The sequence below is a fragment of the Rhinoderma darwinii genome, chromosome 7 (assembly GCF_050947455.1).
Source record: "Rhinoderma darwinii isolate aRhiDar2 chromosome 7, aRhiDar2.hap1, whole genome shotgun sequence".
Lineage (NCBI taxonomy): Eukaryota > Metazoa > Chordata > Amphibia > Anura > Rhinodermatidae > Rhinoderma > Rhinoderma darwinii.
This window is the reverse complement of record NC_134693.1, coordinates 1,874,938-1,947,026: the sequence shown is the minus strand read 5'-3', so window position 1 is coordinate 1,947,026 and position 72,089 is coordinate 1,874,938. Positions and strand designations below refer to the sequence as shown.

Sequence of the window (72,089 nt, the reverse complement as noted above, 5' to 3'; positions counted from 1 at the left end):
AGGAACCGGGGACCCTGGACACTGTATAGACCACAGCCCAGCAGCGATCACTGGCCCATGTTATTCTATGTAGGGTCACTTCTCCATATAATCCTGTGTAGGGTCAGTGCTCCATATAATCCTGTGTAGGGTCACTTCTCCATATAATCCTGTGTAGGGTCACTTCTCCATATAATCCTGTGTAGGGTCACTTCTCCATATAATCCTGTGTAGGGTCAGTGCTCCATATAATCCTGTGTAGGGTCACTTCTCCATATAATCCTGTGTAGGGTCAGTGCTCCATATAATCCTGTGTAGGGTCAGTACTCCATATAATCCTGTGTAGGGTCAGTGCTCCATGTAATCCTGTGTAGGGTCAGTGCTCCATATAATCCTGTGTAGGGTCACTTCTCCATATAATCCTGTGTAGGGTCACTTCTCCATATAATCCTGTGTAGGGTCAGTGCTCCATATAATCCTGTGTAGGGTCAGTGCTCCATATAATCCTGTGTAGGGTCAGTGCTCCATATAATCCTGTGTAGGGTCAGTGCTCCATATAATCCTGTGTAGGGTTAGTGGTCCATATAATCCTGTGTAGGGTCAGTGCTCCATATAATCCTGTGTAGGGTCAGTGCTCCATATAATCCTGTGTAGGGTCAGTGCTCCATATAATCCTGTGTAGGGTCACTTCTCCATATAATCCTGTGTAGGGTCAGTGCTCCATATAATCCTGTGTAGGGTCACTTCTCCATATAATCCTGCGTAGGGTCACTTCTCCATATAATCCTGTGTAGGGTCAGTGCTCCATATAATCCTGTGTAGGGTCAGTGCTCCATATAATCCTGTGTAGGGTCAGTGCTCCATATAATCCTGTGTAGGGTCAGTGCTCCATATAATCCTGTGTAGGGTTAGTGGTCCATATAATCCTGTGTAGGGTCAGTGCTCCATATAATCCTGTGTAGGGTCAGTGCTACATATAATCCTGTGTAGGGTCACTTCTCCATATAATCCTGTGTAGGGTCACTTCTCCATATAATCCTGTGTAGGGTCAGTGCTCCATATAATCCTGTGTAGGGTCAGTGCTCCATATAATCCTGTGTAGGGTCAGTGCTCCATATAATCCTGTGTAGGGTTAGTGGTCCATATAATCCTGTGTAGGGTCAGTGCTCCATATAATCCTGTGTAGGGTCAGTGCTCCATATAATCCTGTGTAGGGTTAGTGGTCCATATAATCCTGTGTAGGGTCAGTGCTCCATATAATCCTGTGTAGGGTCAGTGCTCCATATAATCCTGTGTAGGGTCAGTGCTCCATATAATCCTGTGTAGGGTCAGTGCTCCATATAATCCTGTGTAGGGTCAGTGCTCCATATAATCCTGTGTAGGGTCAGTGCTCCATATAATCCTGTGTAGGGTCACTTCTCCATATAATCCTGTGTAGGGTCAGTGCTCCATATAATCCTGTGTAGGGTCACTTCTCCATATAATCCTGTGTAGGGTCACTTCTCCATATAATCCTGTGTAGGGTCAGTGCTCCATATAATCCTGTGTAGGGTCAGTGCTCCATGTAATCCTGTGTAGGGTCAGTGCTCCATATAATCCTGTGTAGGGTCAGTGGTCCATATAATCCTGTGTAGGGTCAGTGCTCCATATAATCCTGTGTAGGGTCACTTCTCCATATAATCCTGTGTAGGGTCAGTGCTCCATATAATCCTGTGTAGGGTCACTTCTCCATATAATCCTGTGTAGGGTCACTTCTCCATATAATCCTGTGTAGGGTCAGTGCTCCATATAATCCTGTGTAGGGTCAGTGCTCCATGTAATCCTGTGTAGGGTCAGTGCTCCATATAATCCTGTGTAGGGTCAGTGGTCCATATAATCCTGTGTAGGGTCAGTGCTCCATATAATCCTGTGTAGGGTCAGTGCTCCATGTAATCCTGTGTAGGGTCAGTGCTCCATATAATCCTGTGTAGGGTCAGTGCTCCATATAATCCTGTGTAGGGTTAGTGGTCCATATAATCCTGTGTAGGGTCAGTGCTCCATATAATCCTGTGTACGGTCAGTGCTCCATATAATCCTGTGTAGGGTCAGTGCTACATATAATCCTGTGTAGGGTCAGTGCTCCATATAATCCTGTGTAGGGTCAGTGCTCCATATAATCCTGTGTAGGGTCAGTGCTCCATATAATCCTGTGTAGGGTCAGTGCTCCATATAATCCTGTGTAGGGTCAGTGCTCCATATAATCCTGTGTAGGGTCAGTGCTCCATATAATCCTGTGTAGAGTCAGTGCTCCATATAATCCTGTGTAGGGTCTGTGCTCCATATAATCCTGTGTAGGGTCAGTACTCCATATAATCCTGTGTAGAGTCAGTGCTCCATATAATCCTGTGTAGGGTCAGTGGTCCATATAATCCTGTGTAGGGTCAGTGCTCCATATAATCCTGTGTAGGGTCAGTGCTCCATATAATCCTGTGTAGGGTCAGTGCTCCATATAATCCTGTGTAGGGTCAGTGCTCCATATAATCCTGTGTAGGATCAGTGCTCCATATAATCCTGTGTAGGGTCAGTGCTCCATATAATCCTGTGTAGGGTCAGTGCTCCATATAATCCTGTGTAGGGTTAGTGCTCCATATAATCCTGTGTAGGGTCAGTGCTCCATATAATCCTGTGTAGAGGATCAGTGCTCCATATAATCCTGTGTAGGGTCAGTGCTCCATATAATCCTGTGTAGGGTCAGTGCTCCATATAATCCTGTGTAGGGTCAGTGCTCCATATAATCCTGTGTAGGGTCAGTGCTCCATATAATCCTATGTAGGGTCAGTGCTCCATATAATCCTGTGTAGGGTCAGTGCTCCATATAATCCTGTGTAGGGTCAGTGCTCCATATAATCCTGTGTAGGGTCAGTGCTCCATATAATCCTGTGTAGGGTCAGTGGTCCATGTAATCCTGTGTAGGGTCAGTGCTCCATATAATCCTGTGTAGGGTCAGTGCTCCATATAATCCTGTGTAGGGTCAGTGCTCCATATAATCCTGTGTAGGGTCAGTGGTCCATGTAATCCTGTGTAGGGTCAGTGCTCCATGTTATCCTGCGTAGGGTCACTTCTCCATATAATCCTGTGTAGGGTGAGTGCTCCATATAATCCTGTGTAGGGTCAGTGCTCCATATAATCCTGTGTAGGGTCAGTGGTCCATATAATCCTGTGTAGGGTCAGTGCTCCATGTAATCCTGTGTAGGGTCAGTGCTCCATATAATCCTGTGTAGGGTCAGTGCTCCATATAATCCTGTGTAGGGTCAGTGCTCCATATAATCCTGTGTAGGGTCAGTGCTCCATATAATCCTGTATAGGGTCAGTGCTCCATATAATCCTGTGTAGGGTCAGTGCTCCATATAATCCTGTGTAGGGTCAGTGCTCCATATAATCCTGTGTAGGGTCAGTGCTCCATATAATCCTTTGTAGGGTCAGTGCTCCATATAATCCTGTGTAGGGTCAGTGCTACATATAATCCTGTGTAGGGTCAGTGCTCCATATAATCCTGTGTAGGGTCAGTGCTCCATGTAATCCTGTGTAGGGTCAGTGCTCCATATAATCCTGTGTAGGGTCAGTTTTCCATATAATCCTGTGTAAGGTCAGTGGTCCATATAATCCTGTGTAGGGTCAGTGGTCCATATAATCCTGTGTAGGGTCAGTGCTCCATATAATCCTGTGTAGGGTCAGTGCTCCATATAATCCTGTGTAGGGTCAGTGCTCCATATAATCCTGTGTAGGGTCAGTGCTCCATATTATCCTGTGTAGAGTCAGTGCTCCATATAATCCTGTGTAGGGTCAGTGCTCCATATAATCCTGTGTAGGGTCACTTCTCCATATAATCCTGTGTAGGGTTACTTCTCCATATAATCCTGTGTAGGGTCAGTGCTCCATATAATCCTGTGTAGGGTCAGTGCTCCATATAATCCTGTGTAGGGTCTGTGCTCCATATAATCCTGTGTAGGGTCAGTGCTCCATATAATCCTGTGTAGGGTCAGTGCTCCATATAATCCTATGTAGGGTCTGTGCTCCATATAATCCTGTGTAGGGTCAGTGCTCCATATAATCCTGTGTAGGGTCACTTCTCCATATAATCCTGTGTAGGGTCACTTCTCCATATAATCATGTGTAGGGTCAGTGCTCCATATAATCCTGTGTAGGGTCAGTGCTCCATATAATCCTGCGTAGGGTCAGTGCTCCATATAATCCTGCGTAGGGTCACTTCTCCATATAATCCTGCGTAGGGTCACTTCTCCATATAATCCTGTGTAGGGTCACTTCTCCATATAATCCTGTGTAGGGTCACTTCTCCATATAATCCTGTGTAGGGTCAGTGCTCAATATAATCCTGTGTAGGGTCAGTGCTCCATATAATCCTGTGTAGGGTCAGTGCTCCATATAATCCTGTGTAGGGTCAGTGCTCCATATAATCCTGTGTAGGGTCAGTGCTCCATATAATCCTGTGTAGGGTCACTTCTCCATATAATCCTGTGTAGGGTCAGTGCTCCATATAATCCTGCGTAGGGTCAGTGCTCCATATAATCCTGTGTAGGGTCAGTGCTCCATATAATCCTGTGTAGGGTCAGTGCTCCATATAATCCTGTGTAGGGTCAGTGCTCCATATAATCCTGCGTAGGGTCACTTCTCCATATAATCCTGTGTAGGGTCACTTCTCCATATAATCCTGTGTAGGGTCAATACTCCATATAATCCTGTGTAGGGTCAGTACTCCATATAATCCTGTGTAGGGTCACTTCTCCATATAATCCTGTGTAGGGTCAGTGCTCCATGTAATCCTGTGTAGGGTCAGTGCTCAATGTAATCCTGTGTAGGGTCAGTGCTCCATATAATCCTGTGTAGGGTCACTTCTCCATATAATCCTGTGTAGGGTCACTTCTCCATATAATCCTGTGTAGGGTCAGTGCTCCATATAATTTCTATGTAGGGTCAGTGCTCCATATAATCCTGTGTAGGGTCAGTGCTCCATATAATCCTGTGTAGGGTCAGTGCTCCATATAATCCTATGTAGGGTCACTTCTCCATATAATCCTGTGTAGGGTCAGTGCTCCATATAATCCTGTGTAGGGTCAGTGCTCCATGTAATCCTGTGTAGGGTCAGTGCTCCATGTAATCCTGTGTAGGGTCAGTGCTCCATATAATCCTGTGTAGGGTCAGTGCTCCATATAATCCTGTGTAGGGTCAGTGCTCCATGTAATCCTGTGTAGGGTCAGTGCTCCATGTAATCCTGTGTAGGGTCAGTGCTCCATATAATCCTGTTGTAGGGTCAGTGCTCCATATAATCCTGTGTAGGGTCAGTGCTCCATATAATCCTGTGTAGGGTCAGTGCTCCATATAATCCTGTGTAGGGTCACTTCTCCATATAATCCTGTGTAGGGTCACTTCTCCATATAATCCTGTGTAGGGTCACTTCTCCATATAATCCTGTGTAGGGTCAGTGCTCCATATAATCCTGTGTAGGGTCACTTCTCCATATAATCCTGTGTAGGGTCACTTCTCCATATAATCCTGTGTAGGGTCAGTGCTCCATATAATCCTGTGTAGGGTCAGTGCTCCATATAATCCTGTGTAGGGTCAGTGCTCCATGTAATCCTGTGTAGGGTCAGTGCTCCATATAATCCTGTGTAGGGTCAGTGCTCCATATAATCCTGTGTAGGGTCAGTGCTCCATGTAATCCTGTGTAGGGTCAGTGCTCCATATAATCCTGTGTAGGGTCACTTCTCCATATAATCCTGTGTAGGGTCAGAGCTCCATATAATCCTGTGTAGGGTCAGTGCTCCATATAATCCTGTGTAGGGTCAGTGCTCCATATAATCCTGTGTAGGGTCAGTGCTCCATATAATCCTGTGTAGGGTCAGTGCTCCATGTAATCCTGTGTAGGGTCAGTGCTCCATATAATCCTGTGTAGGGTCAGTGCTCTATATAATCCTGTGTAGGGTCAGTGCTCCATGTAATCCTGTGTAGGGTTAGTGCTCCATATAATCCTGTGTAGGGTCAGTGCTCCATATAATCCTGTGTAGGGTCAGTGCTCCATATAATCCTGTGTAGGGTCAGTGCTCCATATAATCCTGTGTAGGGTCAGTGCTCCATATAATCCTGTGTAGGGTCAGTGTTCCATATAATCCTGTGTAGGGTCAGTGCTCCATATAATCCTGTGTAGGGTCACTTCTCCATATAATCCTGTGTAGGGTCAGTGCTCCATATAATCCTGTGTAGGGTCACTTCTCCATATAATTCTGTGTAGGGTCACTTCTCCATATAATCCTGTGTAGGGTCACTTCTCTATATAATCCTGTGTAGGGTCAGTGCTCCATATAATCCTTTGTAGGGTCAGTGCTCCATATAATCCTGTGTAGGGTCACTTCTCCATATAATCCTGTGTAGGGTCACTTCTCCATATAATCCTGTGTAGGGTCACTTCTCCTTATAATCCTGTGTAGGGTCAGTGCTCCATATAATCCTGTGTAGGGTCAGTGCTCCGTATAATCCTGTGTAGGGTCAGTGCTCCGTATAATCCTGTATAGGGTCAGTTCTTCATATAATCCTGTGTAGTGTCACTTATGGTTCTCTCCTGTAGAGTGTAAGCTCTTATGGTTCTCTCCTGTAGAGTGTAAGCTCTTATGGTTCTCTCCTGTAGAGTGTAAGCTCTTATGGTTCTCTCCTGTAGAGTGTAAGCTCTTATGGTTCTCTCCTGTAGAGTGTAAGTTCTTATGGTTCTCTCCTGTAGAGTGTAAGCTCTTATGGTTCTCTCCTGTAGAGTGTAAACTCTTATGGTTCTCTCCTGTAGAGTGTAAGCTCTTATGATCAGCAGGGTCCTCTCTCCTGTAGAGTGTAAGCTCTTATGGTCAGCGGGGTCCTCTCTCCTGTAGAGTGTAAGCTCTTATGGTCAGCAGTGACTCTCCTGTAGAGTGTAAGCTCTTATGGTCAGCAGGGTCCTCTCTCCTGTAGAGTGTAAGCTCTTATGGTCAGCAGTGTCCTCTCTCCTGTAGAGTGTAAGCTCTTATGATTCTCTCCTGTAGAGTGTAAGCTCTTATGATCAGCAGTGTCTCTCCTGTAGAGTGTAAGCTCTTATGGTCAGCAGTGTCCTCTCTCCTGTAGAGTGTAAGCTCTTATGGTCAGCGGGGTCCTCTCTCCTGTAGAGTGTAAGCTCTTATGGTCAGCAGGGTCCTCTCTCCTGTAGAGTGTAAGCTCTTATGGTCAGCAGTGTCTCTCCTGTAGAGTGTAAGCTCTTATGGTCAGCAGTGACTCTCCTGTAGAGTTTATGGTCAGCAGTGTCCTCTCTCCTGTAGAGTGTAAGCTCTTATGATCAGCAGTGCCCTCTCTCCTGTAGAGTGTAAGCTCTTATGGTCAGCAGGGTCCTCTCTCCTGTAGAGTGTAAGCTCTTATGGTCAGCAGTGTCTCTCCTGTAGAGTGTAAGCTCTTATGGTCAGCAGTGTCCTCTCTCCTGTAGAGTGTAAGCTCTTATGGTCAGCAGTGTCCTCTCTCCTGTAGAGTGTAAGCTCTTATGGTCAGCAGTGTCTCTCCTGTAGAGTGTAAGCTCTTATGATCAGCAGTGCCCTCTCTCCTGTAGAGTGTAAGCTCTTATGGTCAGCAGTGTCCTCTCTCCTGTAGAGTGTAAGCTCTTATGGTCAGCAGTGTCCTCTCTCCTGTAGAGTGTAAGCTCTTATGATCAGCAGGGTCCTCTCTCCTGTAGAGTGTAAGCTCTTATGGTCAGCAGTGTCTCTCCTGTAGAGTGTAAGCTCTTATGGTCAGCAGTGTCCTCTCTCCTGTAGAGTGTAAGCTCTTATGGTCAGCAGGGTCCTCTCTCCTGTAGAGTGTAAGCTCTTATGGTCAGCAGTGTCTCTCCTGTAGAGTGTAAGCTCTTATGGTCAGCAGTGTCCTCTCTCCTGTAGAGTGTAAGCTCTTATGGTCAGCAGTGTCCTCTCTCCTGTAGAGTGTAAGCTCTTATGATCAGCAGTGCCCTCTCTCCTGTAGAGTGTAAGCTCTTATGGTCAGCAGTGTCCTCTCTCCTGTAGAGTGTAAGCTCTTATGGTCAGCAGTGTCCTCTCTCCTGTAGAGTGTAAGCTCTTATGGTCAGCAGTGTCTCTCCTGTAGAGTGTAAGCTCTTATGATCAGCAGTGTCTCTCCTGTAGAGTGTAAGCTCTTATGGTCAGCAGTGTCCTCTCTCCTGTAGAGTGTAAGCTCTTATGATTCTCTCCTGTAGAGTGTAAGCTCTTATGATCAGCAGTGTCCTCTCTCCTGTAGAGTGTAAGCTCTTATGGTCAGCAGTGTCTCTCCTGTAGAGTGTAAGCTCTTATGGTCAGCAGTGTCCTCTCTCCTGTAGAGTGTAAGCTCTTATGGTCAGCAGTGTCCTCTCTCCTGTAGAGTGTAAGCTCTTATGGTCAGCAGGGTCCTCTCTCCTGTAGAGTGTAAGCTCTTATGGTCAGCAGTGTCCTCTCTCCTGTAGAGTGTAAGCTCTTATGATTCTCTCCTGTAGAGTGTAAGCTCTTATGATCAGCAGTGTCCTCTCTCCTGTAGAGTGTAAGCTCTTATGGTCAGCAGTGTCTCTCCTGTAGAGTGTAAGCTCTTATGGTCAGCAGTGTCCTCTCTCCTGTAGAGTGTAAGCTCTTATGATCAGCAGTGTCCTCTCTCCTGTAGAGTGTAAGCTCTTATGGTCAGCAGGGTCCTCTCTCCTGTAGAGTGTAAGCTCTTATGGTCAGCAGGGTCCTCTCTCCTGTAGAGTGTAAGCTCTTATGGTCAGCAGTGTCTCTCTCCTTTAGAGTGTAAGCTCTTAAGCATACAGCGCTATTATTTCCATCAAAACGACGGAGACCATGCCAGAACCTGATGGAACATATTATAAGTCAATTAGGGCTGTCGGGTGCCGGTAGTATTTGACGTTGCGTCGTGGCTCCCATTACAAATTGCAGCCATGTCGGTTATTTCCCAGTTGTTAAACGCTGCAGAATGTGTTGCCGCCATATACCTATTATTATCATTATTACAGGCAGCATGCAGAATTTCCTTGTGACCAGCAGGTGGCACTAAAGTCCTGTTATATCTGCTGAGCTGCTGCACCTATACAATAAGCCTCAGACTGGTTTTTGGGGTACATGATGTTTGGGATATGGCTTTATACCTTATAATGTGTGTCAGAATTAGCTTGTCCTCTTTATGGTTTGGGGCTGTGGTAAGTGGCCCTATGTGTAGGAACGGTGTAAAGGCTGCATTACCTGAGTGATGTCATGATGATGTCATGATGATGTCATGCTGCGGAGAATTTATAGCTAGTCATTTATTTACAATGATTCTGCACCACGGATGATTCCTGCCACATATAGCCCTGCTGTTGTCTTATGGGGGTCGCAGGCATTAGGGCCCGGACGTGTCTGTAGAGTATTTCCTTCCTGGGTTGATGAAAACTGTCTACCACGTTAATGCTCCACCATCTGAGGGCAGAGAAAGCGACAGGGACATTTTTATTTTAAGCCTCTTAATTAGGGCTCGGCGATTAATCAAATTACTTTGATTAATTCGCCCTTAAGGACTCTTACGATTCTGTTTAACAGAATCATAGACTCAGTTCTTTAGGGGCGCCGTGCTGCAGGAGGAAGCTCCACCTAGTCACTGACTGGTCCACCTCGCCACTGCCTGGTCCACCTCGTCACTGCCTGGTCCACCTCGCCACCTCGTCACTGCCTGGTCCACCTCGCCACCTCGTCACTGCCTGGTCCACCTCGCCACCTCGTCATTGCCTGGTCCACCTCGTCGCTGCCTACTCCGCCCCGCCATTGACTGGTCCGCCTCGTCGCCGCCTGTTCCGCACCGCCGTTGCCTGCTCCGCCTCGTCGCCGCCTGTTCCGCACCGCCGCCCCGCCACCACCTTCTCCGCCCCGCCACCTTCTTGCTGCTTGGTCCGCTCCGCCGCCTGGTTGCTGCCTGCTCCGCCCCGCAGCCTCGTCGCTTCCTGCTTCCCCCGTCGCCTTGTCGCTGTCTGATCCGCCTAGTCGCTTATAGATCGCACCACTGTAGGTCCCACTAGGAGCTGAATCCACGGCCAAAGTGTCCGCAACCTCTGGCCTGGGATTTAGCTCCTAGTGGCAGCTACAGCGGCGCGATCTACAAGGAAGGGGGGTGCGATCTACATGCAAGGGGGTGCGATCTACAGGGCAGGTGGGGTGCTGCGATCTACATGTGGGGTGCTATCTACAAGGGAGTGTGGTGGTGCTGCTCTCTACAAGGTGGGGTACAATCTACATGGGGTGGGGTGCTATCTGCAAAGGGTGTGGCACTGTCTAAATGGGCCCTTTAGCACAATATTGGGGGTGGCACTATCACTACATATGGGCACAGTCACTATATGTGGGCGCTGGGGCACTATGTCACTATATGCGGGCACTGGGGCACTACGTCACTATATGTGGGCGCTGGGGCACTATGTCACTATATGTGGGCACTATGTCACTATATGTGGGCACTGTTGCACTATGTCACTATATGTGGGCGCTATGTCACTATATGTGGGCGCTGGGGCACTATGTCACTATATGTGGGCACTATGTCACTATATGTGGGCACTGTTGCACTATGTCACTATATGTGGGCACTATGTCACTATATGTGGGCGCTGGGGCACTATGTCACTATATATGGGCACTGTTGCACTATATGTGGGCACTATGTCACTATATGTGGGCACTGTTGCACTATATCACTATATGTGGGCACTAGGTCACTATATGTGGGCACTGTTGCACTATGTCACTATATGTGGGCACTGTTGCACTATGTCACTATATGTGGGCACTATGTCACTATATGTTGGCGCTGGGGCACTATATGTGGGCACTGTTGCACTATGTCACTATATGGGGGCGCTGGGGCACTATATGTGGGCACTGTTGCACTATGTGGGCGCTGGGGCAATATATGTGGGCACTATGTCACTATATGTGGGCACTGGGGCACTATATGTGGGCACTATTTGGACACTTACTATATGTGGGCACTGTCCCTATATGTGGGCACTGGGGCACTATATGTGGACACTATGTTACTATATGTGGGCACTATGTCACTATATGTGGGCGCTGGGGCACTATGTGGGCACTGTTGCACTATGTCACTATATGTGGGCGCTATGACACTATATGTGGGCGCTATGTCACTATATGTGGGCGCTGGGGCACTATATGTGGGCACCATATGTGGACACTAGGTTACTATATGTGGGCACTATGTCACTATATGTGGGCGCTATGTCACTATACGTGGGCGCTATGTCACTATATGTGGGCGCTATATGTGGACACTGTTACTATATGTGGGCACTATGTCACTATATGTGGGCGCTGGTGCACTATATGTGGGTGCTGGGGCACTATATGTGGACGCTATGTCACTATATGTGGACGCTATGTCACTATATGTGGGCGCTATGTCACTATATGTGGGCACTATATGTGGACACTATGTCACTATATGTGGGCGCTATGTCACTATATGTGGGCGCTATGTCACTATATGTGGGCGCTATGTCACTATATGTGGGCGCTATATGTGGACACTTACTTTATGTGGGCACTATATGTGGACACTATGTTACTATATGTGGGCGCTATGTCACTATATGTGGACGCTATGTCACTATATGTGGGCACTATGTCACTATATGTTGGCGCTATGTCACTATATGTGGGCGCTATGTCACTATATGTGGGCACTATATGTGGACACTGTCACTATATGTGGGCGCTATGTCACTATATATGGGCACTGTTGCACTATGTCACTATATGTGGGCACTATGTCACTATATGTGGGCACTGTTGCACTATATCACTATATGTGGGCACTAGGTCACTATATGTGGGCACTGTTGCACTATGTCACTATATGTGGGCACTATGTCACTATATGTGGGCACTATGTCACTATATGTTGGCGCTGGGGCACTATATGTGGGCACTGTTGCACTATGTCACTATATGGGGGCGCTGGGGCACTATATGTGGGCACTGTTGCACTATGGGCGCTGGGGCACTATATGTGGGCACTATGTCACTATATGTGGGCACTGGGGCACTATATGTGGGCACTATGTGGACACTGTTACTATATGTGGGCACTGTCCCTATATGTGGGCACTGGGGCACTATATGTGGACACTATGTTACTATATGTGGGCACTATGTCACTATATGTGGGCGCTGGGGCACTATGTGGGCACTGTTGCACTATGTCACTATATGTGGGCGCTATGTCACTATATGTGGGCGCTATGTCACTATATGTGGGCGCTGGGGCACTATATGTGGGCACTGTCACTATACGTGGGCGCTATGTCACTATATGTGGGCGCTATATGTGGGCACTATGTCACTATATGTGGGCACTATGTCACTATATGTGGGCACTGGTGCACTATATGTGGGTGCTGGGGCACTATATGTGGGTGCTGGGGCACTATATGTGGACGCTATGTCACTATATGTGGGCGCTATGTCACTATATGTGGACGCTATGTCACTATATGTGGGCGCTATGTCACTATATGTGGGCGCTATGTCACTATATGTGGGCGCTATGTCACTATATGTGGGCGCTATATGTGGACACTATGTTACTTTATGTGGGCACTATATGTGGACACTATGTCACTATATGTGGGCGCTATGTCACTATATGTTGGCGCTATGTCACTATATGTGGGCGCTATGTCACTATATGTGGGCGCTATATGTGGGCACTATATGTGGGCGCTATGTCACTATATGTGGGCACTATATGTGGACACTGTCACTATATGTGGGCGCTATGTCACTATATGTGGGCGCTATGTCACTATATGTGGGCACTATATGTTGACACTATGTCACTATATGTGGGCGCTATGTCACTATATGTGGGCGCTATGTCACTATATGTGGGCACTATATGTGGACACTATGTCACTATATGTGGGCGCTATGTCACTATATGTGGGCACTATATGTGGGCGCTATGTCACTATATGAGGGCGCTATGTCACTATATGTGGGCACTATGTCACTATATGTGGGCACTATATGTGGGCGCTATGTCACTATATGTGGGCGCTATGTCACTATATGTGGGCACTATGTCACTATATGTGGGCACTATGTCACTATATGTGGGCACTATATGTGGACACTATGTTACTATATGTGGGCACTATATGTGGACACTATGTCACTATATGTGGGCGCTATGTCACTATATGTGGGCGCTATGTCACTATATGTGGGCACTATATGTGGACACTATGTTACTATATGTGGGCACTATATGTGGGCGCTATGTCACTATATGAGGGCGCTATGTCACTATATGTGGGCACTATGTCACTATATGTGGGCACTATATGTGGGCGCTATGTCACTATATGTGGGCACTATGTCACTATATGTGGGCACTATGTCACTATATGTGGGCACTATATGTGGACACTATGTTACTATATGTGGGCACTATATGTGGACACTATGTCACTATATGTGGGCGCTATGTCACTATATGTGGGCGCTATGTCACTATATGTGGGCGCTATGTCACTATATGTGGGCACTATATGTGGACACTGTGGGCACTATATGTGGGCGCTATGTCACTATATGAGGGCGCTATGTCACTATATGTGGGCACTATGTCACTATATGTGGGCACTATATGTGGGCGCTATGTCACTATATGTGGGCGCTATGTCACTATATGTGGGCACTATGTCACTATATGTGGGCGCTATGTCACTATATGTGGGCGCTATGTCACTATATGTGGGCGCTATGTCACTATATGTGGGCGCTATGTCACTATATGTGGGCGCTATGTCACTATATGTGGGCGCTATGTCACTATATGTGGGCACTATGTCACTATATGTGGGCACTATGTCACTATATGTGGGCACTATATGTGGACACTATGTTACTATATGTGGGCACTATATGTGGACACTATGTCACTATATGTGGGCGCTATGTCACTATATGTGGGCGCTATGTCACTATATGTGGGCGCTATGTCACTATATGTGGGCACTATATGTGGACACTATGTTACTATATGTGGGCACTATATGTGGGCGCTATGTCACTATATGAGGGCGCTATGTCACTATATGTGGGCACTATGTCACTATATGTGGGCACTATATGTGGGCGCTATGTCACTATATGTGGGCACTATGTCACTATATGTGGGCACTATGTCACTATATGTGGGCACTATATGTGGACACTATGTTACTATATGTGGGCACTATATGTGGACACTATGTCACTATGTGGGCGCTATGTCACTATATGTGGGCGCTATGTCACTATATGTGGGCGCTATGTCACTATATGTGGGCACTATATGTGGACACTGTGGGCACTATATGTGGGCGCTATGTCACTATATGAGGGCGCTATGTCACTATATGTGGGCACTATGTCACTATATGTGGGCACTATATGTGGGCGCTATGTCACTATATGTGGGCGCTATGTCACTATATGTGGGCGCTATGTCACTATATGTGGGCGCTATGTCACTATATGTGGGCGCTATGTCACTATATGTGGGCGCTATGTCACTATATGTGGGCGCTATGTCACTATATGTGGGCGCTATGTCACTATATGTGGGCGCTATGTCACTATATGTGGGCGCTATGTCACTATATGTGGGCGCTATGTCACTATATGTGGGCGCTATGTCACTATATGTGGACTCTATGTCACTATCTACCCTGACAGATGAAATCCTCCCTATTTGTTTTCTTTATAACGGCCATGAAAGACGGACTGGAAATTAATGAGACACGGATGCAAAATGGGCATGAGATTCTGACCATTGTTCAGTTTTTACTGTCGTGTGGCTGGAGCCTGAATGAATGATGCCGGGAGTCCAGTTCACATGCACCGCGATCAGGCCGCGGAATCCGGCCGACACACGGACCGTTTTTCATGGTCCAAGCAAGTTCGTGTGAATCCGGCAATGTCAGAGACCGGCTGAGGGGGTGACGGGCAGAGGGGGTGTCAGTGCACGCAGCGCATCATAGATTATAGATTCTGTTAACCTGTTCCCTGCCGGGGGACACAGAAGTTATAATCAATTATTGTGTTTATGATAAAATAAAGTATTTGCAGAGGTTAAAAGTTGTGAAGTTCCGTACAATAATTATAGCGATATATGTTAAAAAGTTATTTATATAAAGAACATTTATTAAATTATCTCTTGGTATTATTCATAAACAGAAAAAAAATATGAAAAAAAAAAATCGAGATTCAAAATCGAAAATCACCCAAAGTGTTCCCTTTCACTGACAGCAAGCAGTGATCTTGAAAATAATGAGGCCTTAAAATAGAAAGTCTGTTAGAACGTTACAGAAGGGACGAGGTCTCTAATTATTTATCTACATGTTCAGATTGTATAAACAGCACATTGGAAATATGTGAATCGCTGTAGAGACGGGATCATTGCCCGGCCGCGCCCGCGTCATAGAACCTGATACGTCTAGCTGATAACGATGCCACATCCAGGGGGCGCAGCGACCGAGGTCAAGATCTGTGGAGCATCCGTGTTCTGTCTCCCCCCAGCAGCTCAGGCTTCTCATGTCCTCAGTGACCCCTCAGCCGTCTACACATCTCCTGTGGGGTCATCGGGAAGACAAGGACCTCATGTAAAGTCCTATAGAGGTCAAGAGAATCGTCACATTCCTCTGCTGACTGGGAAGATATAACGTCCAAACTCATTAAAGGAATTAGAAAAAACATGGCTGCTTCCAGAAATAGCGCCACACTGTCCATGGGTTGTGTCTGGTATTGCAGGTCGGCTCCATTCATGTGCACAGGCGTGGCAGGGTTTTTGGAAGAAAACACGTGTTATTTTAATCCTGGACAAGCCCTTTAAAGGAACACTAAACCCAACAGACAATTCTGACGTTTGGTTCTTGGCCGATGATTGCCGCGCGTCTGGCCGATGATTGCCGCGCGTCTGGCCGATGATTGCCGCGCGTCTGGCCGATGATTGCCGCGCGTCTGGCCGATGATTTACCGCGCGTCTGGCCGATGATTGCCGCGCGTCTGGCCGATGATTGCCGCGCGTCTGGCCGATGATTGCCGCGCGTCTGGCCGATGATTGCCGCGCGTCTGGCCGATGATTGCCGCGCGTCTGGCCGATGATTTACCGCGCGTCTGGCCGATGATTGCCGCGCGTCTGGCCGATGATTGCCGCGCGTCTGGTCGATGATTGCCGCGCGTCTGGCCGATGATTGCCGCGCGTCTGGCCGATGATTGCCGCGCGTCTGGTCGATGATTGCCGCGCGTCTGGCCGATGATTGCCGCGCGTCTGGCCGATGATTGCCGCGCGTCTGGCCGATGATTGCCGCGCGTCTGGCCGATGATTTACCGCGCGTCTGGCCGATGATTGCCGCGCGTCTGGCCGATGATTGCCGCGCGTCTGGTCGATGATTGCCGCGCGTCTGGCCGATGATTGCCGCGCGTCTGGCCGATGATTGCCGCGCGTCTGGCCGATGATTGCCGCGCGTCTGGCCGATGATTGCCGCGCGTCTGGCCGATGATTGCCGCGCGTCTGGCCGATGATTGCCGCGCGTCTGGGAGATGATTGCCGCGCGTCTGGCCGATGATTGCCGCGCGTCTGGCCGATGATTGCCGCGCGTCTGGCCGATGATTGCCGCGCGTCTGGCCGATGATTGCCGCGCGTCTGGCCGATGATTGCCGTGTATCTGGCACACATAGCAGCCTGTCAATCACTGGGGAGGGCGGGGGAGTGCTCATATCTAGATATCCGCCGTATTCTGTCACCCCTCCTATTACCCTAAGGGTATGTTCACACGGCTTATTTTGAGCCGTTTTTCGTGCAGTAAACGCCCCTGAAAAACGGCTGAAAATATGGAAGCAGAACGCCTCCAAACATTGATTTCAATGGGAAAAACTGCGTTTTGTTCCGACGCAGTGTTTTTTACGCGGCCGTTTGCAAAAAGAAAACGCCCCATAAAAAGAAGCGCATGTCACTTTTGGAGCCGTTTTTCATTGGATCAATAGAAAAACAGCTGCAAAAAGCCCATGATGCAACGGCTGAAAAGCAGAGGCTTTCCCTCTAAATCAGCTCCGTATTTTACAGCCGTTTTTTCTGATGCGTGTGAACGTGGCCTAAGTGAACAATATTTTTTTGGGCCGTTTTGGCTAATAGGAGGACGGACCTGTCTCAGTAAAATGTTCCCCATGCCTAGGGCAGCATGCTTCACTGACGGATCCTCTTAAAGCTACATACACATATTGCGGAATTTAATGCGTGAAATCCACATCAAAACCGCAGATAAATGCAAATACTTCCGCAGGTAAAATCTGCCCTTATTATTGCACATTTTTTAGATGCAGATTTTCCGCATCAATTTCTGCAAAATGTGCATGTACCTTATAGATTTTAGCATCCGCACCGCAGGTCAATTTACATGCAAAATAATTCTGCAACATGTAGATGAGATGACTCCAAATCCCATTTACTTTGCTGGTGCTGAATTACGCTGCAGATTTGCTGCAGGAAAATTGCGTGATAAATCCTCACCAAATTCGCATCGTTTGCATGTGGTCTTCAGGGTCTGGTCACGCACCATGTAAATATTCCAGAGAAACCCTGTGTGACCATTTGGATTCTGCATCCAGCTGTGGACTCTGCATTAAATATCCAATCTATCTGCAACTATCTATTATTACTGTGCGCTTCAATTCCTCATCATTTTCAAGATGTCTGCTTGCGGTCAGTGAATTGGAACATTCTTATTTACATCCAGAAACTTAAAATCCATCCTGACCTAGTCCTGCTCAAACCGCTGAGTGTTTGTTACATTTGTATCCAGTCCAGATAAACCTTTTTGAGCTCCAGGCTGATACAATGTATCAGTACGGGTAAAATGTAATAAACATTTAGGTCAGTAGAGAGATTCCGCTGCTGTGTTTAGCTCCCGGAGGGCTCAATGTGCCCTTTAAAGCCTGTTGAGACAGTTCACAGATGGTAGGAGATGTGTATCTGCTCTTTATTAGACTATTATTTCTAGGACTGTGGGCAGGAGCAGTGCGGGGGATAGGCTGGCAGTGCGGGGGATAGGCTGGCAGTGCGGGGGGGATAGGCTGGCAGTGCGTGGGATAGGCTGGCAGTGCGGGGGGGGGGGATAGGCTGGCAGTGCGGGGGATAGGCTGGCAGTGCGTGGGATAGGCTGGCAGTGCGGGGGGGGATAGGCTGGCAGTGCGGGGGGGATAGGCTGGCAGTGCGGGGAGGATAGGCTGGCAGTGCGGGGGGGATAGGCTGGCAGTGCGGGGGGGATAGGCTGGCAGTGCGGGGGGGATAGGCTGGCAGTGCGGGGGGGGGGGGATAGGCTGGCAGTGCGGGCTCGCTTTGTGGCCCCTCACTGACTCCTGGTTATTGTCTCCAGGGCAGGGTGGCATACTCAATAATAGATGCATGAGGAGATCCTGATACTCTGCTTGCTTTGGGATTTGGGTTTGCCACATGTAGCTCGGCCGTCCTGATTGATCTTCCTCATCTGTCCGCACCTTCAGAAAGACGAGACATTCAGACCTTCTCACAACTTCCCGTCCTCGGCCAAGTAGACACGATCATGGAGAGAACATGAAAACTCCATGTAGATGTTGCCCCATGTTAAGGATCAAACTGTAATCAACGGCCTTGTCTATAGGGCCCCAGGACCGCTGCCCACTCTGTACATGAGCCACGTCCGCCCGGCCCGTCTGTACTCAGAACTTCACCTGGTAAATAGTGAATTATTATAACATTCAGCTTCTTCTCCGCCTGCTATTAATGAGGGAATCCAAGATGGAGGCAGCGGAAGGTAAATGAGGAGACGGCCATATAGTACCATGTCCCCTGCACTGCGGTAGTGGACTCTCGCTCACCATCCTCCACCCTTCATATTCTTCTCTAGTACCTGTGGTCACTGCGGTGTCTTCATGTGACCCCCTGCACTGTAGTAGTGGACCCTCGCTCACCATCCTCCACCCTTTATCTTCTCCTCTAGTACCTGTGGTCACTGCTGTCTTCATGTGACCCCCTGCACTGTAGTAGTGGACTCTCGCTCACCATCATACACCCTTCATATTCTCCTCTAGTACCTGTGGTCACTGGGTTGTCTTTATGTGACGTGTCCCCTTGCACTGTAGTAGTGGACCCTCGCTCACCATCATACACCCTTTATCTTCTCCTCTAGTACCTGTGGTCACTGCGGTGTCTTCATGTGATCCCCTGCACTGTAGTAGTGGACCCTCGCTCACCATCATACACCCTTCATATTCTTCTCTAGTACCTGTGGTCACTGGGTTGTCTTTATGTGACGTGTCCCCTTGCACTGTAGTAGTGGACCCTCGCTCACCATCATACACCCTTCATATTCTTCTCTAGTACCTGTGGTCACTGGGTTGTCTTTATGTGACGTGTCCCCTTGCACTGTAGTAGTGGACCCTCGCTCACCATCATACACCCTTCATATTCTTCTCTAGTACCTGTGGTCACTGAGTTGTCTTTATGTGACGTGTCCCCCTGCACTGTAGTAGTGGACCCTCGCTCACCATCCTCCACCCTTTATCTTCTCCTTTAGTACCTGTGGTCACTGCTGTCTTCATGTGACCCCCTGCACTGTAGTAGTGGACTCTCGCTCACCATCATACACCCTTCATATTCTCCTCTAGTACCTGTGGTCACTGCGGTGTCTTCATGTGACCCCCTGCACTGTAGTAGTGGACCCTCGCTCACCATCCTCCACCCTTTATCTTCTCCTCTAGTACCTGTGGTCACTGCTGTCTTCATGTGACCCCCTGCACTGTAGTAGTGGACCCTCGCTCACCATCATACACCCTTCATATTCTACTCTAGTACCTGTGGTCACTGGGTTGTCTTTATGTGACGTGTCCCCCTGCACTGGCCCAGCGTCCTGTCTGCTGCAGATAAAGCTTCATCGTTGTATTATAAATCGTTCTGTAACTTTCTAATAGACGGTGTGGCTCACTTTATCACATTTTTAAGATCTCGGCTTTGCGGTCAGTAAATGGTAATATTGATTAGTTATATCCAAAGGCTGAAATCCTGTCCTGACCTAATGCTGCTCACAGCTGCGGGTGTCTAACAATGTGGCAGTATAGACAATCCACTATGTATACCCCAGACGTATGTCTATACGCACTATATATGATCAGACGTGTGTCTATACACACATTATATGTGATCAGACGTATGTCTATACGCACTATATATGATCAGACGTGTGTCTATACGCACACTATATATGATCAGACGTATGTCTATACACTATATATATGATCAGATGTGTCACATTGGGTACGTGGACCCACTGGGCTGTACCGCCTTGACGGTATGGCAGCTGGCCAACAGGACACAGGTCACAGTCTATAGTTTGTATAGGGTACCTGTGGTAGCTCAGACAGTGGCAAGACAGGCTCGGCTTGGACTAGGCAGCAGTTAGGCACCAGGTATGGTGTAGCAGGACAGGATTGGCACTCAGCTCAACACAGCACTTGACCAGGATAGCACGGGATACAGGTTACAGGTACCGGGAATGGGAACCAATAGGAGACCATTTGCATAGTCAGACTAGGGTACAACAACAACACTCAGGCATTGCAGGGAGGGGCACAGCCCTACTTATAGCCCAGGGTGCTCTGGGAGCAATCAGCTCAATCTCCCACATGCGTGCGCTTTGGCTCCTTAAGTCTGGACTGAGCTCACGAGCACACCCTGGTGGTCACTGTGGAACAGGACAGCCGCATGTGCAGACATCTCTGGAGAGAAGGGCGTTGACTGAATGGAAGGAGTTCGTGGTCAGTGACCACGGACGTTACAAGATGTATGTCTATACACTTTATACGGGTCTTAGCTTAAGACGGTGGCCACCCGTGGCCCAACAAATTTGCTATAATTTACGTCAAACACTGGCGTCAATTATAGCGGGAATTCTACGCCAGCTACAGATTTTCCTTTCTGGGGCACGGACAGCCAGAGATGCGCGTTTATTAAGGGTCGTGCACACTTTCCTTCGGCGCTCTTTATAATGGGACGTAATAAGTCCCCCCATGTGTATTAGAGCGTTGCAGAACTTGTCATAATGCAGTAAGTAAAGGGCAAACACAGCGTTACTGAATGGTGAGGGATCGAGGCCCAAATGCTTTATTCACGGAAGCCTGATTTTGATCTCTTTACGCTGTGACATTTGCCGCCATTTCTCCGTTGTTGGATACATCATATATGTTCGCTGTCGTTGTACCCGTGCTCAGTCATCCTCTTCTTGGTCGGGCTCCTTCGTTCCTGGGGCCCGTTGCTGCCGCGGTTTGCAGGCCTCTTTCTCCTCACTCTCCTCTGACTGCTCATTCTCCAGAATATACTTGATCACATTCTCATCTGTCTGGGTCATGTCCAGGCAGCGGCACGGAGAGGCGCTGACGACAAACGAGGGGCCCCAGGCGCTCTGACACAAGTCTGTGCCGTTCCCGTACATCTGGTCAGAGAGGACAAATGGTGGTTAGAGGAGCGAGGAGACAGAACAGCGGCTACTTTATGGTCCCTGCGCACATTATACGGATATTACTAGATCATAGGGGCAACCTGTGCAGCTGTATAAGGGCCCATAATGTAGGGGCCACGGTCTATTAGATTTCATGTATCGGACTGAGCTGATGAACGCCAGCGCTCACAATTACTGGGGGATTGTTAGAGAAACCTATGGGGGTGCTCTATAAAAGGGGCCCATATACTGTTCTTGCACAAGGGGCCCCTGCTCTTTTTGTCTGGACCAGAGTTCATCACGATATAATGGCCCCAGTACAACCCAAGGAGACTAATCCCAAGGCTGGAACCCACACAGTCCTAGTCCTGCTCGCAGCTGAGGGTTCGCTACAATTGTATTTAGTCTATACAATCATTTGTGAGATAAACACAGCTGCAACACAAATCTCTCCCCTGTCCTGGACTCCAGACCGATACATTTTACCTTACATTGTAACAAACTATCAGAATAGGAGAGCTGCTGATATATGGAGGACTGTCTACACTGATACATAGCTAAAAAACAACAACACCTCAGCTGTGAGAAGTATTGTGTCATGAAAGGGTTTTAGCCTCTGGATAGAAACAATCAATGTTTCAATCTACTGACAGCAAGCACAGATCTTGAAAATTGTGAGAAATGAAATAGGGAGGGGCAGATTTATGAATAATGGCTTACAGTTGGATCTAGAGATGCTGGACTTGAAAACGCGTCTTTTTTTTTTCAGTGACGTTCACGCTGTTTGATAGATTTGGCGCACGTTAGACTCCGTTCACTTCTTTACGCCTATTGGAGGGTGCTCTTTAGACCAGTGTTTTGCGCCGCGGTGATAAATCCGGCACATTTCATGATTCTACAAATCCACGGCTGAATTCTAAGTATGTGACCGACGTGGCGAGTGCGTCTCATACGCAATAAAACGTAATCCATCTGCCAAAAGTCAACAGGAAAGTTTCAGCAGTCATGTGACCTGGATGAGCTGACAATCAGCCTGAGCGACTGTCCTGCTTATGTGGCGGAGGGGCCCCCTCATATACCAGGTCCGGGGGTGACTACACCCCCTGCACCCCCTCCATACCGTCAGCAGAATAAAGGAGCCACCAATAGCAGCTCGTAATACAATTCCCCAATGTCAGAGCGACCAGTGACATCCGCACTCTCATCATACTGGAAATGGTGGTTCCATTCACTGACCACAGTTCTATTCATTGCCCCCAGTACTCCAGGCTGCCTCTCCCAGCACCTGACACTATCGGGGAGGCCACGTGGCTGCGGAGAGACGGCGACCCACAGAGGATAAGAATAGACTGCGGATAAGTGTAATATAAGAGTCTGCAGCGCGGCCCCTCCCTCGGATAATACCGCACGTTACCGCGCTGGCAGCCAAAGCCGTTATTCTGGTCCAAGACCGGAGCCAAGACACACAGGACACTTCCTCCTCCAGAGTCACACGCTGCGGCACGGGGGCGCTCTGTATCATGTAACCCCCCCCCCCCCAGTCTGCAGAATGTTATATATACAGAAACAGGAAGAATAAAAACACTGCAAGAAAGCGGGAGGAACTCCACCCGGAGCCCCACAGATTGCAGCCGCGGGCAGGCGGGCATATTGCCATCACCCAGCTGTGCAAGGAACAGATATAACTAAGAAACAGCTAAAAAGGATTTACTACGTGAGGTTCAGAGTCCGCACAACACAGGACGGCGCTGACAAGACCACGGAAATGTCCACGTGCTCATATATTATCTCATTATTGTCTGGAGACAGGAGCAGAAATACACCACCTATAAAGGAGCTCCCCGACTGGACTACGGGGTGATCAGCTGATATGCAGGGGCGGGCGGTCCATACAGCGGTGATAAATACAGCGCCGCCCAGCAGAGGATCCGCGGGGGCCCAGGCTCTGAAATAATAATAAGCCGCGGAGGTCCAGCAGAAGACACCGCCGTCTGGAGCAATCACAGCCCCCGGGGTCTATGGGACAGAAGAAAAGATTCTGATGAATTTATAAGCGGACGAGTAAATGTTCAGTATAGATGGGGGGCCGAGGAAGCTGTCCAACACTGCAGAGCACCAATATGTGCAGTATGACCCCCTAATGTGTAGTATGACCCCCTAATGGGCAGTATGACCCCCCACTAAAGTGCAGTATGACCCCCCCCCCTAATGGGCAGTATGACCCTCTAATGTGTAGTATGACCCCCCACTAATGTTCAGTATGACCCCCCTAATGGGCAGTATGACCCCCCACTAAAGTGCAGTATGACCCCCCTAATGGGCAGTATGACCCACTAATGTGCAGTATGACCCTCTAATGTGTAGTATGACCCCCCACTAATGTTCAGTATGACCCCCCCCCCCACACTAATGTGCAGTATGACCCCCCCCCCCCCCACACTAATGTGCCGTACGACGCCCTAACGTGCAGTATCACCCCCCCCCCCCCCCCCCTAGTGTGCAGTATGATAATCTGCAGAATATATCACTATGTATCTGTCAGGAGGTAGAGGAGCAATGTTCTGCAGATCTGTAGAGAGGTCAGTGGTGTAATAATCTGCAGGATATATCACTATGTATCTGTCAGGAGGTAGAGGAGCAATGTTCTGCAGATCTGTAGAGAGGTCAGTGGTGTAATAATCTGCAGGATATATCACTATGTATCTGTCAGGAGGTAGAGGAGCGATGTTCTGCAGATCTCTGGAGAGGTCAGTGGTGTAATAATCTGCAGGATATATCACTATGTATCTGTCAGGAGGTAGAGGAGCGATGTTCTGCAGATCTGTAGAGAGGTCAGTGGTGTAATAATCTGCAGGATATATCACTATGTATCTGTCAGGAGGTAGAGGAGCGATGTTCTGCAGATCTGTAGAGAGGTCAGTGGTGTAATAATCTGCAGGATATATCACTATGTATCTGTCAGGAGGTGGAGGAGCAATGTTCTGCAGATCTGTAGAGAGGTCAGTGGTGTAATAATCTGCAGGATATATCACTATGTATCTGTCAGGAGGTAGAGGAGCAATGTTCTGCAGATCTGTAGAGAGGTCAGTGGTGTAATAATCTGCAGGATATATCACTATGTATCTGTCAGGAGGTAGAGGAGCGATGTTCTGCAGATCTGTAGAGAGGTCAGTGGTGTAATAATCTGCAGGATATATCACTATGTATCTGTCAGGAGGTGGAGGAGCAATGTTCTGCAGATCTGTAGAGAGGTCAGTGGTGTAATAATCTGCAGGATATATCACTATGTATCTGTCAGGAGGTAGAGGAGCAATGTTCTGCAGATCTGTAGAGAGGTCAGTGGTGTAATAATCTGCAGGATATATCACTATGTATCTGTCAGGAGGTAGAGGAGCGATGTTCTGCAGATCTGTAGAGAGGTCAGTGGTGTAATAATCTGCAGGATATATCACTATGTATCTGTCAGGAGGTGGAGGAGCAATGTTCTGCAGATCTGTAGAGAGGTCAGTGGTGTAATAATCTGCAGGATATATCACTATGTATCTGTCAGGAGGTAGAGGAGCAATGTTCTGCAGATCTGTAGAGAGGTCAGTGGTGTAATAATCTGCAGGATATATCACTATGTATCTGTCAGGAGGTAGAGGAGCGATGTTCTGCAGATCTGTAGAGAGGTCAGTGGTGTAATAATCTGCAGGATATATCACTGTATCTGTCAGGAGGTAGGGGGGAGATGAGGGTCTGGGGGTCGTTTGCCCCCTCGCAGCCGGACTCTCTCTTTCCTGGGTCCCGCTGGCGAGAGATCACTCAGTAAACTGCTGGCACGGATCGCTACAGAACAAACTAATTCTAATGTTATGACATGAGAGACGCAGCCAAGACGGAGCTGACGAGCGATATAAACAGTGGGGGCTGATGAAGAAACACATTAAATCTTAATATCTGTTAATGACATTTTCCCAGAAGAAGCTGAACGGGTTCCCACCGCGCAGAAGAGCCGTGAACCCCGGGGTGACCCTTCCCCATAGACTGGGGTATCGGGGTAATGATGTTTAATATGAGGAGGGATGTGCGGAGATTATCAGCAGGAGCGTCAGCGCAGCTTCCCGGGGGCGAGACACATTTATGTCGATTTGAGCCTCTGCTCGTGTGTCGGGTTCAGTTCCCAGCAAAGACTTCAGAGTCTGGTAAAGACGACATCGCTGGGGGGCGTCCAGGCCGTATCCAGGAGAAATCTGCTGCTGGCCCATAAGACCGAGTTCACACAGAGTTTTTTGCAGGCAGATTTTGAATTGCCAGCCTTGTTTTGAAGCATTTTTCTTGCGTTCTTTGCAGTGTTTTTTTGCCCACGGCCGTTGAATCGAATGCAAAAAACTGCGGCCAAAAACCACTGCAAAAAACGCTCATAACGAGCGTCGCATGTTTTTCTATGCGCTTTTTTTTTCTGCGAGCGGGCAAAAGCTACCTGAGAAAGAAAACAAACTATGCCTCGCATTGGGGGTGATTTGGTTCGGTTTCCGCATCAAGATCAGCATCTTAAAACGCAGTGTGAACTGACCCCAGCGGTTAGGTTTTCTACTGATGATAGGATCCTATGACCCGGGATCAGGGGGAAGGGTCTCCTGACGCGCACATTCCTTTATTCCACTTCTTATCTTTAGTGGATGTGACTCACGCAGCACGAGCCCCTCCCACTTCCTCTGGAAAAGATCTTGGGCGCTGCAGAGTCAGCGGAGGACTGGCCAATGTCTGAGAGCTGTGCCCCCCACCACGCTGCTCCACGTATAGCATGTCCTGGTGCCCACTCACTGGCAGCTGAATCACCCCCGGCCTGTGCCCAGGAATAAGGCTCTGTTCACACGCCGAGCAAAACACGTCTGAAAATACGCAGCCGGTTCAAGGGAAAACAGCTTTGTATTTTCAGACGTTTTTTAAGCCACTCACGTTTTTCGCAGCGTTTTTTACGGGAGTTTTTCTATAGAGTCAATGAAAAACGGCTCCAAAAACGGCTCAAGAAGTGACATGCACTTTTTTTTCGTGGGTGTTTTTTTATGCGCCCGTTTTTCAAAATGGGCGTGTAAAAAAAAAAACACGCCCCGTTGGAACAGAGCACCGTTTTCCCCATTGAAATCAATGGGCAGAAGTTTGGAGACGTTCTGCTTCCGATTTTTCGGCCCGAAAAACGGCCGAAAATAAGCCGTGTGAACATTCCCTGAAAGGAGTGAACGACCTGCTCCGTCCATTGCATCTTTGTGGTGTTTTTCCGTGCAGTGACTGAAGCAGGGTAACGCAGGTAATGCAGCACTAAAGCCATCATGACCCTGATACATTGTAACGAGTTTCTGCTATAAAGATGACCTGCAGCTTGTGGGCTCCTCCCAGGCTCTGCCTTCTTCCTCTTCATCATCGTGACAATGTGATCAGATATTTCTCCTCCGCCCTTCGCTTGTCTCATGTCTGTACGTCAGAGTCAGATAAATAATCAACTAAGAATGCGGACGACGGGCCCGACGCCACCACTGGGGGCAGGATTCTACACCTGTCAAGATGTCACCAGCCAGCAAATACCACATGACCAAACCTGGTGTAATAATAAGGGGCGGAGCAACAGGTACAAAGTCTCATGACACAGAAGTAGCAAAAGACATCATGTAATCGCAGTAGGCGGAGTTATCTCTCTATACTGACAAATACATCACTTGTTATACATTGTGACATCATAAGAGATAGAGCCCGGAGATGTCACTTATGGTGGAGCCTCAGATCGCATGCATCTCTCTCTACTAGAAGTACTTCATTACTATAGAGTGAAGATTATACAGTGATGTCATCATATACAGGGACTTGTGATGTCACTTATGGTGGAGCCTCAGATCGCATGCATCTCTCTACTAGAAGTACTTCATTACTATAGAGTGGAGATTATACAGTGATGTCATCATATACAGGGACTTGTGATGTCACTTATGGTGAAGCCTCAGATCGCATGCATCACTCTCTATACTAGAAGTACTTCATTACTATAGAATGGAGATTATACAGTGATGTCATCATATACAGGGACTTGTGATGTCACTTATGGTGGAGCCTCAGATCGCATGCATCTTTCTCTACTAGAAGTACTTCATTACTATAGAGTGGAGATTATACAGTGATGTCATCATATACAGTGACTTGTGATGTCACTTATGGTGGAGCCTCAGATCGCATGCATCTTTCTCTACTAGAAGTACTTCATTACTATAGAGTGAAGATTATACAGTGATGTCATCATATACAGGGACTTGTGATGTCACTTATGGTGGAGCCTCAGATCGCATGCATCTCTCTACTAGAAGTACTTCATTACTATAGAGTGGAGATTATACAGTGATGTCATCATATACAGGGACTTGTGATGTCACTTATGGTGAAGCCTCAGATCGCATGCATCACTCTCTATACTAGAAGTACTTCATTACTATAGAATGGAGATTATACAGTGATGTCATCATATACAGGGACTTGTGATGTCACTTATGGTGGAGCCTCAGATCACATGCATCTCTCTCTACTAGAAGTACTTCATTACTATAGAGTGGAGATTATACAGTGATGTCATCATATACAGGGACTTGTGATGTCACTTATGGTGGAGCCTCAGATCGCATGCATCTTTCTCTACTAGAAGTACTTCATTACTATAGAGTGGAGATTATACAGTGATGTCATCATATACAGTGATGTGTGATGGGGTTTTCCAGTTGCTAAATGATCCTCAGCTGCCCCCGCACGTTACCTGGTTGTATGGGATACAATCATTCCTGCAGTGGTTCCCATTGTCATCTATTATCCAGTCAGTAATAAAGTTGTGTGTGCAGACCAGGTCCGACTTGCAAGCCTCAAACCTGAGCGTGAGAGATGACATCACACATTAATAGAGAGAACACAATACGGACACGCACTAGTGATGACTAGGGAGGGTTCAGGATCTATTTCAGAGGGGTTCAGGTGGGCTATGGCTCCTGCATTACAGACCTGTTCAGCACTTGGGGATGTTCACACGGCTTATTTTCGGCTGTTTTTTGGGCAGTAAATGACCGAAAAATCAGAAGCAGAACGCCTCCAAACATCTGCCTATTGATTTCAATGGGAAAAACGGTGTTCTGTTCCGACGGGGCGGTTTTTTACGTGGCTGTTTTGAAAAACGATTGAGTAAAAAAACGCCCGCGAAAAAGAAGTGCATGTTTTCGGAGCCGTTTTTCATTGACTCTATAGAAAATACACTCCAAAAACGGCCGTAAAAAATGCAACGAAAAACGCTTGTTAAAAACCGTTTGAAAATCAGGAGCTATTTTCCCTTGAACCAGCTCCGTATTTTCAGAATTTTTTTGCTAAGCGTGTGAACAGAGCCTTAATATGACGTCACTCAGGGAACAGACAATATCTGCGTACGGTATAATACATGATGACGTCAGAGGTGTGTTCATCCGAGCGCAGTGGGGGGGGGGGGACATGTCTCAGACTCTCTCCATACACAAGTCTGAGACAGCGGCAGCCATCCTGGATATCAGACAACAGGGACTGGAACGTGGGAACGGAGCCAGAAATAAGAAGGAGACCACCAGGTGCTTTATGTTAACTTTAATTTTGCAGTTTAAATTGAATGTTAATTGTTTTTGAGTGGCGGGTTGCTTTACTGAAAAAGGCTGCTCATGAATATTCATCAGCTGTTCTGTCCTCGTCCAGCCTTAGAATACGTCATTTAGCAGCTTTATCTACTTGCTGACAGCTGTTTGGCTTATCATGAGTTTTCAGTGCTTAGCAACAGTAAATATGATTGATCAAAGCCCTGGCCAAGGTCACTAAGCTCCGCCCCATAGACTTGCTTAGGGATAGCCACACCCCATAGACTCATTCATGCTGATTAACATTTCCTAAAATATAGAACAAGGGGAATTTTAAAAGTAAGAGATGATGATTTTTGCCCATAACTTGGTGATGAATGCTCTGTGAAGCGGATATGGAAAAAATATATATATATTAAACCATGATGATTGGTGAGGGACCCTTCAAATCTATTGACCAGCTTTGCCATAAGTGGATACAGCGCATGTCACATGCTGAATGGTTCATGTTTTCTCCAGTCAGTGTCTGTTATACATGAGTCAATCACTGGCTCCACGAGGCCCTCACCAGTCATTATCGTCTTCTTAAAGGTGCGGCTTATAAATAATATTCTTTTTAAAGTGTCATTCCCCTTTAAGTAGTGCAAAAATCCTGACCCTTTTCCTAGAAGCCTTTATAGTAATAGATCTAAAGACAAGGTCCCTACAGACCAACACTTACCAACCATCACAGAAGGACTGACACAGAGGCACGCCCTGAAAGGCAGCAGAAATGTTGGGGTGAACCCAGTGTTCAACGAGTGGGGAGCACTGGTAGAAACACTCAATCTTCTTTGTATAATCCTCACATCTGAAACACAGAATCAAGAAATCACATGTAACATAAAGTACTGGACAAACCAAGGGAACGTGCAGGCCAGAGGCGTAACTTGAAGCTTCTGGGCCCCAAAGCAAAAATTGTAACAAGGCCAATGCACCCCATATAATTAAACCCCAGCAGGTGATGCAGCTCCCGTAGAGTAACATATTAACATTCTGCCTGTAGTCACCACTAGGCGGAGCTCACTACATACATATTTATATACAGCTCCCATAGAGTTATATGATAAAATTCTGCTGCCTGCAGTCACCACTAGAGGGAGCTCACTATACAGATATATACAGCTCCCAAAAAGTTACATGATAACATTCTGCTGCCTATAGAAATTACTAGGGGGAGTTCATTACGTATAGATTTATACCGCTCCCATAGAGTTACCCAATAAGATTCTACTAACTGCAGCCATCACTAGAGGAAGCTCACTACATACAGATATATACAGCTCTGATAGAGTTGCATGATACCATTCTGCTACCTGCAGTCACCACTAGGGGGAGCTCACCAATTTAGGAGCATAGAGCCCCATAGTCAGCTATCCTTCTCACCCTTGGCTTTCCTGCTGCAGGACGCTCATCTCCCCTGCCCACAACCCTACCAAACACTTGTCCCCCTGCCCCACCCTTGGCTCCTTTACCCCACACTTGGCCTCCTTGCTACACACTTGGCTCCACTCTTAGGTGAGGCAGGTTTAGAGTTATTTCTGTGATCTGGTACAGAGCAGGTGATGATAATTTTGCTGGTGGAGTCACAGTGTACATACATTACATTACTTATCCTAAGTTACATCCTGTGTTATACTGCAGAGCTGAACTCACTATTCTGCTGGTGGAGTCACTGTGTACATACATTACATTACTTATTCTGTACTGATCCTGATTTACATCCTGTATTATACTCCAGAGCCGCACTCACTATTCTGCTGGTGGAGTCACTGTGTACATACATTACATTACTTATCCTGTATTGATCCTGAGTTACATCCTGTATTATACTCCAGAGCTGCACTCATTATTCTGCTGGGGGAGTCACTGTGTACATACATTACAGTACTTATCCTGTACTGATCCTGAGTTACATCCTGTATTATACTCCAGAGCTGCACTCAATATTCTGCTGGTGGAGTCACTGTGTACATACATTACATTACTTATCCTGTACTGATCCTGAGTTACATCCTGTATTATACTCCAGAGCTGCACTCACTATTCTGCTGGTGGAGTCACTGTGTACATACATTACATTACTTATCCTGTACTGATCCTGAGTTACATCCTGTATTATACTCCAGAGGTGCACTCACTATTCTGCTGGTGGAGTCACTGTGTATATACATTACATTACTTATCCTGTACTGATCCTGAGTTACATCCTGTATTATACTCCAGAGCTGTACTCACTATTCTGCTGGTGGAGACACTGTGTACATACATTACATTACTTATCCTGAGTTACTTCCTGTATTATACTCCAGAGCTGCACTCACTATTCTGCTGGTGGAGTCACTGTGTACATACATTACAGTACTTATCCTGTACTGATCCTGGGTTACATTCTGTATTATACTCCAGAGGTGCACTCACTATTCTGCTGGTGGAGTCACTGTGTATATACATTACATTACTTATCCTGTACTGATCCTGAGTTACATCCTGTATTGTACTCCAGAGCTGCACTCACTATTCTGCTGGTAGAGTCACTGTGTACATACATTACTTCTCCTGTACTGATCCTGAGTTATATCCTGTATTATACTCCAGAGCTGTACTCACTATTCTGCTGGTGGAGACACTGTGTGCATACATTACATTACTTATCCTGAGTTACTTCCTGTATTATACTCCAGAGCTGCACTCACTATTCTTCTGGTGGAATCACTGTGTACATACATTACATTACTTATTCTGTACTGATCCTGATTTATATCCTGTATTATACTCCACAGCTGCACTCACTATTCTGCTGGTGGAGTCACTGTGTACATACATTACATTACTTCTCCTGTACTGATCCTGAGTCACATCCTGTATTATACTCCAGAGCTGCACTCACTATTTTGCTGGTGGAGTCACTGTGTACATACATTACATTACTTATCCTGTACTGATCCTGAGTTACATCCTGTATTATACTTCAGAGCTGCACTCACTATTGTGCTGGTGGAGTTAGTGTGTACATACATGACATTACTTATACTGTACTGATCCTGAGTTATATCCTTTATAATACTCCAGAGCTGCACTCACTATTCTGCTGGTGGAGTCACTGTGTACATACATTGCTTATCCTGTACTGATCCAGAGTTACATCCTGTATTATACTCCAGAGCTGCACTCACTATTCTGCTGGTGGAGTCACTGTGTACGTACATTGCTTATCTTGTACTGATGCGGAGTTACATCCTGTATTATACTCCAGAGCTGCACTCACTATTCTGCTGGTGGAGTCACTGTGTACATACATTGCTTATCTTGTACTGATGCGGAGTTACATCCTGTATTATACTCCAGAGCTGCACTCACTATTCTGCTGGTGGAGTCACTGTGTACATACATTACATTACTTATTCTGTACTGATCCTGAGTTATATCCTGTATTATACTCCAGAGCTGCACTCACTATTCTGCTGGTGGAGTCACTGTGTACATACATTACATTACTGATCCTGTACTGATCCTGAGTTATATCCTGTATTATACTCCAGAGCTGCACTCACTATTCTGCTGGTGGAGTCACTGTGTATATACATTACATTACTTATCCTGTACTGATCCTGAGTTACATCCTGTATTATACTCCAGAGCTGCACTCACTATTCTGCTGGTGAAGTCACTGTGTACATACATTATATTACTGATCCTGAGTTACATCCTGTATTATACTCCAGAGCTGTACTCACTATTCTGCTGGTGGAGTCACTGTATACATACATTACATTACTTATCCTGTACTGATCCTGAGTTACATCCTGTATTATACTTCAGAGCTGCACTCACTATTCTGCTGGTGGAGTCACTGTGTATATACATTACATTACTTATCCTGTACTGATCCTGAGTTACATCCTGTATTATACTCCAGAGCTGCACTCACTATTCTGCTGGTGAAGTCACTGTGTACATACATTATATTACTGATCCTGAGTTACATCCTGTATTATACTCCAGAGCTGTACTCACTATTCTGCTGGTGGAGTCACTGTGTACATACATTACATTACTTATCCTGTACTGATCCTGAGTTACATCCTGTATTATACACCAGAGCTGCACTCACTATTCTGCTGGTGGAGCCACTGTATACATACATTACATTACTTATCCTGTACTGATCTTGAGTTACATCCTGTATTATACTCCAGAGCTGCGCTCTTGTTTCATCAGAATACATTGACCCTGCTCCTGAGTCAGCAGGCATCCTTTCATTCTGGGGATCAGTCAGGACCTCTTAGCCTCCTGAACACATCTGAGGTTGGATGCATTGAGCTGCTGCCACCTGATTGACTGACAAAATATTTTCATTAATGAGCAGGTGGACAGGTGACCCCATAGAGTGGGCGCTTTGTGACTTCTGACCTCTAAAGATCTGCAGAACATTTCTCTAGGCAGTTCAGGTTTACTTTTGAGGAGAGGAACTGCACCTGAGAGGCCACCAATCCGCTACTAAACCTCAACTGATCCGACTTGTGTAACTTGTGGTTGTTTCCTGCCTGTTATTTGCTGTGTATAGGAGATCTGACAGGTAGAATGGCCACTTACGTCTTGCTCAGGTTCCCACATCGGTTCCAGTAATAATTATCCACCTGAATAAGCGGAGACGAAGAAAGCTTCTCAGTGAAGTTGGTGTGACAGCAGGAGGCTAGGAGGCAGAGAAATCTATCATGAGCATGTGACTGATATATACAGGAGGAGGGAGAGGTGATATATATATACAGGAGGAGGGAGAGGTGATATATATACAGGAGGAGGGAGAGGGGATATATATACAGGAGGAGGGAGAGGTGATATATATATATACAGGAGGAGGGAGAGGTGATATATATACAGGAGGAGGGAGAGGTGATATATATATATACAGGAGGAGGGAGGGGTGATATATATACAGGAGGAGGGAGAGGTGATATATATACAGGAGGAGGGAGAGGTGATATATATACAGGAGGAGGGAGAGGTGATATATATACAGGAGGAGGGAGAGGTGATATATATATATACAGGAGGATGGAGGGGTGATATATATACAGGAGGAGGGAGAGGTGATATATATACAGGAGGAGGGAGAGGTGATATATATACAGGAGGAGGGAGAGGTGATATATATACAGGAGGAGGGAGAGGTGATATATATACAGGAGGAGGGAGAGGTGATATATATATACAGGAGGAGGGAGAGGTGATATATATACAGGAGGAGGGAGAGGTGATATATATACAGGAGGAGGGAGAGGTGATATATATACAGGAGGAGGGAGAGGTGATATATATACAGGAGGAGGGAGAGGTGATATATATACAGGAGGAGGGAGAGGTGATATATATATACAGGAGGAAGGAGAGGTGATATATATATATACAGGAGGAGGGAGAGGTGATATATATATACAGGAGGAGGGAGAGGTGATATATATATACAGGAGGAGGGAGAGGTGATATATATACAGGAGGAAGGAGAGGTGATATATATATACAGGAGGAGGGAGAGGTGATATATATACAGGAGGAAGGAGAGGTGATATATATACAGGAGGAGGGAGAGGTGATATATATACAGGAGGAGGGAGAGGTGATATATATACAGGAGGAGGGAGAGGTGATATATATATACAGGAGGAGGGAGAGGTGATATATATATACAGGAGGAAGGAGAGGTGATATATATATATACAGGAGGAGGGAGAAGTGATATATATACAGGAGGAGGGAGAGGTGATATATATATACAGGAGGAGGGAGAGGTGATATATATATACAGGAGGAGGGAGAGGTGATATATATATACAGGAGGAGGGAGAGGTGATATCTATATACAGGAGGAGGGAGAGGTGATATATATACAGGAGGAGGGAGAGGTGATATATATACAGGAGGAGGGAGAGGTGATATATATACAGGAGGAGGGAGAGGTGATATATATATATATATACAGGAGGAAGGAGAGGTGATATATATACAGGAGGAGGGAGAGGTGATATATATACAGGAGGAGGGAGAGGTGATATATATATATACAGGAGGAAGGAGAGGTGAGATATATATATATATATATATATATAGGAGGAGGGAGAGGTGATATATTATACAGGAGGAGGGAGAGGTGATATATATACAGGAGGAGGGAGAGGTGATATATATACAGGAGGAGTGAGAGGTGATATATATACAGGAGGAGGGAGAGGTGATATATATATACAGGAGGAAGGAGCGGTGATATATATACAGGAGGAGGGAGAGGTGATATATATACAGGAGGAGGGAGAGGTGATATATATATATACAGGAGGAAGGAGAGGTAATATATATACAGGAGGAAGGAGAGGTGATATATATACAGGAGGAGGGAGAGGTGATATATATATATACACACAGGAGGAGGGAGAGGTGATATATATATATACACACAGGAGGAGGGAGAGGTGATATATATATATATATATATATACAGGAGGAAGGAGAGGTGAGATATATATATATATATATATATATATATATATACACACAGGAGGAAGGAGAGGGGATATATATATATACATACTTGTCCTTCTCCATGAATTAGAAGATCATCAGAAAGTTCATTTATTTCAGTAATTTCATATTCTATAGATTCATCACACACAGAGGGATCTCGTATATTCTATAGATTCATCACACACAGAGGGATCTCGTATATTCTATTCGTATATTCTATTCGTATATTCTATAGGTTCATCACACAGAGGGGTCTCATATATTCTATAGATTAATCACACACAGAGGGATCTCATATTCTATAGATTCATCACACACAGAGGGATCTCATATATTCTATAGATTCATCACACACAGAGGGATCTCATATATTCTATAGATTCATCACACACAGAGGGATCTCATATATTCTATAGATTCATCACACACAGAGGGATCTCATATTCTATAGATTCATCACACACAGAGGGATCTCATATATTCTATAGATTCATCACACACAGAGGGATCTCGTATATTCTATAGATTCATCACACACAGAGGGATCTCATATATTCTATAGATTCATCAGACACAGAGGGATCTCATATATTCTATAGATTCATCAGACACAGAGGGATCTCATATTCTATAGATTCATCACACAGAGGGATCTCATATATTCTATAGATTCATCACACACAGAGGGATCTCATATATTCTATAGATTCATCACACACAGAGGGATCTCATATATTCTATAGATTCATCACACACAGGGATCTCATATATTCTATAGATTCATCACACGCAGAGGGATCTCATATTCTATAGATTCATCACACACAGAGGGATCTCATATATTCTATAGATTCATCACACACAGAGGGATCTCATATTCTATAGATTCATCACACACAGAGGGATCTCATATATTCTATAGATTCATCACACACAGAGGGATCTCATATATTCTATAGATTCATCACACACAGAGGGATCTCATATTCTATAGATTCATCACACACAGGGATCTCGTATATTCTATAGATTCATCACACACAGAGGGATCTCGTATATTCTATAGATTCATCACACACAGAGGGATCTCATATATTCTATAGATTCATCACACACAGAGGGATTTTTTCTTGTAATGTTGATGATTATGGGAACAGTTACTGAAAACCCAAAATTTAGTGTCTCAGAAGATGAGAATATTATATAAGCCCAATATCAGAGATGATTTTTATACAGAAATGTCGTCCTACTGAGAAGTCTGTCCAGTATCTGCCCCCAATACTCGTCCGGGCTCCGACTCTGCATGAATTACTGCATCAATGCTGCGTGGCATGGGGGTGATCAGCCTGTGCACTGCTGAGGTGGTATCAATGCGGCGTGGCACAGAGGCGATCAGCCTGTGGCACTGCTGAGGGGTTATCAATGCGGCGTGGCATGGAGGCGATCAGCCTGTGGCTCTGCTGAGGGGTTATCAATGCGGCGTGGCATGGAGGCGATCAGCCTGTGGCTCTGCTGAGGGGTTATCAATTCGGCGTGGCATGGAGGCGATCAGCCTGTGGCACTGCTGAGGTATTATCAATGCGGCGTGGCTTGGAGGGGATCAGCCTGTGGCACTGCTGAGGTGGTATCAATGCGGCGTGGCACAGAGGCGATCAGCCTGTGGCACTGCTGAGGGGTTATCAATGCGGCGTGGCATGGAGGCGATCAGCCTGTGGCTCTGCTGAGGGGTTATCAATGCGGCGTGGCATGGAGGCGATCAGCCTGTGGCACTGCTGAGGGGTTATCAATGCGGCGTGGCTTGGAGGGGATCAGCCTGTGGCACTGCTGAGGTGTTATCAATGCGGCGTGGCATGGGGGTGATCAGCCTGTGGCCCTGCTGAGGTGTTATCAATGCGGCGTGGCATGGGGCGATCAGCCTGTGGCACTGCTGAGGGGTTATCAATGCGGCGTGGAATGGAGGCGATCAGCCTGTGGCACTGCTGAGGTGTTATCAATGCGGCGTGGCATGGGGGTAATCAGCCTGTGGCACTGCTGGGGTGTTACCAATGCGGTGTGGCATGGGGTGATCAGCCTGTGGCACTGCTGAGGTGTTATCAATGTGGCGTGGCATGGAGGCGATCAGCCTGTGGCTCTGCTGAGGAGTTATCAATGTGGCGTGGCATGGAGGCGATCAGCCTGTGGCTCTGCTGAGGAGTTATCAATGTGGCGTGGCATGGAGGCGATCAGCCGGTGGCACTGATGAGGTGTTATCAATGCGGCGTGGCATGGCGTTGCATTGATAACACCTCAGCAGTGCCACAGGCTAATCGCCTCCATGCCACGTCGTATTGATAACACCTCAGCAGTGCCACAGGCTGATCGCCTCCATGCCACGCCGCATTGATACAGTAATTCATGCAGTGTCGGAGCCCCGACCAAGTATTGGGGCAGATATGACAGTAGGACGACATTTCTGTATTAAAAATCATTTTGAAATTGGGCTTATATAATGTTCTCACAGACAGTAAATTTGGGGTTTTCATTAACTTTTCCCATAATCAACAACCCCTTCAGGACTGAGCCTGTTTTGGCCTTGTGGAAACAGATGATTTTTTCAAATCTGAGTGTGTCGTTTTATGTGGTAATAACTTCGGAATGCTTTTATCAATCCAAGCGATTCTGAGATTGTTTTCTCGTGACATATTGTACTTTATGTTACTAAAAAAATGTGGTCGATAAATTCAATATTTATTTGTGAAAAACTCCAAATTTTAGTGAAAATTTGCAAAATGTAGCAGTTTTCTAAAATTTGAATGTATCTACTTGTAAGCCAGATAGTAATACCACACAAAATAGTTACTAGTTAAAGAGGCTGTCACCAGATTATAAGTGTCCTGTCTCCTACATAATGTGATCAGTGCTGTAATGTAGATAACAGTGGTCCTAGTAATATAGAGGCTGTCACCAGATTATAAGTGTCCCGTCTCCTACATAATGTGATCAGTGCTGTAATGTAGATAACAGTGGTCCTAGTAATAAAGAGGCTGTCACCAGATTATAAGTGCCCTGTCTCCTACATAATGTGATTAGTGCTGTAATGTAGAGAACAGTGGTCCTAGTAATAAAGAGGCTGTCACCAGATTATAAGTGTCCTGTCTCCTTCATAATGTGATCAGTGCTGTAATGTAGATAACAGTGGTTCTAGTAATAAAGCGGCTGTCACCAGATTATGTGTCCTGTCTCATACATAATGTGATCAGCGCTGTAATGTAGAGAACAGTTGTTAGGGATCTGCCAGGTACTTCATCTAGCTACACTCCTGGGATTAATCAATCCACACCTGAGGCCAGACCTGTTCGACTGACACCTTCTCCCACCAACCAGGGTGGCAGGCTCAGGAGTGGGAGAGCCTATCGCGGCCTGGTCTCTCGGAGTTAGCTCCGCCCCCTGCCCTTTATTACCTGCCCTGTGCTCTCCCTCAGTGCCTGTAATTCTTTTGGATTCCTGGCCCCACTGCTGCTTGCTCCAGCCTGCTTCTGCCGTGCTTCTGCCTTGCTGCAGTTCTGCTTGACCTGCTTTGCTTGCCCTGGCTTGCTTCTGTCTCCGTGTCCGCTCGGGTGTACTCACTTCGTCCTGGTCCTGACTGTTCGTTCGCCGCCCCGTTTCCTCGTGGCGTTCCGTGGCTACTGCCCCTTCCCTTGCGTGTTCCCTGTTTGTCTTCCTGTGCACTTAGCCAGCGTAGGGACCGCCGCCCAGTTGTACCTCGTCGCCTAGGGCGGGTCGTTGCAAGTAGGCAGGGACAGGGCGGTGGGTAGATTAGGGCTCACTTTCCCTTCACCTCCTTCCTGCCATTACATAATTACAAGCCCTTACCTAGTCTACCATTTCTCCTACGCTGACGCTATCATGGACCCCCTTGAGACCCTGACCCAGCAGATGCAGGGCCTCTCCCTACAGGTCCAGGCCCTGGCCCAAAGGGTCAATCAGGGTGACGCTGCTTTAGTAGTACCCCTCACCTCACCTCTAGAACCCGACCTCAAGTTACCTGACCGGTTTTCAGGGGACCGTAAGACGTTTCTCTCCTTCCGGGAGAGTTGCAGACTGTATTTTCGCCTAAAGCCCCACTCCTCAGGTTCCGAGAACCAGCGGGTGGGTATCATCATATCCCGACTCCAGGAAGGGCCCCAAGAGTGGGCCTTCTCCTTGGCTCCTGACGCCCCTGAACTTTCCTCTGTTGATCGTTTTTTCTCTGCCCTCGGACTCATTTACGACGAGACTGACAGGACTGCTTTAGCCGAGAGTCAGCTGGTGACCTTACGTCAGGGTAGAAGACCGGTTGAGGAATACTGTTCTGATTTTAGGAAGTGGTGCGTAGCTTCTCAGTGGAACGATCCGGCCCTAAGGTGCCAGTTTAGGTTAGGATTATCTGACGCCCTGAAGGATCTGCTGGTTAGCTACCCCTCGCCTGACTCCCTTGACCAGGTTATGGCCCTAGCAGTACGACTTGACCGACGTCTCAGGGAACGTCAGCTAGAACGCTTCAGTGTGCTCCCCTCTGACTTTTCTGCGATTCCCCCCGAGGTCCCGTCTCCTCGCCCCTCCACGGAGGACTCGGAGGTACCTATGCAACTCGGGGCCTCCATGTCCCCTCGACAACGTAGGGAGTTTCGCAGAATGAATGGTCTCTGCTTCTACTGTGGGGATGACAAGCATCTACTGAACACCTGTCCCAGGCGCAAGAATAAGAAGCCGGGAAACTTCCGCGCCTAAGTGATCATCGGGGAGGTCACTTGGGCGCACAGGTATTTCCCGTTAATGTGAAACGCAATAAAATTTTGCTTCCCTTTCAGGTCTCGTTTGCTGGCCGGTCTGCCACGGGCAGTGCTTTCGTGGATTCTGGCTCATCTGCTAATATCATGTCTGTGGAATTTGCTATGTCTCTAAAGATGCCTTGTATTGATTTACCTTATCCTATCCCTGTAGTAGGAATCGACTCAACACCCCTTGCTAATGGTTATTTTACTCAGCATACTCCTGTTTTTGAACTCCTGGTTGGCTCCATGCATTTGGAGCAGTGCTCTGTACTGGTGATGCAGGGATTATCGTCTGATCTGGTTTTAGGCCTTCCCTGGTTGCAGTTGCATAATCCCACATTTGATTGGAATACTGGGGATCTCACCAAATGGGATAATGAATGTCTGATGTCATGTCTTTCTGTTAACTCTATTTCTCCCCGGGAGGAGGTAAACACACTTCCTGAGTTTGTTCAGGACTTCGCCGATGTGTTTTCTAAGGAGGCCTCCGAGGTGTTGCCCCCCCATAGAGATTACGATTGCGCTATCGATTTGGTGCCTGGTGCCAAGCTTCCTAAGGGTAGGATATTTAATCTTTCATGTCCTGAACGTGAAGCGATGAGGGTGTATATCCAAGAATGCCTGGCCAAGGGTTTCATTCGCCCCTCGACTTCTCCTGTAGGTGCTGGCTTCTTCTTCGTGGGGAAGAAGGATGGTGGTCTTAGGCCGTGCATTGATTATCGTAACCTGAATAAGGTCACCGTAAGGAACCAGTACCCACTTCCTTTGATTCCGGATCTTTTTAATCAGGTTCAGGGAGCCCAATGGTTTTCTAAGTTCGATCTACGGGGGGCATATAACCTTATCCGCATCAAAGAGGGGGATGAGTGGAAAACTGCGTTCAACACACCCGAGGGTCATTTCGAATACCTGGTCATGCCCTTTGGGTTGTGTAATGCCCCTGCTGTCTTCCAGAATTTTATTAATGAAATCCTGAGAGAGTACCTGGGTAATTTTCTTGTTGTGTACCTTGATGACATACTGGTGTTTTCCAAGGACTGGTCCTCCCACGTGGAGCATGTCAGGAAGGTGCTCCAGGTCCTTCGGGAGAATAATCTGTTTGCTAAGACTGAAAAATGTGTCTTTGGGGTACAGGAGATACCATTTTTAGGGCAAATCCTCACTCCTCATGAATTCCGCATGGACCCTGCCAAGGTTCAAGCTGTGGCGGAATGGGTCCAACCTGCCTCCCTTAAGGCGTTACAGTGTTTTTTAGGGTTCGCCAACTATTACAGGAGATTTATTGCCAACTTCTCGGTCGTCGCTAAGCCTCTTACGGACCTTACCCGCAAGGGTGCCGATGTCCTCCATTGGCCCCCTGAGGCCGTCCAGGCCTTTGAGACTCTCAAGAAGTGCTTTATCTCGGCCCCCGTGCTGATTCAGCCCAACCAAGAGGAGCCATTTATTGTGGAGGTTGACGCTTCCGAGGTGGGAGTGGGGGCCGTCCTGTCCCAGGGTACCAGCTCCCTCACCCATCTCCGCCCCTGTGCTTACTTCTCTAGGAAGTTTTCGCCCACGGAGAGTAACTATGATATTGGCAACCGCGAACTTCTAGCCATTAAATGGGCTTTTGAGGAGTGGCGGCACTTCCTGGAGGGGGCCAGACACCAGGTAACGGTCCTTACGGATCACAAGAATCTGGTTTTCCTAGAATCGGCCCGGAGGCTTAATCCTAGACAAGCTCGGTGGGCACTATTCTTTACCAGATTTAATTTCTTGGTTACCTATAGGGCTGGGTCCAAGAATATTAAGGCTGACGCTCTGTCACGTAGTTTCATGGCCAATCCTCCTTCCGAGAAGGATCCCGCTTGTATTTTACCCCCTGGTATAATCGTCTCTGCCACGGATTCTGATTTAGCTTCTGATATCGCGGCTGATCAGGGTGCAGCTCCCGGGAACGTCCCTGGGGACAAACTGTTTGTTCCCCTGCAATACCGGCTGAGGGTACTCAGGGAAAACCATGACTCCGCTCTATCCGGTCATCCTGGCATCTTGGGCACCAAACACCTCATTACCAGAAACTATTGGTGGCCTGGGTTGCCTAAAGATGTTAGGGCTTACGTCGCCGCTTGTGAGGTTTGCGCTAGGTCCAAAACCCCTAGGTCCCGACCTGCGGGCCTACTACGTTCCTTGCCCATTCCCCAGAGACCTTGGACCCATATCTCCATGGATTTTATCACCGATTTGCCTCCATCTCAGGGCAAGTCGGTGGTGTGGGTGGTAGTCGACCGCTTCAGCAAGATGTGCCACTTTGTGCCCCTTAAGAAGCTACCTAACGCCAAGACGTTAGCTTCTTTGTTTGTGAAACACATCCTGCGTCTCCATGGGGCCCCAGTCAATATCGTTTCTGACAGAGGGGTACAATTTGTTTCCTTATTTTGGAGAGCTTTTTGTAAAAAGTTGGAGATTGATCTGTCCTTCTCCTCCGCCTTCCATCCCGAAACCAATGGCCAAACGGAAAGGACCAACCAATCCCTGGAACAATATTTAAGGTGTTTCATCTCTGACTGTCAATTCGATTGGGTCTCATTCCTTCCCCTTGCTGAATTTTCCCTGAATAACCGGGTCAGTAACTCGTCAGGGGTCTCCCCGTTTTTCTGTAATTTCGGGTTTAACCCTAGGTTCTCCTCCGTCTCCCCTGGTTGTTCCAATAATCCTGAGGTAGAGGAGGTTCATCGGGAACTGTGCACTGTCTGGGCCCAGGTTCAGAAGAACCTAGAGGCGTCCCAGAGCGCACAAAAGATTCAGGCGGATAGTAGACGTTCTGCTAACCCCCGGTTTGTCGTCGGGGATTTGGTCTGGTTGTCGTCCAGGAACTTGCGCCTTAAGGTCCCGTCCAGGAAGTTTGCTCCCCGATTTATTGGACCTTATAAGATCATTGAAGTCCTCAACCCTGTATCCTTCCGTCTGGAGCTCCCCCCATCCTTTCGCATACATGACGTCTTCCATGCCTCCCTCCTTAAACGCTGCTCCCCGTCCTGGTCCCCCTCGAGGATACCTCCTGTTCCCGTTCTCACCCCTGAGGGGGTGGAATTCGAGGTGGCCAAGATTATGGACAGTAGGATGGTCCAGGGCTCCCTCCAGTACCTGGTCCATTGGAGAGGATACGGGCCGGAGGAGAGGACTTGGGTACCTGCCCGTGATGTTCACGCTGGGGTATTGATCAGGAGGTTCCACCTCCTCTTCCCCACTAAACCGGGTCCCCTTAGTAAGGGTCCGGTGGCCCCTCATAAAAGGGGGAGTACTGTTAGGGATCTGCCAGGTACTTCATCTAGCTACACTCCTGGGATTAATCAATCCACACCTGAGGCCAGACCTGTTCGACTGACACCTTCTCCCACCAACCAGGGTGGCAGGCTCAGGAGTGGGAGAGCCTATCGCGGCCTGGTCTCTCGGAGTTAGCTCCGCCCCCTGCCCTTTATTACCTGCCCTGTGCTCTCCCTCAGTGCTTGTAATTCTTTTGGATTCCTGGCCCCACTGCTGCTTGCTCCAGCCTGCTTCTGCCGTGCTTCTGCCTTGCTGCAGTTCTGCTTGACCTGCTTTGCTTGCCCTGGCTTGCTTCTGTCTCCGTGTCCGCTCGGGTGTACTCACTTCGTCCTGGTCCTGACTGTTCGTTCGCCGCCCCGTTTCCTCGTGGCGTTCCGTGGCTACTGCCCCTTCCCTTGCGTGTTCCCTGTTTGTCTTCCTGTGCACTTAGCCAGCGTAGGGACCGCCGCCCAGTTGTACCTCGTCGCCTAGGGCGGGTCGTTGCAAGTAGGCAGGGACAGGGCGGTGGGTAGATTAGGGCTCACTTTCCCTTCACCTCCTTCCTGCCATTACAACAGTGGTCCTAGTAATAAAGAGGCTGTCACCACATTATAAGTGGCCTATCTCCTACATAATGTGATCAGCGCTGTAATGTAGAGAACAGTGGTTCTAGTAATAAAGAGGCTCCGTCACCAGATTATAAGTGCCCTATCTCCTATTGTAGGAGACAGGGCACTTATAATGTGGTGACAGCCTCTTTATTACTAGGACCACTGTTATCTACATTACAGCGCCGATCACATTATGTAGGAGACAGGACACTTATAATCTGGTGACAGCCTCTTTATTACTAGGACCACTGTTCTCTACATTACAGCACTGATCACATCATGTAGGAGACAGGACACTTATAATCTGGTGACAGCCTCTTTATTACTAGGACCACTGTTCTCTACATTACAGCGCCCATCTCCTTATATAGGAGACAGGGCACTTATAATGTGGTGACAGAGCCTCTTTATTACTAGGACCAGTTCTCTACATTACAGCGCCCATCTCCTTATATAGGAGACAGGGCACTTATAATGTCGTGACAGAGCCTCTTTATTACTAGGACCACTGTTATCTACATTACAGCGCTGATCACATTATGTAGGAGACAGGACACTTATAATGTGGTGACAGCCTCTTTATTACTAGGACCACTGTTCTCTACATTACAGCACTGATCACATTATGTAGGAGACAGGACACTTATAATCTGGTGACAGAGCCTCTTTAACATCCCCATGTGTCTACTTTATCTTGGCATCGTTTTTTTCAGGTCCTTTTGTTTTTCTAGGACGTTACAAGGTTTAGAACTTTAGCAGCAATTTCTCACATTTTCAATAAAATGTCAAAAGGCTGTTTAGTTCTGAAGTGGCTTTGACGGCCTTACATATTAGAAAGTCCCCATAAATCACCCCATTTTGAAAACTGCACCCCTCAAAGTATTCAAAACAGCACTCAGAAAGTGTTTAACCCTTTAGGCGTTTCACAAGAATTAAAGCAAAGTAGAGGTGAAATTTACAAATTAAATTTTTTTAGCCAAAATTCATTGGTAATACATTTTTTTCTGTAACACAAAAGTTTTACCAGAGAAACGCAGCTCAATATTTATTGCCCAGACTCTGCAGTTTTTAGAAATATCCCACATGTGGCCCTAGTGCGGTAATGGACTGAAACACCGACCTCAGAAACAAAGGAGCAGCTAGAGGATTTTGGGGCCTTCTTTTTTTAGGGATATATTTTAGGAACCATGTCAGGTTTGAAGAGGTCTTGTGGGGCCTAAACAGTCCCCCCAAAAGTGACACCCCATTTTGAAAACTACCCCTCAAGAGTTTTCTAGTGGTATAGTTAGCATTTTGACCCCACAGTTTTTTTGCAAAATTTTGTGTAATTGGTCTGTGAAGATGAAAATCTACTTTATTTCTGCTAAAACATAGAATTTTTTAATTTTTACAAGGAATAAAGGAGAAAAAGCACCCCAACATTTGTAAAGCAATTTCTCCCGATTATGGCAATACCCCATATGTGGTAATAAACTGCTGTTTGGACCCACAGCAGGGCTCAGAAGGGAAGGAGCACCATTTGGATTGCAGATTTTGCTGGATTGGTTTTCGGTGCCGTGTCGCGTTTGCACTGCACTGGAGGGACCAAAACAGTTGAAACCCCCCAATAGTGACCCCATTTTGGAAACAACACAATTTTTCTAGGGGTGTAGTTAGCATTTTGACCCCACAGTTTTTTTGTAGAATTTAGTGGAATTTGGCCGTGAAAATGAATATCAACATTTTTGTCCACTAAAATGTTGAATTTTTTAATTTTCACAAGGGATAAAGGAGAAAAAGTCACCCAAAATTTGTAAAGCAATTTCTCCCGAGTGTGGCAATTCCCCATATGTGGTCATAAGTTTTTTTATTAGAAATTAATTAACCCTTTCAGGTCTGATCCTTTTTTGCTTTTTCATTTTCGTTTTTCACTCCTCGCCTTCCAAGAGCCGTAACTTTTTATTTTTCAGTCAATAGAGCGGTGTGAGGGCTTAGTTTTTGCGGGAGGAGTTGTAGTTTCTATGGACACCATATAAAGTACCATATAATGTACTGGGAAACGGGAAAAAAATAATTTGCAAGCTGAAATTGGAAACAACTGTGATTCCTCCATTGTTGTTTTGGTTTTGTTTTTACATCTTTCACCGTGTGGTAAAAATAACAACTTAACTTTATTCTGCATCTCAATACGATTACGGTGATACCAAATGTATAAAGTTTTTTTTATATTTTACTACTTTTACAAAGAAAAAACTATTTGTCAAAAAATATATATAAATATTTTTTGCATCGCCAGATTCTGAGAGCCATAACTTTTTTTTTCATTATTTTGGTCGATTGAGCGCCTTGAGGGCTTATTTTTGGCGGGTCGAGCTGTAGCTTTTATTGGTACAATTTTATGGTACATACAACTTTGTGATTACTTTTTATTCCTTTTTATTTTTAGAGCTAAAGTGACCAAAAAACAGCGATTTTGTCGTTTGAAATTGTATTTTTCTTACGTTGTTCACCGTGCGCCATTTTACTTTATTCTGCAAGTCAGTGCGCTTACGGCGATACCAAATGTATATAATTTTTTTATGTTTTGCAGCGTTTGCACAATAAAATCACATTTTTCTAAAAAAATTTTTTTTCTGTGTCCGCATATTCTGAGAGCCGTAACTTTTATATTTTTCAGTCAAAAAAGCGTAAGGGCTTGTTTTTTGCGGGGCGAGTTGTAGTTTTTATTGGTACTGTTTTGGGGTAAAGGCGACTTTTTGATCATTTTTTATTCTATATCTTCGGAGGGGTGGTGATCAGAGAATAGCGATGCTGGCATTGTTTTTAATTTTTATTTTTTTTCGGTTTTCACCTTGCGGGAAAAATAATATTATAGTTTTATAGTTTGGGTCGTTACGAACGCGGTGATACTAAAAGACTTATTATAGGGGGAAAAAAGCAGTGTTTGAGGTTTTTTAACTTCTAACTTTGATTTTTACACTTTTATAAAACATTTTTCTTAAGTTTTTTTTACTTTATTCTTTTGACCTGCAGCCCTGATCGCTGCTAGAATACAGTACATTACCTAGTAGTGTGATGTATTCCAACTGTCAGTGTGCCGTCACAGTCACTCTGACAGTAAGCCTATGAGGACCAGCCATACATGGCAGACCCGGAGACCGTTGTCTGGCCTAAGGTTGTCCGTAACAACCATCGGCAACCTCCATGATTGCATGGGGGCTGCCGATGTGCTACCAACTCCCTAAATGCGGCGATTGCAACCGATCGCCGCATTTAAGGGGTTAAATGCCTAAATCAGCGGCGATGAGCCGCAGATCGCCAACAGCGGAGTGTCAGCTGTCGGGGACAGCTGACCTCTCGGTTCCTGATGCACACTGTCACCGACAATCGGGAACGACACAGTGACTTCCTCTCACTGTGACAGGAAGCCTATCAGGACATCAGCAAACCCCACGATTTCAGAGCGGGGTCTGCCGATGTGCTAGAAACCCCTAAGATACCCCTAAAATGCAGTGATCGCAACCAATCGCCACATTTAATGAGTTAATTGTATGGTGGTATTATTTGGGCACTATATAGCAGTATTATTAAGCATTGTATGGCAGTATTTGAGCACTCTATGCTAGTATTATTTGAGAACTCTATGGCAGTATTATTTGGGCACTGTATAGCAGTATTATTTAGCATTGTTTGGTGGTATTATTTGATCACTGTATGGTGGTATTATGTGAGCAGTGTATGGTGGTATTATAGGAACAGTGTATGGTGGTATTATTTGGGCACTGCATGGCGGTATTATATGAGCAGTGTATAGTGGTATTATATGAGCAGTGTATGGTGGTATTATGTGAGCAGTGTGTGGTGTTATTATGTGAGCAGTGTATGGTGGTATTATGTGAGCAGTGTATAGTGGTATTATGTGAGCAGTGTATGGCGGTATTATGTGAGCAGTGTATGGTGGTATTATGTGAGCAGTGTATGGTGGTATTATGTGAGCAGTGTATGGTGATATTATGTGAGCAGTGTATGGTGGTATTATGTGAGCAGTGTATGGCGGTATTATGTGAGCAGTGTATGGTGGTATTATGTGAGCAGTGTGTGGCGGTATTATGTGAGCAGTGTATGGTGGTATTATGTGAGCAGTGTATGGTGGTATTATGTGAGCAGTGTATGGTGGTATTATGTGAGCAGTGTATTGTGGTATTATGTGAGCAGTGTATGGTGGTATTATGTGAGCACTGTATGGCGGTATTATGTGAGCAGTGTATGGTGGTATTATGTGAGCACTGTATGGTGGTATTATGTGAGCAGTGTATGGTGGTGTTATGTGAGCAGTGTATGGTGGTATTATGTGAGCAGTGTATGGTGATATTATGTGAGCAGTGTATAGTGGTATTATGTGAGCAGTGTACGGTGGTATTATGTGAGCAGTGTATGGTGGTATTATGTGAGCAGTGTATGGTGGTATTATGTGAACAGTGTATGGTGGTATTATTTGAGCACTGTATGGTGGTATTATGTGAGCAGTGTATAGTGGTATTATGTGAACAGTGTATGGTGGTATTATTTGAGCACTGTATGGTGGTATTATGTGAGCAGTGTATAGTGGTATTATGTGAACAGTGTATGGTGGTATTATTTGAGCTCTCTATGGTGGTGTTATGTGAGCAGTGTATGGTGGTATTATGTGAGCACTGTATGGTGGTATTATGTGAGCAGTGTATGGTGGTATTATGAGAGCAGTGTATGGTGGTATTATGTGAGCAGTGTATGGTGGTATTATGTGAACAGTGTATGGTGGTATTATTTGAGCACTGTATGGTGGTATTATGTGAGCAGTGTATGGTGGTATTATGTGAGCAGTGTATGGTGGTATTATGTGAGCAGTGTATGGTGGTATTATGTGAGCAGTGTATGGTGGTATTATGTGAGCAGTGTATGGTGGTATTATGTGAGCAGTGTATGGTGGTGTTATGTGAGCAGTGTATGGTGGTATTATGTGAGCAGTGTATGGTGGTATTATGTGAGCAGTGTATGGTGGTATGTGAGCACTGTATGGTGGTATTATGTGAGCAGTGTATGGTGGTATTATGTGAGCAGTGTATGGTGGTATTATGTGAGCAGTGTATGGTGGTATTATGTGAGCACTGTATGTTGGTATTATGTGAGCAGTGTATGTTGGTATTATGTGAGCAGTGTATGTTGGTATTATGTGAGCAGTGTATGGTGGTATTATGTGAGCAGTGTATGGTGGTATTATGTGAGCAGTGTATGGTGGTATTATGTGAGCAGTGTATGGTGGTATTATGTAAGCAGTGTATGGTGGTATTATGAGAGCAGTGTATGGTGGTATTATGTGAACAGTGTATGGTGGTATTATATGAGCAGTGTATGGTGGTATTATGTGAGCAGTGTATGGTGGTATTATGTGAGCAGTGTATGGTGGTATTATGTGAGCAGTGTATGGTGGTATTATGTGGGCAGTGTATGGTGGTATTATGTGGGCAGTGTATGGCGGTATTATGTGAGCAGTGTATGGTGGTATCATGTGAGCAGTGTATGGTGGTATTATGTGGGCAGTGTATGGCGGTATTATGTGAGCAGTGTATGGTGGTATTTTGGGAGCACTATATGGTGGTAATATGTGAGCACTGTATGATGGTATTATATGAGCAGTGTATGGTGGTATTATGTGAGCAGTGTATGGCGGTATTATGTGAGCACTGTATGGTGGTATTATTTGAGCACTGTATGGTGGTATTATTTGGGCACTGTATGATGGTATTATTTTAGCACTGTGTGGTAGTTTATAATTTCATCACTCTACTTTGAGCACCCTAATGACATTATTCTCAATAGCCACTTACATTCAGAGTAGATAGTACACTCTTGCATATGGAGCTCGGGCCCCGGGGCCAGTTTGTGATGTGTTCCCTGCAGACATCTGTGATGACACAAAACAGCAGAAAAGAAGCTGAGGGTCAGAAGGATGATCAGGGTCTTCATGTTTATTCTGTTTCTGCGGGGAGTGAAATGTTTATAACAAGTTTAATAGACATTGGGGCTGATGTATCAATGTGGCAGAAACAGGGAGAAAGTGAAAAATATAGTGATAAAAACATGATTCATATTTATCTATACACTGCACCATCCCCCACTACCACCTTTTTACCGCAATGATTTCCCCCCTATTTTCCTGAAGAAGGGGTGCGGCTTTATCATTCTCATATTATATATCACTTATAGATAAACAGCGTACACCAGTAATTTGTGTGAATAGATCCGGCTGACGCTTTCCTGACAATTCAACTGCGACAAATGTAAGAAGAGCCTTTATATGTTACCGATACCGACAGCCATTCTTTCACTGCGCCCAGTGGCAGCCGTTCTCACCCTGCGCCCAGTGGCAGCAGTTCTCACCCTGCACCCAGTGGCAGCCGTTCCCTCCCTGCACCTAGTGGCAGCCGTTCCCTCCCTGCGCCCAGTGGCAGCCGTTCTCACCCTGCGCCCAGTGGCAGCCGTTTCCTCCCGGCGCCCAGTGGCAGCCGTTCTCACCCTGCGTCCAGTGGCAGCCGTTCCCTCCCTGCGCCCAGTGGCATCCGTTCTCACCCTGCGCCCAGCGGCAGCCATTCCCTCCCTGCGCCCAGTGGCAGCCGTTCTCTCCCTGCGCCCAGTGGCAGCCGTTTCCTCCCTGCGCCCAGTGGCAGCCGTTCTCTCCCTGCGCCCAGTGGCAGCCGTTCCCTCCCTGCGCCCAGTGGCAGCCGTTCCCTCCCTGCGCCCAGTGGCAGCCGTTCTCTCCCTGCGCCCAGTGGCAGCTGTTCCCTCCCTGCACCCAGTGGCAGCCGTTCCCTCCCTGCGCCCAGTGGCAGCCGTTCCCTCCCTGCGCCCAGTGGCAGCCGTTCCCTCCCTGCGCCCAGTGGCAGCCGTTCTCTTACTGCGCCCAGTGGCAGCCGTTCCCTCTCTGCGCCCAGTGGCAGCCGTTCCCTCTCTGCGCCCAGTGGCAGCCGTTCCCTCTCTGCGCCCAGTGGCAGCCGTTCCCTCTCTGCGCCCAGTGGCAGCCGTTCTCTCCCTGCGCCCAGTGGCAACCGTTCCCTCCCTGCGCCAATGTTAGCCGTTCTCTCCCTCTGTTGCCCCTCTTACCTTTGCTCGCGCTGCGGACTCTGAGCCTGGTGTTGCTCGCACTATTTATACGCTTTCTGTCTGTTTGCTTTCCTTGACTTCTTTACACACAGCGAGCGTATCAGGGGCTGTATACCACAGAGCTGCTGACTGTCTGCTGTGGAGGACCCTGTTCTGAGGACACAACCGGTCTGGCTCATTCTACATCAAGGGCACAGTGATTATACACAGGATAATGCCGCCCCCAGGTCCGAAAAAAAGCACGAGGTTGCAGGTCTCTACAAGTTCTAGAAATACTAGATGACTTATAATTATTATTCTAATTTATAGTAAGGGGCACATTATTCCTTATAATACCTACCTCAGCTGCTGCAGAACCTCATATCAATCACTGAATAAATGCTTCCTCCCCAATATGAGGGTGTGCATAAGCAGAGGTGTGCCAGCCACGGTGTCCCTATACCAGTGGCAGCCACAGTGCCTTCATAACAGTGATAGCCAACGTGGCCCCATAACAGGGTCAGACACAGTGCACCCATAACTAACAGGGACTGCTACAGTTTTCCCATACCAGTGAAAGCCATAGTGTCCCCATAACAGTGACAGCCACAGTGACAGCCACAGTGCCCCCATACCAGTGACAGCCATAGTGCCCCCATAACAGTGACAGCCACAGTGACAGCCACAGTGCCCCCATACCAGTGACAGCCATAGTGCCCCCATAACAGTGACAGCCATAGTGCCCCCATAACAGTGACAGCCACAGTGTCCCCATAACAGTGACAGCTCCAATGACCACAAACAGTGACAGATACAATGTGCCTCAAGATTCAGCAACTGCTATGTACTCACCTCCTCTTACACATGACTGGTCAGTCCACGGCTGCTAACACGTAACTTCTACAGATAGGGATAAGCGGCGCCCTTTATATAGTGGTCCATCTTTGTGTGATCGGTGCGTTCTGACACAATTTATTACTTACATGAACATAACTCGGCTATTATATATGTATCATTTATTTCCCCACACCCCCAGTTTACCTCCCTGGGGGCCTACTGACCCACAATCCCCCCTTCGCAGGTTCTCTTGAGTTGCAGCCTGTACAGGGGAGATCAGTTCACGGATCTTTCAGGACAGGAGAACATTCAGTCACTGGACAGCAGAGATTTGCAGATTTGCTGTGTTGCAACATTCAGAGTCTGAATAGTGACCCACAGTTGAAGGACACGAAGCAAACAATCTGGTGGACCAGAGGATAACAAACCGTGCCCCGAAGGGACAAAAAGATGGACAATCTGCCCCAGGGGGAAACAAGTGGCAACCCCATAATCTGCTTCCCTCCTACCTTGTTTTCTAAAGGGGAGTGGACTCAAGATGATCTGGGCCCCCACGCTTTCTGTAAGTGTGGGGGGGTGGGACAGTCAGGGTGACCCCATCCATCATCTCCATGTTATTTAACATTGGAAATAGAAGTTCTGAAGAGCTGTCACATTGAAGATTGGATATTTGGGTTGGATCTGACTATTTCAGAGTTCTCCACACGATACAGGTGTCTCAATTGGATAAAAGTTAGGGTCAGTACCTTGAGCACTGTATGGTGGTATTATGTGAGCACTGTATGGTGGTATTATGTGAGCAGTGTATGGTGGTATTATGTGAGCAGTGTATGGTGGTATTATGTGAGCAGTGTATGGTGGTATTATGTGAGCAGTGTGTGGTGATATTATGTGAGCAGTGTATGGTGGTATTATGTGAGCAGTGTATGGTGGTATTATGTGAGCAGTGTATGGTGGTATTATGTGAGCAGTGTATGGTGGTATTATGTGAGCAGTGTATGGTGGTATTATGTGAGCAGTGTGTGGTGGTATTATGTGAGCAGTGTATGGTGGTATTATGTGAGCAGTGTGTGGTGGTATTATGTGAGCAGTGTATGGTGGTATTATGTGAGCAGTGTATGGTGGTATTATGTGAGCAGTGTATGGTGGTATTATGTGAGCAGTGTATGGTGGTATTATGTGAGCAGTGTATGGTGGTATTATGTGAGCAGTGTATGGTGGTATTATGTGAGCAGTGTATGGTGGTATTATGTGAGCAGTGTATGGTGGTATGTGAGCAGTGTATGGTGGTATTATGTGAGCAGTGTATGGTGGTATTATGTGAGCAGTGTATGGTGGTATTATGTGAGCACTGTATGACGGTATTATGTGAGCAGTGTATGGTGGTATTATGTGAGCACTGTATGGTGGTATTATGTGAGCACTGTATGGTGGTATTATGTGAGCAGTGTATGGTGGTATTATGTGAGCAGTGTATGGTGGTATTATGTGAGCACTGTATGACGGTATTATGTGAGCAGTGTATGGTGGTATTATGTGAGCAGTGTATGGTGGTATTATGTGAGCAGTGTATGGTGGTATTATGTGAGCAGTGTATGGTGGTATTATGTGAGCAGTGTATGGTGGTATTATGTGAGCACTGTATGGTGGTATTATGTGAGCAGTGTATGGTGGTATTATGTGAGCTCTGTATGGTGATATTATGTGAGCAGTGTGTGGTGGTATTATGTGAGCAGTGTATGATGGTATTATGTGAGCAGTGTGTGGTGGTATTATGTGAGCAGTGTATGGTGGTATTATGTGAGCAGTGTATGGCGGTATTATGTGAGCAGTGTATGGCGGTATTATGTGAGCAGTGTATGGTGGTATTATGTGAGCAGTGTATGGTGGTATTATGTGAGCACTGTATGGTGGTATTATGTGAGCTCTCTATGGTGGTGTTATATGAGCAGTGTATGGTGATATTATGTGAGCAGTGTATGGTGGTATTATGTGAGCACTGTATGGTGGTATTATGTGAGCAGTGTATGGTGGTATTATGTGAGCAGTGTATGGTGGTATTATGTGAGCTCTCTATGGTGGTTTTATGTGAGCAGTGTATGGTGATATTATGTGAGCAGTGTATGGTGGTATTATGTGAGCAGTGTATGGTGGTGTTATGTGAGCAGTGTATGGTGGTATTATGTGAGCTCTCTATGGTGGTATTATGTGAGCAGCGTATGGTGATATTATGTGAGCAGTGTATGGTGGTATTATGTGAGCTCTCTATGGTGGTGTTATATGAGCAGTGTATGGTGATATTATGTGAGCAGTGTATGGTGGTATTATGTGAGCACTGTATGGTGGTATTATGTGAGCAGTGTATGGTGGTATTATGTGAGCACTGTATGGTGGTATTATGTGAGCAGTGTATGGTGGTATTATGTGAGCAGTGTATGATGGTATTATGTGAGCAGTGTGTGGTGGTATTATGTGAGCAGTGTATGGTGGTATTATGTGAGCAGTGTATGGTGGTATTATGTGAGCTCTCTATGGTGGTGTTATGTGAGCAGTGTATGGTGATATTATGTGAGCAGTGTATGGTGGTATTATGTGAGCAGTGTATGGTGGTATTATGTGAGCTCTCTATGGTGGTGTTATGTGAGCTGTGTATGGTGATATTATGTGAGCAGTGTATGGTGGTATTATGTGAGCTCTCTATGGTGGTGTTATGTGAGCAGTGTATGGTGGTATTATGTGAGCACTGTATGGGGGTATTATGTGAGCAGTGTATGGTGGTACTATGTGAGCAGTGTATGGTGGTATTATGTGAGCAGTGTATGATGGTATTATGTGAGCAGTGTGTGGTGGTATTATGTGAGCAGTGTATGGTGGTATTATGTGAGCAGTGTATGGTGGTATTATGTGAGCTCTCTATGGTGGTGTTATGTGAGCAGTGTATGGTGATATTATGTAAGCAGTGTATGGTGATATAATGTGAGCACTGTATGGTGATATTATGTGAGCACTGTATGGTGGTATTATATGAGCAGTGTATGGTGGTATTATGTGAGCAGTGTATGGTGGTATATGAGCAGTGTACGGTGGTATTATGTGAGTAGTGTATTGTGGTATTATGTGAGCAGCGTATGGTGGTATTATGTGAGCAGTGTATGGTGGTATTATGTGAGCAGTGTATGGTGGTATTATGTGAGCAGTGTATGGTGGTATTATATGAGCAGTGTATGGTGGTATTATATGAGCAGTGTATGGTGGTATTATGTGAGCAGTATATGGTGGTATTATGTGAGCAGTGTATGGTGGTATTATGTGAGCAGTGTATGGTAGTATTATGTGACCAGTGTATGGTGGTATTATGTGAGCAGTGTATGGTGGTATCATGTGAGCAGTGTATGGTGGTATTATGTGAGCAGTGTATGGTGGTATTATGTGAGCAGTGTATGGTGGTATTATGTGAGCAGTGTATGGTGGTATATGAGCAGTGTATGGTGGTATTATGTGAGCAGTATACGATGGTATTATGTGAGCACTGTATGGTGGTATTATGTGAGCAGTGTATGGTGGTATTATGTGATCAGTGTATGGTGGTATTATGTGAGCAGTGTATGGTGGTATTATGTGAGCAGTCTGTGGTGGTATTATGTGAGCACTGTATAGTGGTATTATGTGAGCAGTGTGTGGTGGCATTATGTGAGCAGTGTGTGGTGGTATTATGTGAGCACTGTGTGGTGGATTGTGAACACTGTATGGTGGTATTATGTGAGCAGTGTATGGTGGTATTATGTGAGCACTGTATGGTGGTATGTAAGGAACCTATGGTGGTATGTGAGCACTGTATGGTGGTATGTGAGCACTGTATGGTGGTATGTGAGCACTGTATGGTGGTGTTATGTGAGCACTGTATGGTGGTATTATGTGAGCACTGTGTGGTGGTATTATGTGAGCACTGTGTGGTGATATTATGTGAGCACTGTATGTTGGTGTTATGTGAGCACTGTATGGTGGTGTTATGTGAGCAGTGTATGGTGGTATTATGTGAGCGGTGTGTGGTCGTATTCGAGCACTTTATGGTGGTGTTATGTGACCACTGTGTGGTGGTGTTATGTGACACTGTGTGGTGGTGTTATGTGAGCACTGTGTGGTGGTATTATGTCAGCACTGTATGGTGGTATTATGTGAGCAGTGTATGGTGGTATTATGTGAGCACTGTGTGGTGGTATTATGAGAGCACTGTATGTTGGTGTTATGTGAGTACTGTATGGTGGTGTTGTGTGAGCAGTGTATGGTGGTATTATGTGAGCAGTGTATGGCGGTATTATGTGTGCAGTGTATGGTGGTATTATGTGAGCAGTGTATGGTGATATTATGTGAGCACTGTATGGTGGTATTATGTGAGCAGTGTATGGTGATATTATGTGAGCAGTGTATGGTGATATTATGTGAGCATTGTATGGTGGTATTATGTGAGCAGTGTATGGTGGTGTTGTGTGAGCAGTGTATGGTGGTATTATGTGAGCGGTGTGTGTTGATATTCAAGCACTTTATGGTGGTATTATGTGAGTACTGTGTGGTGGTATGTGAGCACTGTATGGTGGTGTTATGTGAGCACTGTATGGTGGTATAATTTGAGCACTATATAGCAGTATTATTTGAGCACTCTATGGTCATTATTTTAGCACCGTGTTGTGGTATTATTGAGCACTGTATTGTGGTATTATGTGAGCACTGTATGGTAGTATTATGTAAGCAGTGTATGGTGGTATTATGTGAGCAGTGTATGGTGGTATTATGTGAGCACTGTGTAGTGGTATTATGTGAGCAGTGTATGGTGGTATTATGTGAAGCAGTGTATGGTAGTATTATGTAAGCAGTGTATGGTGGTATTATGTGTGCACTGTATGGTGGTATTATGTGAGCACTGTATGGTGGTATTATGTGAGCAGTGTATGGTGGTATTATGTGAGCAGTGTATGGTGGTATTATGTGAGCACTGTATGGTGGTATTATGTGAGCACTGTATGGAGGTATTATGTGAGCTGTGTATGGTGGTATTATTTGAGCACTGTATGATGGTATTATGTGAGCACTGTATGGTGGTATTATGTGAGCACTGTATGGTGGTATTATGTGAGAACTGTATGGTGGTATTATGTAAGCAGTGTATGGTGATATTATGTGAGCACTGTATGGTGGTATATGAGCAGTATATGGTGGTATTATGTGAGCAGTGTATGGTGGTATTATGTGAGCAGTGTATGGTGGTATTATGTGAGCACTGTGGTGGCATTATTAGAGCACTGTATGGTGTTATGCGAGCAGTGTGTGGTGGTATTATGTGAGCAGTGTATGGTGGTATTATGTGAGCAGTGTATGGTGATATTATGTGAGCACTGTATGGTGGTATTATGTGAGCACTGTATGGTGGTATTATGTGAGCAGTGTATGGTGGCATTATGTGAGCAGTGTGTGGTGGTATTATGTGAGCACTGTGTGGTGGTATTATGTGAGCACTGTGTAGTGGTATTATGTGAGCACTGTATGGTGGTATTATGTGAGCAATGTATGGTGGTATTATGTGAGCACTGTATGTTGGTGTTATGTGAGCAGTGTGTGGTGGTATTATGTGAGCAGTGTATGGTGGTATGTGAGCAGTGTATGGTGGTGTTATGTGATCAGTGTATGGTGGTATTATGTGAGCGGTGTGTGGTGGTATTCAAGCACTTTATGGTGGTATTATGTGAGTACTGTGTGGTGTTATGTGAGCACTGTGTGGTGGTATTATGTGAGCAGTGTATGGTGGTATTATGTGAGCAGTGTATGGTGGTATGTGAGCACTGTATAGTGGTATGTGAGCACTGTATGGTGGTATGTGAGCACTGTATGGTGGTATTATGTGAGCACTGTATGGTGGTATTATGTGAGCACTGTGTGGTGGTATTATGTGAGCACTGTATGTTGGTGTTATGTGAGCACTTGATGGTGGTGTTATGTGAGCAGTTTATGGTGGTATTATGTGAGCGGTGTGTGGTGGTATTCAAGCACTTTATGGTGGTATTATGTGAGTACTGTGTGGTGGTATGTGAGCACTGTATGGTGGTACTATGTGAGCACTGTATGGTGGTATTATGTGAGCACTTTATGGTGGTATAATTTGAGCACTATATAGCAGTATTATTTGAGCACTCTATGGTGATTATTTTACCACCGTGTTGTGGTATTATTGAGCACTGTATGGTGGTATTATGTGAGCAGTGTATGGTAGTATTATGTGAGCAGTGTATGGTGGTATTATGTGAGCAGTGTATGGTGGTATAATGTGAGCACTGTATGGTGGTATTATGTTAGCAGCGTATGGTGGTATTATTTGAGCACTGTATGATGGTATTATGTGAGCACTGTATGGTGGTATTATGAGAGCACTGTATGGTGGTATTATGTGAACACTGTATGGTGGTATTATGTGAGCACTGTATGGCGGTATTATTTGAGTGCTATATAGCAGTATTATTTGAGCACTGTATGGTCATTATTTGTGCACTGTATGTTTGTATTATTTGAGCACTGTGGTGGTATTATGTGAGCACTGTTTGGTGGTATTATGTGAACAGTGTATGGTAGTATTATGTGAGCACTGTTTGGTGGTATTATGTGAACATTGTATGGTAGTATGTTTTGAGCACTGTATGGTGATATTATGTGAGCAGTGTATGGTGGTATTATGTGAGCAGTGTATGGTGGTATTATGTGAGCAGTGTATGGTGGTATTATGTGAGCACTGTATGGTGGTATTATGTGAGCACTGTATGGTGGTATTATGTGAGCAGTGTATGGTGGTATTATGTGAGCAGTGTATGGTGATATTATGTGAGCAGTGTATGGTGGTATTATGTGAGCAGTGTATGGTGGTATTATGTGAGCAGTGTATGGTGGTATTATGTGAGCAGTGTGTAGTGGTGTTATGTGAGCAGTGTATGACGGTATTATGTGAGCAGTGTATGATGGTATTATGTGAGCACTGTATGGTGGTATTATGTGAGCACTGTATGGTGGTATTATGTGAGCACTGTATGGCGGTATTATGTAAGCAGTGTATGGTGGTATTATTTGGGCACTGTATGGTGGTATTATTTGAGCACTGTACGGTAATATTATTTATGAACTGTTTGGTTGTATTATGTTAGCACTGTATAGTGGTATTTTCTTAAACACTGTACAGTGTAATACTTATGCAGTGTACAATGGTGGCTGTATAGAAGTGTTATTTATTATACTGTATAGAAGAGTTACTTAACCAACATATGGCGCTGTTATTTTGGCTATACAGAATTTTATACAGTATGCCACTTAAACTTAGTGTAAAGGATCTGCCTGACACAGCTTCTGTGTTGACGCCCGTGATAAATCAGTCTGCATCTGCTCCTAGGTCTGATAGAGTGACTCCATCTGCTACCACTCAGGTTGGTAGGCTGAGGAGTGGGAGAACCTATCACAGCCTGGCCAGACGGAGCTAGCTCCCGCCCTCTGTCTATTTATACCTTCATTTCCTGATCTTCCACAGATTCACCACTCTTGCAGTAAAGAATCAGCACCTGAGGTTGGCTATTCCACAGATTCACAGCTCTTACAGTAAAGAACCAGCGCCTGAGGTCGGCCAGTCCACAGATTCACAGCTCTTACAGTAAAGAACCAGCTCCTGAGGTCGGCTAGTCCACAGATTCACAGCTCTTACAGTAAAGAAGACTTGTTGCCTCTGGAGATTAAGCCTTTTTTTCTCCAGACAGAGGGAGCGCCCCCTTGTCTTTTGAGGGGATTTTACATGGAACAGGTTTTCACTGTATTTCTTATAAGTGCCTCTCATATATTTATATAAGTTCATGTCCCCCTTTAGTGGTCTCTTTTCCAGGCTCTTCTTTTAATGATTTTTATCCTTTCTATGAACTGGAGCCCAGAACTGGACTGCATATTCTAGATGAGGCCTCACTAATGCTTTGTAAAGTGATAATATTATATCCCTGTCTCGCGAGTCCATGTCTCCTAGAATACACGACAATATCCTGCTGACCTTAGAAGCAGCTGATTGACATTGTGCTATTATTTAGTCTATGACCTACAAGTACACCCAGATCCTTCTCCACAAGTGACTCCCCCAGTGTATCTCCCCCTTGGACATATGATGCATGCAGATTATTACTCCCAGTGTAGCTCCCTCTAAGACATATGATGCTGCAGATTATTACTCCCAGTGTAGCTCCCTCTAAGACATATGATGCTGCAGATTATTATACCCAGTGTAGCTCCCTCTAAGACATATGATGCTGCAGATTATTACTCCCAAATGCAGAACATTACATTTATCCACATTAAACCTCATTTTCCAGTGGACGCCCAAATACTTAGTGTGTCCAAATCAGCTTGTAGTTTATGAACATCTTCCATAGACTGAACAATACTACATAGCTTGGTGTCATCTGTATAGAACCAGCACTACTGCTCATATTTTCTATCATTAATAAATAAGTTGAATAATAGGGGTCCCAGCACTGAACCCTGGGGTCACCACTTATAACCGGGGACCATTCAGAGTAGGAATAATTGACCACAACTCTCTGGATACGTCCTGGAGCCAATTCTCAATCCAATTACAAACTATACTTTCTAAACCTATAGTCCTTCATTTACCCATTAGGGTATGTGCACACGATAACTGCATTTACATCTGAAATTACGGCGCTGTTTTCAGGAGAAAACAGCTCCTGAATTTCAGACGTAAATGCATGTACTGGCGTTTTTCGCCGCGTCTTTTAAGGACGTAATTTGGAGCTGTTCTTCATTGAATTCAATGAAAAATGGCTCCAATTACGTCGCAAGAAGTGTCCTGCACTTCTTTGATGAGGCTGTTATTTTACGCGCCGTCTTTTGACAGCGACGCGTAAAATAACAGGTTGTCGGCACAGTACATCGTAAGACCCATTGAAAGTAATGGGCAGATGTTTGCCGACGTATTGGAGGCATTTTTTCAGACGTAATTCGAGGCGTAAAACGCCTCCAATACGTCTGAAAATAGGTTGTGTGAACCCAGCCTTAGACGCCTATGAGGGACAGTGTCAAATGCCTTTACAAAGTCCAAAAACACTATATTCACAGCGGCCCCTCTGTCTAGGCTTCTCCTCCCCTCTCATATAATCACTATATCCACAGCGGCCCCTCTGTCTAGGCTTCTGCTCACCTCTTCATAAAAACAGATCAGGTTAGTTTGACATCTTCTGTCCTTCGTAAAACCGTGCTGGCTGTCACTTATAATACTATTTTTTGTCACATAATCCTGTATATAGTCCCTCAATAGCCCCTCAAACATTTTCCCCACGATGGATGTTAAGCTTGCTGGTCTATAATTACCCTGGGAAGACCTAGAGCCCTTTTAGAAAATAGGCACCACATTTGCCCTGCGCCAGTCCCTTGGCACTATACCAGTTTCGAGAGAATCTCTAAATATTATGAAGAGGGGGACAGAAATAACTGAACTAAGCTCTTTAAGAACTCTAGGGTGTAACCCATCTGGTCCCGGGGGCCTTGTGTACAATTATTTTATTTAACTGACCATATCAACATTCAGCCAATTCAGTATATCAACTGATATATTAACAGCGCTGGCTACATCAGCTCCTCAGCACTGTCCCCGTCTACATCAGCTCCTCAGCACTGGCCCCACCTACATCAGCTCCTCAGCAGTGACACCGGCTACATCAGCTCGTCAGCACTGGCCCCACCTAAATCAGCTACTCATCACTGGCCCCACCTACATCAGCTCCTCAGCACTGACACCAGCTACATCAGCACTGGCCCGGCCTACACCAGCTCAGCACTGGCCCACCTACATCAGCTCCTCAGCACTGACACCGGCTACATCAGCTCCTCAGCACTGACCCCACCTACATCAGCTCCTCAGCACTGGTCCCACCTATGTCAGCTCCTCAGAACTGACACCGGCTACATCAGCTCCTCAGCACTGGCCCCACCTACATCATCTCCTCATCACTGGCCCCACCTACATCAGCACTGGCCCCACCTACATCAGCTCCTCAGCACTGACACCAGCTACATAAGCTCCTCAGCACTGGCCTCGCCTACATCTGCTCCTCAGCACTGACCCCTCCTACATCAGCTCCTCCTCACTGGCCCCATCTACATCAGCTCCTCAGCACTGACACTGGCTTCATCAGCTCCTCAGCACTGGCACTGCCTACATCACTCCTCAGCACTGGCCCCACCTACATCAGCTCCCCAACACTGGCCCCGCCTACATCAGCTCCTCAGCACTGGCCCCACCTACATCAGCTCCTCAGCACTGACCGCACCTACATCAGCTCCTCGGCAGTGACATCTGCTACATCAGCTCCTCAGCACTGGCACTGCCTACATCGGCTCGAGCGCACTGGCACTGCCTACATCAGCTCCTCAGCCCTGGCACCGCCTACATTAGCCCCTCAGCACTGGCACTGCCTACATCAGCTCCTTAACAATGGCCCCACCTACATCAGCTCCTCAACACTGCCCTGCCTACATCAGCTCTTTAGCACTGGCCCTGCCTACATCAGCTCTTCAGCACTGGCCCCGCCTACATCAGCTCCTCAGCACTGGTCCCACCTACATCAGCTCTTCAGCACTGGCCCTGCCCACATTAGCTCTTTAGTACTGGCCCCACCTACATCAGCTGCTCTTTCTTCTGTTGTATATACAGAGCTGAAGAACTACTTTAGTAACTCTGCCTTCTCTTGATCCCCTGTGACCAACTCCCCATTACCACTATCTAGGCGTCCTACATGTTCAGACCTTGGCTTTTTTGCATTTATATACTTGAAGAATTTTTGGGGATTTGTTTTACTTTCCTTGGCCACCCGCCTTTCATTTTGTATTTTTACTGATTTTATTAACTTTGTACAGATTTTATTAAGCTCTTTATATTTTACAGAGGCTACAGCTGTACCCTCAGATTTGTATTTTTCAGATGCCCTTTTTACAGAAGGTGTAAGCCATGTGGGATTTAGTTTTATCCGTTTATACTTGTTACCTATAGGAATAAATTTTGCAGTATATTTATACAAAGTAGATTTGAAAATCTCCCATTTATCATTTTTCCAATTACTTGACATTGGTTCTTCCCAGTCTATATCCTGAATTGCAGCCCTCATCTTGGGGAAATTGGCCTTCTTAAGTCTTCATGCCCACTTCAGACTTTTTCTTCAGGGTGCTAGCCGTTTTTCTGACGGCTAGCACCCTGACCCATTCATTTCAATGGGGCCATGCACACTTCAGTTTTTCTGACAGTCCCGTTGCCCCGTTCCGACAAAAGTAGAGCATGTCCAACTTTGGTCCGAGATTCCGTGACCGTGAGGCCCATGCAAGTCAAGGGGGCCGTCAAAAAAACTGAAGGCACACGGAAGGCATTCGTTTGCTGTCTGTGTGTGACAGAGCCATTGCCTAAAAACGGCCGGATGGGCAGAAATACATTAAAAGATATTACACTAATCGGCGGACACTTCTCGCTATCCAGCACTGATTAGAGAAGAGGCTACTGAAAAAAAAAAAAAAAAGCAGTTCATACGTACCCCGGTTGTTGTCTTGGTGACGAGTCCCTCTTCTTCCTCCAGTCCGACCCTCCTGTATGACGCGGCAGTCCATGTGGCCGCTGCAGCCTGTGATTGGCTGCAGAGGCGGTCACATGGGATGAAGCGTCATCCCACGAGGCTGTCCTCCTGACGTCATCCAGTCCGGTCTTCTGTTATGACTTTTATCCGATATGACCGGCCACTACAGCCTGTGATTGGCTGCAGCGGTGACATGGGATGAAACGTCATCCCAGGAGGCCGGACAGAAGGAAAAAGCAGGGAGTTCTGGGTAAGTATGAACTTATTTTTTAATTTTTTATTTCATTAGAGTTGTATTTTGCGAGTGCCGAGCATGGTCATTCTTCAGCGCTAGTCACTGTCCAGGGTGCTGAAAGAGTTACCGCCGATTAGTCTAGCCCATTAACTCTGAACAACCATTCTCTTTCAGCACCCTGGACAGTACCTTGCTCGGCGCTCGATAACGGAAACGGAAACTACACGGATAACAAAACGGGCACAGGGATCCGTCAAAAACGGCTGATAAAACGGTACAGGAAGTGTGCATGAGGCCTAAAATGAAGTGTTTACAGTACCCGCCTGTGCAGCCCGCTCCATCTGTTTATTTAGCCGACCTTCCATCTCCTCAAATATATTGGGGGGTCTATAGATGACATCATTACATTATTTATCAGTGTTTACCTCCCTTTGTAATTCCACTCACAAGGTCTCAATCTCCTCACAATCTTCCCCCAGTATTGTCTCTCTCACACTCGCCTTCATATCACTTCTCACATACAGACATACACCACCACCTTCATATCACGTCTCAAATACAGACATACACCACCACCTTCATATCACTTCTCACATACAGACATACACCACCACCTTCATATCACTTCTCACATACAGACATACACCACCACCTTCATATCACTTCTCACATACAGACATTCACCACCACCTTCATATCACTTCTCACATACAGACATACACCACCACCTTCATATCACTTCTCACATACAGACATACACCACCACCTTCATATCACTTCTCACTTAGACATACACCACCACCTTCATATCACTTCTCACATACAGACATACACCACCGCCTTCAAATCACTTCTCACATATAGACATACACCACCGCCTTCACATCACTTCTCACAGACATACACCACCTTCATATCACTTCTCACAGACATACACCACCTTCATATCACTTCTCACATACAGACATACACCACCGCCTTCAAATCACTACTCACATATAGACATACACCACCTTCATATCACTTCTCACATACAGACATACACCACCTTCATATCACTTCTAACATACAGACATACACCACCGCCTTCATATCACTACTCAAATACAGACATACACCACCGCCTTCATATCACTTCTCACAGACATACACCGCCTTCATATCACTTTTCACATACAGACATACACCACCTTCATATCGCTTCTCACATACAGACATACACCACCGCCTTCATATCACTTCTCACATACAGACATACACCACTGCTTTCATATCACTTCTCACATACAGACATACACCACCTTCATATCACTTCTCACATACATACACCACCTTCATATCACTTCTCACATACAGACACCATCTTCATATCATTTCTCACATACATACACCACCACCTTCATATCACTTCTCACATACAGACATACACCACCACCTTCATATCACTTCTCACATACAGACATACACCACCTTCATATCACTTCTCACATACAGACATACACCACCGCCTTCATATCACTTCTCACAGACATACACCACCTTCATATCACTTCTCACATACAGGCATACACCACCACCTTCATATCACTTCTCACATACATACATACATACACCACCACCTTCATATCACTTCTCACAAACACCACCACCTTTATATCACTTCTCACATACATACATACACCACCACCTTCATATCACTTCTCACAGACATACACCACCTTCATATCACTTCTCACATACAGACATACACCACCACCTTCATATCACTTCTCACATACAGACATACACCACCGCCTTCATATCACTTCTCACATACAGACATACATCACCACCTTCATATCACTTCTCACATACAGACATACACCACCGCCTTCAAATCACATTTCACAAATAGACATACACCACCTTCATATCACTTCTCACATACAGACATACACCACCTTCATATCACTTCTCACAGACATACACCACCTTCATATCACTTCTCACATACAGACATACACCACTGCCTTCATATCACTTCTCACATACAGACATACACCGCCGCCTTCATATCACTTCTCACATACAGACATACAACACCACCTTCATATCACTTCTCACATACTGACATACACCACCACCTTCATATCACTTCTCACATACAGACAGTGGCGTAACTATTGGGGTGGCAGCAGTCACAATTGCGACGGGGCCCCAAAGCCAGGGGGCACGCAGCCTCCTGCACCACATCAATGAAAAGTTACTCTAGTAACTGGGGCCTATGTAATAAACTTTATAGTTCCCTGTTACTATAGTAACTGACAGTACTTACATTCCTCCTTCTGGGGCGCAGCGGGCAGTTATAAGTGGTGACCCCAGGGTTCTGTGCTGGGGCCACTATTATTCAATCATAAATAAATAATAGAGGATGGGAGTAGTAGTGCTGGTTCTGTACAGATGACACCAAGCGATGTAATATAGTTCAGTCTATGGAAGATGTTCATAAATTACAAGCTGATGTGGACGCACTGTGTTTGGGCATCCACTGGGAAATGGGGTTTAATGTGGATAAATCGCATGAGCTCTGCACCCCCTTCAAAATAGCTGATTGGCAGGGGTCCTGGGAGCCGCCCCCGACCCATCCACTATTAATGGCCTATCCTGAGGCTAGGCCATCAATATTTAGGGACTGGACAACCTCTTTTAAGCCTACCATGTGGTAGGCTTAGATACGGGGTCCAGCAGACAGTAATCTTATACTGCATAAGATTACTGTCTGCTGGACCCTGTATCCTTAGACTGAGATATAGGGTCCAAAAAACCGTATCACACATGCACTTGGGCCCTGTATCTGAGCCCACCATAGGTGTTAGGTAGCATTGTCCTTCCGTTGAGGGGTTCCGTCGGGTAACCCCTCAATGGAACGGCAAACTAAAATCTCAGCCTCGGTTTCCCTCACCATTAATCTCCATGGTGACGGAAACGTTGCTAAAGGTTTTCTTTTGTCACCGCTGTGACAGGGTTCCGTTATTCTTGACACAATCAATAGCGGGGTGCCGATGGTTGCTTCCTAACAAAGGCCTCCGATCTGCCATCTACGGGAGGCGATTAGGTCCTTCCAGAGGCAGGACCTAATATGCCACCTGTCAGTGTGAAACTGACAGGTATAGTACCCTGCAAGTATTGCAGGGTATTATAACAACGATCCAACAGTTGGATCTTCAAGTCCCCAGTGGGACTAAAACAACAACAACAAAAAAAGTAAAAAAAAACAAAATGTCCAAAAAAAAAAAGTAAAGGTTCAAAGTAATAAGATTAAAAAAAAAAAAATCGCCCTTTTTCCCTTATAAAGTCCTTATAATGCTTATAATGCAGGTATAATGCAATTTATCCCGCATAGTGACCTCCATAGAAAAAATAATTCATAAAAGATACCAGAATCACTATTTTTAGTCACTTCAGCTCCCAAAAAATGTAATAGGGATCAAAAAGTCGCCTGTACCCAAAATCTCTACCAATAAAAACCACAGTTTGTTCCGCAAAAAAACAAGCCCCCACACAGCTTTCTTGATGGAAAAATTAAAAAGTTGTGGCTCTTAAAATATGGCGACACAAAGACATATTTTTTTTTTAAATCGTGATTTTATCGTGCAAACACCGTAAAACATAAAAAACCTACATACATTATCGGCGTAATCGCATCGACCCGCAGAATAAAATAAATATGTCATTTATAGCACACGGTGAACGCCGTAAAAAAAAAAAAAGAATGAAAAACAATAGAAGTTTTGATGGCCTGATTCCACTAAATTCAGCAAAAAACCTGTGGGATCAAAATGCTCACTATATCCCTAGATAGATTCATTTTAGGACTGTAGTTTCCCAAATGGGGTCACTTGTGGGGGGTTTCCACTGTTTTGGTCCCTCAGGGGCATTGCTAATGCGACATGACACCCGAAAACCAATCCAGGAAACTTGAGCTCCAAAAGCCAAATGGTGCTCCTTCCCTTCTGAGCCCCGCCGTTTGTCCAAACAGCCGTTTATTACGAAATATGGGGTACTGCCGTAATCAGGAGAAATTGTTTTACAAATCTTGGGGTGCTTTTTATTGTTTATGCCCTGTAAAAATGTATCATTTCTATGATTTTACGGACTAATTCCACTAAAGTCAGCAAAAAAACTGTGGGGTTAAAATGCTCTTTATACCACTCTATAAATTCCTTGGGGGTGTAGTTTGCCAAATGGGGTCTTTTTGGGGGTGTTTTCACTGTTTTGGCACCACAAGACCTCGTCAAACCTGACATGGGGCTTAAAATATATTCTAATAAAAAGAAGACCCCAAAATCCTCTAGTTGCTCCTTTGCTTCGGAGGCCGGTGTTTCAGTCCATTACCGCACTAGGGCCACATGTGGGATATTTCCTAAATCTGCAGAATCTGGGAAATAAGTATTGAGTTGTGTTTCTCTGGTAAAACTTTCTTTGTTACAGAAAAAAAATTGATTTTCGGACAAAAAAAAAGAAATTTGTAAATTTCCCCACTACTTTGCTTTAATTCCTGTGAAACACCTAAAGGATTAAGAAACTTTCTAGATGCTGTTTTGAGTAGTGCAGCTTTAGAAATTGGGTGACTAAATTCTAACATATAAAGCCCTTAAGGCCACTTCACACCTGAACTGGTACCTATAAAATAGGTTTTGGGAATTTTCTTGAAAATGTGAGAAATTGCTGCTAAAGTTCTGAGCGAATACACTTATCTCCTGAATGTACGAACTGAGTCGCACAAGCTTCCGGTGTAATCGGCGTGGAAAGCAGTTATCCCCGGCTTGTCCGAGGAAGACTGGTCAGAAGCCCTGGAGTCTCATATGTTGGTATCTCCTTCTGTTAATAATAGGCTGACCCAACTATACATAATACACCAATGTTACCTTACACCAACACATCTACATCGAATGGGTCAGTTCCTTCTGGGAGGGGGTGCTTGAGGTTCTGAGGGACATTGTGTCGGTGCCTATACCCAAGACGCCGGAATTGTGCCTGTTGGGTTTGTTGCGGGAGGAGGATTGGCAATTGCATACCCGAGTGTTCCTTAGGGAAACACTATTCTTAGCTCGTAAAGCCATAGCCCTGAGATGGATGGCGGATAGTCCTCCCACGGTTGGGCAATGGAAATCCTTGGTTGACAATGTTATCCCATTTGAGAGAGTGGTGTACAGAAATAGGAAATGTGTTAATAAATTTGGGAGGATCTGGGATGGTTGGCTTGCATCATCAGGGACCTTGGGTATGGGAAATAACATGCATTCTCTATTACATTGATCGTCGAGGAGGAGAGGAGAGAAAGGAAGGAGAAATAGTGAACTAATGTAAACAATTCAACGTTTGTACCTCTATTATCAATGTATGTACAATTGGTGCTAACTTGACCTATATCATAACCACCTACCCATATAAGGGAAGATGCAATGTTTGAATTGTAATTTGTGATGTATATCATGTCTGGAATACCATGTAACTGCTTTGTATTCAATGTTCTGAGATATATAGTATCAATGGAAAGTTATTTATTTTATTCTTGTACTGCAAGCTTGGAGTTCAATAAAACGAGTTTAAAAAAAAAAAAGTTCTGAGCGAAAAATAAAAGGATGTTTAAAAAACGATGCAAACATAAAGTAGACATAAGAGAAATGTTAACTAGTGACTATTACGTGTGGTATTACTATTTGTCTTACAAGCAGATACATTTAAATTGAGAAAAATGCTAATTTTCTCTAAAGTTTGGTGTTTTTCACAAATAAACGCTGAATTTATTGATCACATTTTTCAACTAACATAAAGTACAATGTGATGAATACCTATAACTGTATGTGAGGACAGATAATAGCACCCCGAAGGGAAAGAATAACACCAAATACAGCCAGAAATTTGCAAAAATTATACATCCTTTATTACAATAAATACAAGAACATGTTGGCCATCAAGACCTAAAAACCACAAACAATTAAAATATGCACAGTGGAAAACATAAGGCTACTAACAAGTGGCATATGTACAATGAACAGAAAATGCCATACAGGGTCGTTCTGACGGTCATGCCATAAATGCATGTATTCCAAAAATGACAGACACCTGGAGCTGTGTCTCCAGAAGGATATATTAGGACAGAACAGTGTAATATGGACCCTTGTAGAAGATGGTATGTAAAGACTGAGTAGCCAACACTGAGTAGTCAGTGTGAATAGAATGGTATAAAGACCAGGATATCACCTAAAGTAACAATAGGTCCCAGAAGCCATACCAACCAATATATTGCATGCCGAGCCACAAAAATGAATTTCCACAGCAAGAGCCCCGACGCGCGTTTCGCGGTAGCTTTTTCAAGGGGTACATAAATAAAGTACAATGTGTCACGAGAAAACAGTCTCGGAATCGTGTGGATAGATAAAAGCATTCCCAAGTTATTACCACATAAAGTGACACGTCAGATTTGAAAAAATCGGCTACGTCTACAAGGCCAAAACAGGCTCAGTCCTGAAGGGGTTAAAGTTTTCACCTCAGGTGGCAAAAAAAGCTGCAATCAGTATCAGAAACGTCAATATTTCACATTGTGCCTTTTCAATTCTGTTTTGTAACAAAAAGTATCTTCTTATCCTGTTATCTAATCCTCTCACCAGAGATACTGAGAATTACACCCAGTATACAGGACAAAAGAAGTAGTACTGTGCGGCGTCGTGAAGTGGGACCGTGCGGTGTCGCGAAGTGGTTCTGTGCGGCGTCGTGAAGTGGGACCGTGCGGTGTCGCGAAGTGGTTCTGTGCGGTGTCGTGAAGCGGTTCTGTGCGGCGTCGTGAAGTGGGACTGTGCGGTGTCGCGAAGTGGTTCTGTGCGGCGTCGTGAAGTGGGACCGTGCGGTGTCGTGAAGCGGTTCTGTGCGGTGTCGTGAAGTAATACTGTGCGGTGTCGTGGAGTAATACTGTGCGGTGTCGTGAAGTAATACTGTGTGGTGTCGTGAAGCGGTTCTGTGCGGTGTCGTGAAGTGGTTCTGTGCGGTGTCGTGAAGTGGTTCTGTGCGGTGTCGTGAAGCGGTTCTGTGCGGTGTCGTGAAGTAATACTGTGCGGTGTCGTGAAGCGGTTCTGTGAGGTGTCGTGAAGCGGTTCTGTGCGGTGTCGTGAAGCGGTTCTGTGCGGTGTCGTGAAGCGGTTCTGTGCGGTGTCGTGAAGCGGTTCTGTGCGGTGTCGTGAAGCGGTTCTGTGCGGTGTCGTGAAGTAATACTGTGCGGTGTCGTGAAGCGGTTCTGTGCGGTGTCGTGAAGCGGTTCTGTGCGGTGTCGTGAAGCGGTTCTGTGAGGTGTCGTGAAGCGGTTCTGTGCGGTGTCGTGAAGCGGTTCTGTGAGCTGTCGTGAAGCGATTCTGTGAGGTGTCGTGAAGCGGTTCTGTGCGGTGTCGTGAAGTGGTTCTGCGAGGTGTCGTGAAGCGATTCTGTGAGGTGTCGTGAAGCAGTTCTGTGAGGTGTCGTGAAGCGGTTCTGCGAGGTGTCGTGAAGTAATACTGTGCGGTGTCGTGAAGCGGTTCTGTGCGGTGTCGTGAAGCGGTTCTGTGCGGTGTCGTGAAGCGGTTCTGTGCGGTGTCGTGAAGCGGTTCTGTGCGGTGTCGTGAAGCGGTTCTGTGCGGTGTCGTGAAGCGGTTCTGTGAGGTGTCGTGAAGCGGTTCTGTGCGGTGTCGTGAAGCGGTTCTGTGAGCTGTCGTGAAGCGATTCTGTGAGGTGTCGTGAAGCGGTTCTGTACGGTGTCGTGAAGTGGTTCTGCGAGGTGTCGTGAAGTAATACTGTGCGGTGTCGTGAAGCGGTTCTGTGCGGTGTCGTGAAGCGGTTCTGTGCGGTGTCGTGA

General features: G+C 46.0%; 1 protein-coding gene across 2 annotated transcripts; it reads right to left on the bottom strand.

Moving 5' to 3' along the window:
- Positions 1–21,192: 21,192 nt before the first annotated feature.
- Positions 21,193–52,389, bottom strand: LOC142657516 (riboflavin-binding protein-like). 2 transcript variants are annotated; one of them, XM_075832555.1, is made up of 6 exons: positions 52,361–52,389; positions 50,257–50,408; positions 33,796–33,895; positions 29,882–30,010; positions 28,332–28,440; positions 21,193–21,550 (listed from the first exon to the last, which is right to left on the bottom strand). In XM_075832555.1, the coding sequence occupies exons 1-6, from the start codon at positions 52,372–52,374 to the stop codon at positions 21,326–21,328; spliced, it is 729 nt and encodes a 242-aa protein (XP_075688670.1). In that variant the 5' UTR covers positions 52,375–52,389; the 3' UTR covers positions 21,193–21,325. The 2 variants fall into 2 exon arrangements, with proteins under 2 accessions (XP_075688670.1, XP_075688671.1); XM_075832556.1 differs by lacking the exon at positions 52,361–52,389 and adding an exon at positions 51,530–51,673.
- Between the last annotated feature and the right edge of the window lie 19,700 nt (positions 52,390–72,089).

Excerpts from the sequence above, each read along its gene's own strand:
- LOC142657516 (XM_075832555.1), bottom strand. Across the intron at positions 33,896-50,256 it reads GTGTACTATCTACTCTGAAT|CCTCCTGCTGTCACACCAAC; the intron begins GTAAGTGGCTAT and ends TCTGCCTCCTAG. Across the intron at positions 21,551-28,331 it reads ATTGTATCCCATACAACCAG|ATGTACGGGAACGGCACAGA; the intron begins GTAACGTGCGGG and ends CTCTCTGACCAG.